This window comes from Marmota flaviventris, chromosome 17 (assembly GCF_047511675.1).
Source record: "Marmota flaviventris isolate mMarFla1 chromosome 17, mMarFla1.hap1, whole genome shotgun sequence".
In the NCBI taxonomy this organism is placed as follows: domain Eukaryota; kingdom Metazoa; phylum Chordata; class Mammalia; order Rodentia; family Sciuridae; genus Marmota; species Marmota flaviventris.
Window position 1 is genome coordinate 30062293 of NC_092514.1, and position 72089 is coordinate 30134381.

Sequence of the window (72089 nt, forward strand, 5' to 3'; positions counted from 1 at the left end):
ACTAAAGGGAGACAATGTCTTCACCACTGGACATGACAATATTTTGAGCTTCCTAAAACCCTGTAATTTTGATATTTCAACCATAACATTTAAAACTCTTATATTCATTTTATTTGTTTTTTTGTTCAATAGCTTATGAATTGGTGGCTGTTGGAATAAAATTTATAATTTTATAGGCACAAAAATCCACAAGGTCTTATTATTTTATTCCTTGTATTTGTTATTTTCCTTGTTTCTCCTTTCTCCTGCCTGTCACTACCACCTACCTCTGAATCTGGGTACAGCCTCTTCCATCTAGCCTCCCAGCCTGTCTGGGGAATAGATCCCATTTCTCTTGGACCTTCCTTCCTGACCCTGTTCTAGTTGTTTCTCACCTATAATTGACTTATGTAAACTTATAAATTAATAACATTGACATTACCTTAATATAATGAAACATCTGAATTAAAAAGTCATTCCTGGAATCTTCAAGAATAAGGGTGCACCCCATGTTAGAAGTTGTGTTGTGAAGGTCAAAAATGATGTCATAGGAATCTTCACTATTTTTTGGACCAAATAAATGATTTATTTCTTGAGCCCTTTTCACTTCATATGGCAAATCCTCTGACATCTTTTTGCTATTATTAGCAGAAAGAGAAAGATTAACAATATTTGTGGCTATGATAACATATATAGTCAATAAGAATACAGTGTACAAAGAACCAGTTGCCAAACCTTTGATTTGGAAAATTCCTGAGGGGATTTAAAACATCTAAAAGTTTTAAAAATGAAAAATATTTTTTCTTATTTGATTTCACATAACTAATATTTCATTGGTATTCTTGTAAAATAATGTGTTCATTTAAGTGGCTAGTCACAGGTAGGGCAGTTCAAACAGAGTTTACCATTTGACTTCAACCTTGAACAAAACTTTTCATTTAATCTTATTTATAGTTTTTTTGTAGTTATGGTGCACTTGTTATTTATTACTGGGATAGATCATTAAGTGCATCTTCCCCCCCAGTCTTCACTCTGGGTAATTTAAGTTCTTGAAACAGAGTCAAACTTAGGTGCTCACATCATCATTAAGTATTTTTAATTGAGGCCCGACAGTCATCAGTGGTCCAGGGACAAGGTTTACAGAAAAGAGTCTGTAAATGCTCCAAAAATACAAAAATTTACAGGTTCATGTGTATCTATTTTTTGTGAGACAAATGTTAATAGATATCATTATATTCTTAGATGGGTCTTAATCTAACCTCTCACTTCCTGAAATGGTTAGGATACATTTTTGCTTGCTGTACATGATAATGTTTTAAATTTATTTTTTCTCATTAAATCATTCAACCACATTTTCATGTAATTCCATCTCTTTCTATTCCTGGCTATTTTTACTAGTATCTTTAAGGGACCTACAGTTTGTACCTGAGTGTTTCCTGTCTGGAATACAATCAAGAAGGTAGACTAGCCATTTTGCAGTTATGAAGCAAAAACCATGAGTACAAAAAGGTACATGTGAAGACAAGCACAGGGGGAAGAGAGAAGCAACCTATGGCCCTGATGACATCATGAAGCCACCTCACCAGCCCTAAATGTTTTGTGTAGTGTGCATATGTGCATGAATGAAGGTAAACACATCTATTCTTTAGGCTGCAGAGTGGTCTGATGTTTTCTGAAAATGGATACTTATTCACTCTTTGATTCAACAAATATTAATTGGAACATCATATTTTTCTTAACTAGAACTTTATGTGCTACCATAAACATAGTTGCAAAAAAACATTGTAGTGAATTTCCCACACAGTTAACAAATGTGTATACAAACATAGTGGCCAAACACTAACTTAATGCAAAGGATTATTAAATCTGTCTTTCAAGACATGATTTAAAAATAAAACCTTTCTTATATATGTTTGCAGCCCGTATAGGATATATTTGAAGAGAAAAATCAAATAATGTGGTACTTAAAAAAGTATTTAAAAGAGATATGAATGCCCGGTTTCCACAATTGTGTAATTCACAACGCAATGTGATTAAAAGTGAAAGCGATCTTACTCATTATAGACACTATATGTACAAACATTAATATTTATCACACACACATACATACACGTATGCACACTATATAAAACATATTCTTACCCAAGATTTTCAAGGTCAAAAACACGATTCAGATCACAGTCAATATATCTGGTACACTTCTTCACCGCTCTTGGGTTGGTAATAAATGGTTTTACTTCCAGCCCTGTTCTCTGAATCTCAGCGTCATTCTCCAGCCAGTGCTTAACTAGAAATACTCCCGTTAGCTCGTTCCCATGAGTTCCTCCAAAGATAGCAATCTTTTTTATAGGTTCTTCAGTAATGTGACAAGAGGTCATTTTACCAATAGTTTTATCTGATTTCTGCAATTCAGAAGAGAAGAGATCAAAGGGAGCTTAATGTCCTAAGAAAAGTTTAGAAATTTAAATTTAAAAGAGAATTTAACCAAAGTACAAAGTACAGAGTTCCCTTGAGTGGAGGACTTTAAACATTTTCTGTTACAAGTTCTGAGCCCTTTATTATTATGTGGACACTCCCATCTGTAGCCCTGTCCTTTACCATATTTGGATTAAAATATGCAAAGGTCAACCAGAGATACAGTTGTTAACTTCTAACTCCCTCAGATGGTCAGTAGGTCTAAGTACAATAATAAATTGGCATCTCCTACCAGTACAAAAAGTCCTTTTTCCCTTCAGCTAGAATGCCACCCAATAGGGCTTTCATGATCACTTGCAATGATAAAAATAGTTTGTAAAGTTCTAATCATCCAAAATAAAAAAATTAAAAAGTGGCTCATTTGATATTTGTTTCCACTGTCATTAAAAAAAAATTCTGAAGTAAATCCAGGCACTTTTCATGATCTGAGGGCATTGAGTTTCCTATCAACAATCAAAGGCAGATACTTAGAGCCTCTTCTTGAGCCAGCACCCTTTCTTTCTAATTGCTTTTACATGGTAAGAGACACAGGGACCCAGTCGGTGATCACTGGGTCTTGAAAAGCTACTTTGAAACATCCCTTAGTTTCTTTCTCATGATGTTATTGGTTATTCTCTGTCAATTTCCTTAGGAACCTTGCCAAAGTACCAAAGGAAAAGCAACTGTTAGTATTTTCAAATCCCTTTAATGCACAAAAATGTCTTGGGACATACTATAAATTTCAACCACATGATATGAATTTATAAAGACATGGCCTCATTTACTGACAGCAGTCCTCTCGACTGGAGTGTGTTGTGTGAAAAGGGGTTCTATTAGAAGAAATTACCCAGAATACTAAGATGATCACATGCCTTTGGAGAAATGACTCTGAGCCAAATCTGATTTGATATCATGCTCAATCACCCAGAATTTCAAATATGTTCAAGTATTAAAATTCTATGTATTGGTAATACCAGGCTGTTTTGTAGCAGGACAAGAATAATTCATTACAATTGCAAAGTACTTAAATTTATGATGTTCTTCCACATACATTAGTTCAATTTATTTATATATGCACTTTGTAAGATAGAACAGGGTAGGTATTGACATCCCCATTGCAGGGATAAAACAAAGAGAGGTTAAGCAACCTGAATAAGTTTCCACAGCTACATAAGAGAAAACTAGGCCTGGGGCCCATGTTTCTGATTTAAGTCCAGTGTTTTTTCACAGGGCAACAGGGTGACTCTTTGTTATTTTTGGTCTCCTCTGAAGTTCTACTTTTGCTCTTTCAGAATTCACATAAACAACCACTACAGTGTGCTCAGGAAACCAACGAGCTGACAAATAAAATACATGATAGAAATATGAAATATGAATGCTTCATGATATTTAATAAACCAATTTCCATGTTTTTCCTTTAAGAGACCATAATGTAAAGATAAAGCAAAATAAGAAAATATAAATTTACACGTTAAAATTACTGTTCTAAGACAAGCCCTGCAGCCTTTGATTTTCTGCACACATTAGTGTACACCAAACACCTCATTGTAGAGATGATGAAAACACACGTAAATGTAAAGAGATAACAGCTGTAATCCTACCTTGGTTTCAAGAGCAGTAACTATGGTAAATTATTAACACTGCTATGTTTTGTTTCTTTCCTTGCTGATTTGTAGTTTGTTCTGTCCTTTGCCCTAGTCCCTCTGGAAATGCTACTTTAGTTTTCTCCTTTAGCTGGCACAAATGACTTGCATTTTGAGGCTTGTTTTATGGAATTTTAACAGATCAGCATTTTGAAGCACACTTCACATCCGTAAAGTTTCTGTTACATTGTCCAAGTGAATAACTTATTTGAAAGTTAATGAACTGCTGTAATTCTTTCTTATACTTACCTTGTTTATAGTGTATAGTTTGTCTTCTGTGGAAAGCTTTATTAGAAAAAGGAGAGCATTTCCTTAGAACTAGAGCAACAGAGGCTTTTCATACTCTCATACCAACTTAACTTCCAAAACATTTTTAACTCCCTGTCTCCCAAAGCACACTTGAGTTTGGATCCTTGCAAAAACTATGCAGTTGCATTAATTCTTCTTCTTCTTCTTCTTTTTTTTTTTTTTGGAGAACTTAGAGAACTGAGAATATATAAAATGAAATCTTTTCTAGTTGTCACTATCTCCCTATTAAGTTGAATATTTAATGTTTTGAAGTAGGTGTTTAATAACTCCCAGCACTACAAATATGTTGTGCCAATGGAGATGACTGATTTGTTAATAAAATCATGTGATTTAAAACAAAAGGAGAACAAATTTGTACTTCATGGTTATGGCTATCCAACAGATCAATGTTAGAAATTTTGTAGGAGAAAAATTTAAGGTGGGTTTGTTGCGTAATTGGTATGACCGGGGAACAAAGAGGGTTTCCTATTCAATATTATAAAGTGTCTTATACATAACGTGGCTGTCCAAGAGTCATGCCGTCCAACTACTCTCACGACCTTAGTGTTTTCTTTCTTCTGTTGCCCTGGTGCTGCTGTCACCCATTCTGATCAACTTTTCACCTGGAAATAAATGAATGATAACAGATAGATATAGAACAGATGAGTTTATAAGCTGCTAGCAAAAGCCAGGTATGGTGTTAATACCCAGGGGCTCAGGAGGCTGAGGCAGGAGAATCATGAGTTCAAAGACATCTTCAGCAATTTAGTGAGGCCTTAAGCAACTCAATGAAACCCTGTATAAAGTAAAATACAAAAAAGGGCTGGGGTTGTGGCTCAGTGGTTAAGTGCCCCTCAGTTCAATCCCTGATACCAAAAAATAAAACAAAAAAACCAAACCAAAACAAAACAAAACAACAACAACAATAATAACAAAGTGCTAGGAAAGATTCCATATGGCTCATGTCTGCATTCTTTACAGATATAGCACAGGATATTGCTCCTCCTGGGCTTAACGTTGCTTTTTAAATGAGATATCTTTTTTTTTTTTTCAGGGAGTGGATGTTGTACATGTATGTATGTATGTATCAGGTCAAAATCAGTTTCCTTGATGTTCATGTTTTGGGTAAGTCTCCTAACTGTTACTACGATGAATAACAAGTCTTTTCAGACATTTTATTCTTTGAAATCTTCTTTCCAAATTAAAAAGATGAAACTGTTCCTTCAACACTTATTCCGTACCCTGCCACTCAAGGTCTACTATTATTTGGTGTCAAGCTGACTCTAATCTTATCTCCAAACATTCTTATTTGACCCAACTTTTCAAAGAAACTAGGAATATGTTTTATGGCCTTAGACTTTTATTAAGAACCTCCCCCCAACTCCACCTCTCAGCTCTCTCTCCCTCTTCCTTTCACCTCTCCCAGCCTTTGAATAACAAGAGATATGGTTAAAAAAAAAAAAAAAAGAACATGGTCTTTGAACTCAGACCTAAAATTATTACATCTGGTCTAAAGTAAGTAACCAATAAATGGCAGCCACTATTATGAAATGAGTCCTAACATTTATTGAGCACTTACTGTGCATTAGGTAGGACTATTCATTTTCCCTTAGCATTTTTAGGGAAATTAAGTAAATATTGATACTGGTATTTTACTGCGGAAGGAAATGTAAGTATAGAGTGGGTAAGTTATTCAAAATCACAGGCCCCAAAATCCACAGTCTCCCCAGGCAGGAAGCCTGTAGCTGGAGGAGCTCAGAGGTGTTGCACCATTCTGCTTCCTTTGTTGAATATCTCTGTGGCTCTTGGGCTCTTTTGTTCTAGCAGCACTGGCTCTGCCTTACTGACTGCTCTCTGCCTGGCATGGTTGCAACTTTGGTTTTGTGGCTGTGGGAGTCATTCTCTTTTAGACACAGTCCAGGTGGCCACCAGCATCTTGCAGACTGAAGAATCCTTCTAGTTAGGAAACCCTATATACCCAGAATTTTAATTGTTTCCCTAGCCGTATTTTTAAATTAGCATGGTTTTATATTTTCCTAATAAATGTTCTTGTTATCCATATCTTCCTCTTCTTCCATCATAACATCTGGGCCCAGGTTGAAAGTAGGTATGTTGACTAGAATACTGAGATTGACTCTGAGGACATCTCAGGGAGTATTCTGCTTCCTAAACAGAAGGCATTCATTTTTCTCTCCCTAGGCCTCTTCTTACTGTATTTTCCCCTATTTTATCTATTACTTCATGCATTTTATCATTAACTTCTTTTATCATTAACTCCTATCTGCAGTGTCGAGGCAGCAGGACCCCTGTGACTCCCAGGATGGTTTTGGGGAAATTTCTGGGTCTCGAGGAGTGGCAGAGGGCAATGAGTCACTGGGAAGTCTATATCAATCAATAGTGTTCAGACAATCAGAAAGCTGTTCTGATGTCCCTGGGAACCAGATTGGTTTTAGCATGTTATTCTAAAATATTCTGGCAAGGTGGCTCGTTCTAGCAAGTTGGCTGGCATAAGGAGCAATATGGAGGGTGAGGGTGGGGGCTGGGAATGTCACTTAATCACCATAAGTCTGGCTGTCTTCATTTATAAATTGAGGGAGATGTTATTACAAGACCTCACAGGGTTGTTCCAGAATGCATGAGATGAAGCAAGCACTTGATAAGTACTATGGCTGGTGGGGGTGGCCATGTTCCTGAGGATCTTCCCCCCATACGTCATCCAAGGCATATCTAAGAGAGGAGTCAACTATCATGGAGCTATTTCCAGCACTGAAGCCATTTTACCAAAAGTTAAAGTGTTCACCAGATCTTGATTTAACCAAGTCCGCTCCATCCCACCTCACTGTGCTCTCTGAATTTCCTCTGCGAGTGTCATTAAAATTCTCCCTACAGGTCAACCTCTTTGAAGGTGGTTGGACTCATCCTTCTTGTTGACTCTTCCTATGTTGCCAGTTCACCTCCCAGGGCCAACATCATCTTGCTCACTCATCCACAGTTTCCCTCGAAGGTCTTTCCCCTCCTTCTTTTACTACCACCCTGTGTGACTTTCATTGTTCACATTTTGAGAAGCTTATGAGTTTAGTCTTAGAGTCTTCCTTTCCTCAATTTCAACCTCCTTATCTCCTTCCTCCCTTCCACAGACATTGAGCACATAGAATTCTCACTAGCTTAATGTAACAAAAAAAGATATGTGGATCTTTGGGGTCAAGGGGCTATTTATTGAAGAGTTAATGACAGGAAACATATGACCATAAAGGCTTGAGGGTGAGAGTAGTCTGTACTAGGTATACAAAGAGTTCTAAAGAGTGGATAATTCAGCCTAAGAGAGTTGAATTGAAGTTTTCATAAAAAGTATCACATAATGTCCATTTACATTGGTATTTTACCAATTGTTAAAATTGGGAAAATTTTAAATTGTTAAAATATACATAAAGTGTACGTGTTTATCCACTTTAACACATACAATCCAGATGTTTTGAGTATATTCATATCTCCATATGTTTAGTCTACAAAGTAAAGCAATATATAAATATGAAATAGCATTAAGACATGCATAATGTAAACATCAAGATAAGAATAGTGCTTATAAGGGAAGTGGGAAACAAATGGAACACAAGAGGGAGAGATTAGGGGCCTAAATTTTTATCTATAATATATTCTTTTTTAAGGGGGTTCGGGGATTGAACTCAGGGCACTCAACCACTGAGCCAGTAAGTACCCCAGCCCTATTTTGTATTTTATTTAGACACAGATTCTCACTGGGTTGCTTAGCGCCTTGCTTTTGCTGAGGCTGGCTTTGAACTTGTGATCCTCCTGCTTCAGCCTCTTGAGCTGCTGGGATTACAGGCATACACCTCTGCACTTGCCTATCATATACTCTTACTAGCAAGCAATGAATCAAATATGGCAAAATGTTAAGGCCTGAAAAAATTAGTTGTAATACGTGGTTGGTTGTTTTATCATTTTTCCTACTTTAATGTATTTTTCTTTGACCTTTTTATCTTGGCCTCAGTGTACACTTCCAGAGAAGGTGCAAGCATACTAAGGGCATCCATATATCCCTCAAACCATTGTTCCAATGTGGACATCTTACATAGCTAGCACAATGAGCAGACTACGATGTGAACTTTGGTGCAATACCATTAACTAACTCAAAGACAGTATTGGAATTACCCCAGTTCTTCCACTAATGTCCTTTTCCTATTGTAAGATCTCATGAGGAACACAAGTTGCATTTAAATGTACTTTCCCATGAGTCACCTGCAGTCTGTGACAGGACCTCAGTCTTCTCTTACCTTTCATGACCTGACAATGATGAGATATTTTGTCAAATGTCCTACAGTTGGAATTGTCTGTCATTTTACCATAACTGCAGTAAGGTGATGCATGTTGGCAAGAATCCACAGAGGCTTTGTTGAGCATTCCATGCATCTTATGGCAGGATCAGAATGCCTCTTTTTTATACTTTTAAATTATATCATAATTTCAAAAATGGAAGCTAGGTGCAGTGGTGCATCATGTAACCCCAGCTACTCTGGTGACTGAAGCAGAAGGATCACACGTTCAAGGTCAGCTGGGCAATGAGGCAAGACCCTGTCTCAAAATAAAATAAAAAAAGGGTGTGGGTAGAGGTCAGTGGTAGAGTGCTTGTTTAGTGTGTACAAGGTTCTACGTTTGATCCCTGGCACTGCTACAGAAGGAAGAAAGGAAGAAAAGAAAGAAGGAAGGAAAAAAGGAAGGAAGGAAGGAAGGAAGGAAGGAAGGAAGGAAGGAAGGAAGGGCAGGCATAGTATGTAATCTGGAATCTTGAAACAGAATAAGTAGGAGATTGTAGTCTATGTGTGGCGGTGCATCGTTGTAATCCCAGTGGTTCAGGAGGCCGAGGCAGAACAATGCCAGTTCAAAGTCAGTCTCAGGTACTTAACAAGGCCTAAGTAACTAGCCAGACCCTCTCTCTAAATAAAATATATTTTAAAAAATGGCTTGGGGGGGCGCTGGGGTTGTGGCTCAGTGGTAGAGTGCTCGCCTAGCATGTGTGAAGCCCTGGGTTCGATCCTCAGCACCACATAGAAATAAATAAATAAAAATAAAGGTATTATGTCCAACTACAACTATAAAAAATAAATATTTAAAAATGGCTTGGGGATGTGTCAAAGAGGTTTAGCACCCCTTGGTTAAATCTGTAGTATCAAGAAAAATAATAGCAAAGATGAAAAACATAGAAGATATTACACATAAAATGAGAAACTTTTACAGGAATTGGATGATGGAGTTATGGAGTCTGAGAAGTCGAGGAGCTGCCATCTGCCAGCTGAGACACAGGAGTGCCAATGGTAATGTTCTGGTCTGAGTCTCAAGGCTGGCGAAGAAGGAGAGCTGATGAGACGAGTCCAGTCCAAGTCCAGAGGCAGGGAACACTGATGTCCAAGCCCCAAGACAGTTGGGCAGAGCAGTCTTCTGTTTTATTCAGATCTCCAATGGATTTGGAAGAGGTCCACCCATACTGGGGAGGACAATCTGATTTACTAGATCTACTGGGACAAATTTATTTCTTTATTTGTTCATTTGTTTGTTTTGGTACTGGGTGTTGAACCCAGAGGCACTTAACCAGTGAGCAACATCACCAGCCTTTTAAAGTTTTATTTAGAGATAGTCTTGCTGAGTTGCTTAGGGCCTTGCTAAAATGCCGAGGCTGGATTTGAAATCACAATCCTCCTGCCTCAGCCTCCCAAGCCACTGGGATTACAGGTTTGCACCTCCACACCTGGCTTACTGTTACAAATATTAATCTCATCTAGAAACATCCTCACAGACACACCCAGAATGATGCTTAACCAAATATTATTTTGAAATGGGAATGATTATTGTGTGCAATTGTATTTTGAATATATGAAACTTCTCTTTGGCTTTTATAGGGCATCACAACCCAGAGTTGGTCTGGAGTCTCAGAAGACACTGGACTTGGCCTGGACTTTGGGGCAGTGCCAGAGCTGTGGAGACTATGAGACTCTTGGAATACATCTTGCTCTGTGAGAAGGATATGAGCTGTTTAGGAGACAGGGGCAGAATATTATATTTTGGATGTGAGGTGTTCAGCATAAGCTCTTGTAATGCAAGAATATTCAGAAGTCAAAGGAGTAGATTGTGAGAGCTAAAACCTAATGAATTCATCTTAGTTTGAATGAACTGACTGGTGAGTCATGGTAGGTGGTGGGACATGTTTGCAGGAGGTGAGTCACTGGGGCATGATCTAGAAGTGTTCTTTCTGTGATCCCTTCCTCTGTCTGCTTCTTGACCCCTATCTGTTGTCAGCTTTCCTCCTCAGGGTCCTCCCTCCATGATGCAACGTGGACCCAGAGCAAAGGAGCCAGTTATCTATGACTTTTGAAAACACGAGGCCTCCAAATACTTTCCCTTCTCTAAGTTGTTCTTGTCCACTTTGGTCACATTGACAGAAAAAATGAAGAAAGCAAGGGAATGTGTCCTTTGGATTTCTATCCCATTTTTCCTTCCACACTTGTGTTCTTCTGTTGCCACGGTAGCCAATTGTCTTAGTGTTCTGTTGCACTTCTTAGTTACTGGATTCAGTATCTGAAGGACTTCAGATAGCCTGTGTCTGCCTCAGGAGTTGGAAGCATCTCTTTCCTAAGGAAGTCACTAGAGCCAGGTGTGATAGTGTCTACAAGGTATGTGAATATGAATGAGAGAGAGAGGGAGAGGGAGAGATCAAGTGAAAGCCAATGTGTGTATATTCCCTTCCCCAATGACTTGCTGGAGCATCATGGGAAATGCTGGACAACAGATACCATCAGATGGTGGGAAGATGGACATTTCAATAGCTGTATTCTTTCTAGAAGTAATTTAATATCAATTATCATATTTTAAAAGTATTTGTAATCTTGGATCTAATAACCTAACCTATAGGACTATAAAAGGAGAGGCAGAAATTTTTGGATAAGGGGTTTACTATTATTTAGAAGACTATTGTTAATGGTCTTAATCATGTGAGGTTCATTGATCATTAATAGGTGATCAGCAAAGAGACTTAATGGGAAAGTGGTTAGAATAGTCACATATGTATTTCCTGCTAGCTGTGTCATAAAATTTAACAATCTCACTTTGTTTGATGTGACATTCACACACCTAAGATGTGTGCACACATGTACAATCCATCCATACATGTAGATATGAAGAAAAAAGTACTATAAAGGAATGCAGGAAACTCTTTTCCTGATAGTTATTATTCCCCTTGGATGGTGGGATGGGGGTATTTATTTTTATCTTCCTATTTTCCTGTTGTTTTCAAATTTTACGCAACTATCTTTTATGACAAGCAGTTCTTTCAACTGTAGTAATAAGATCAAGCATGAGAGGAATCAGGTGGAGATGCTCAGTACAGAGGGTTACTACTCAATAAGTTTTAAAAGAGAAAGAACTGGCTCTTCTGCCCCTGACTGGAGAGTGCAAATATAGGATGCACTTCTGCCTGAGTGTGATAGTTGTGAACAGAAAATGGAATGAGTATTATTTTCTAAAGTACATTCTTCTGAATATCACCTATTAATGTTTTTCTTTTGAAGTTTCCAGTATCAAGGGAGACTGGGCATTTGAACCCTTGGATTCCATGGAGGACTCATCCTCCGGCAGCAGCTGCCCTGACATAGAGCACTGCATTTCAGAACCCAAATTTAACCAGAGCCTCTCTGTAGGCTCTTTCCCCTTTGAAGACAGCACTGACTGTGAAGACTTGACCTCTGAGGGTCTTTCTGGCCTCTTCCTCCCTCCTGTCCAAGGGGCATGGGGAACCAAGAGTGTAAGGAGATCCACGGGGAGAAGAAATAAAATCCGGGACAAGCCAGAGAAGCTTCGTGAAAAAGCCATCATTGAGATCTTGTATGCCTATCCGAGCTGCCTCCATGAAGATTCACTAGCTGACTGGCCTCAAAGTGACGACTACCAGAGGATGGACAAGTGCCAACAGGAGACGGTCACCCAGGCCTTCTGCGAATTCCATGATCTCATGAAAAATATTAAGGCATTTCTAGACAATACAAATGATGACGAAGAAGATGACTCGGTGCTTTCTGACCCTCCTCAGGAGGAGGATGTTCAGCCACCCAGAAGTGTCTCTTCCCATATGGATCAGGTCGTTCCTGAAGAACATGAGGCTTGTCAGGACTTGCCCAAGTGGAAACCACCAGAAAATGGAGATACCACACAGTTCCCAGAAATGCCTCTTGGGCTTGAGGATGATGAAATTGTTGAGGTGAGCACAGATCTTCCCAGAGCAAGGGGTAGGCCCTGTGTGTGTGTGGGGGGGTGCCAGGTGGGACAGCATGGAGTCCTTGTACCTGCTGTGAAGCAGAAGAGGGACCCCGGTGTCTGAGCCAGATGAGCAATGGGAGAAGGACCACCACAAGGAAAGGAGACAGGAAAGAGGTATTGGGAAAATGCCAAGGAACACTGAGAGAAAGAGAGGGGAGGAGCAGAGAGATGTACTAAGGATTAAACAAACTAGTGTGTGTGTGCATGTGTGCGTTTAATGATGAAAGAGTAATAAAACTTTGCACTTAGAGTTGGCTGATTTTGGGTACAAAAGTAAATTAGAATTCCATAAATGAGTCAATATTGGCTCCATGACTGCTGACCCTGAATGTCTCTAACTACTCTTCATTGTCTTGGCAGATGGAAAGCCAGGAGACTGGCACTGCAGAAAGTGCCTCAGTCTCAGCAGAGCAGTCAGAGGAAGAGGACGTGCCTTCAGACGCAGAAAGCACTTCCTGTCTGAATTTTAGAGGCTTCTTCCACTGGCTCAGGAAGCAAGTGGTCTCCTACCTGCCAGGGAGAAAGCGCCATGAGAGGGCCAACAAGGTCCCCATTCTACTGGCACTAAAGAGAAGACATTTTGTTGGAGGCCACAGACTCCTACCTCAAGAATCCTTCTAGTTAGAAAACCCTATATACCCAGAATTTTAATTGTTTCCCCAGCCCGTATTTTAAAATTAGCATGCCTTTTTGTTTTCCCAATAAATGTTCTTGTTATCCATGTCTTATTCCTTTTCCAAGATAACATCTGGGCCCAGGTTGAAAGTACGTATATTGACTAGAAGACTGAAATTGATTCTGAGGACATCACAGGGAGGAGTATTTTGCTTCCTAAATAGAAGGCATTCATTTCTCTCTCCCGTTGTCCCTTCTTACTGTATTTCCCCCTATTTTATCTATTATTTCATGCATTTCAACCTCTTTTATCATTAACTCCTATCTGCAGTGTCAGAGGCAGCAGGACCCCTGTGACTCCCACATGGCAGGATGGTTTTGGTGGAACTTCTGGGTCTTGAGCAAGTGGCTTAGGGCAGTGAGTCACTGGGAAGTGCCATGTTAATCAATAGGGTTCAGACAATCAGAAAGCAGTTCTGATGTCCCCGGGGAACCAGATTGGTTCTAGCATGTTAATCTAAAATATCCTGGCATGTTGTTTAGTTTTAGCAAGTTTACTGACACATGTGGCTCATGGGGAAGGAAGGTGAGGGCTACTGTAAACCGTGTTTTCTTATCAGGCTTATTTCTAGAGGTGGCTTATTCAGCTAAGATCTCTCTGCTCAAGAGAGTACTGGTAAGATCAATGTAGCATGGCCCATGTCTTAAATGGCCAGTAACAAATATGAAAAAAAAAAACAAACAGAGAGGATCACCAAAACCAGGGTTTATAGATGGTAACCTTTAAAACAGACAGACATGCATGTACAAATTTCTTCCACTTACTTTACCTTTGACAGATCTACTCCAACTTCAAGATTGTGTAATAATCCAGAAAGCCATTCAAAAGCAAATCATTATAGCAAAACATCTTAGACAGGCTCATACCTATAGGTGGTCCTTTCTTCAACTCACTTTCCACTGACAGACCAACTCCAATTGCAACATTTTCTAAAAAACACAGAGACAACAAGAGAGGAGCCCCCAGAACCATGACTAACAGTTGGGAAACTTTAAATTGACCATCCAGGATCTTTCCCAAGAGACTACCTACAGGATTAATGTGGTATTGGCCATGTCTTATTTATTTATTTATTTATTTTGTGATCCTGGGAATTGAACCCAGGGCCTTGTGCATGCAAAGTGAGCTCTACCAACTGAGCTATATCCCCAGCCCACATGTCTTAAAAGGGAAGTGATAGATACAAACCAAACAAAAAAACAGACAACCAGAGGGAATTCCCAGGCCCAAGACCAACCAACAGATGAGAATCATGATGAAAGGGGATCATTGCTGAAGGAAAGTATTTGACGATGGGAAAGAAAGGGATCCTGTATAAAAGGCTGAAGAAATCATTCTTAGATACCTAGATAAATAAATTAACTCTGTTATTGTTTCTCCAAAGAAAAAGTTTTTCATTATATTTAATTTGATAAAGTGAAATGCCTGTAAATAGCTAGAATGGCTTGAAAAAATAATTGTGGGGAGAAAGTTGCTCTAAATTCTGTGTCACTACTCATTGACTCACATCTGTCAACTCATAAAAAAATGTTAGATTACACTCTTAAGTCTACATTAGAATATGTTCTAGGTAAATTCACACTTAACAGAAATGATAAACATAATGAAAAATCATCATGGGCATCTAAGCATACTTTCAAAGGCAAATAGATTTATAAGTGTTCTGATAGGTAGAGTAAATGAAAAGAATTTTAAATTTTATTTTCTTGGTTCTTAGTTATATATGACAGTAGAATGCTTTTTTTACAAGATTATACATAAATAGGATATCTCTTATTCTAATTAGATCCCATTCTTGTGGGTGGTCACGATGGTGGGATTCACTTAGGTATTTTCATATGTGTTCATAGGAAAATTATGTTAGGTTTATTCTACTGTCTTTCCTATTATTACTCACCTCCCTTCCTTTGGTTCCCCTTTGTCTAATCTACTAAACTTCTTTTCTTCCCCTCCCCTACTTTATTCTGATTTAGCTTCCACATATCAGTGAAAACATTCAATCTTTGGTTTTTGGGGATTGGCTTATTTTGCTTAGCATGATATTCTCCAGGTCCCTCTATTCACTGGAAAATATCATAGTTTCTTTTTTATGATTGAGTAATATTCCATTGTGAATGTATGCCACAATTTCCTTATCCATTCATCTGTTGATGGGCAACAAGGTTGGTTCCATAGCTTAGCTATTGTGAATTGTACTGCTATAAACATTGATGTAGCTTTGTCACTGTAGTATGCTGATTTTAAATCCATTGGATATATGCAGAGGAGTGGGATAACTGGGTCAAATGGTGGTTCTATTCCTAGTTTTTTGAGGAATCCCATACTGCTTTCCAGTGGGGTTGCATCAATTTTCAGTCACACCAACAGTGTATGAGCATTCTTTTTTCCCCCCACATCCTCACCAACATTTGTACTGTCAGTCATAATATGAGTTTCCTCTGGTTACTATGACAAAAATTCACAAATTTAACAGCATAATACAATGGAAGTCAATTTTCTTACAGTCCTGAAGGTTAGAAGTCCAAAAGTAGTATCACTGAGCTGAAATTGAGTGGTTGGAAGGATTATATCTTTTATAGAGGCTCCAGAGAAAAATCCATTTTTGGTCTCTTCCAGCTTCTGGTAGCTGTTGACATTCCTTGGCTTGTGGCTACATCACTCCAATCTCTGCCTCTGTGGTTACACTCCTTTCTCCTCTTCTGTGAGAGTGTACATAATCTTCCTTTTTCTTTCTTTCACAAGAACACCTGTGACTACATTTAGAACTTACCTGGATAATCCAAGATAATCTTTCTGTCTCAAAATCCTCCACTTCATCACAATGGTTATGTCCCTTTTTGCTGTATGAGGTATCATTCCCACATTGTGAATATTTGTGTAAGAGGGTAGGAAGTCTGACCTCCTAGAGTCACATAGGAATGTGCTTAGCCCTGGGGCATGTAATGAGACTGACCTTGGGTAAGGAGCAATTTCAAACTATTTCTGAATTAGTAAAGTTCAAACTTTACCTCTGAAGTTTTGATATAGGAATTGGCTGAAATAGATGGACAATGGGCAGATTAATAAGAAGAAAAAGAGAAAATTTATATACATGCACTGGGATATCAGAGGAATATGAAAATCCCAAACCCAACACAAATTACAAGCTTACATAAAGGGGTCATTTGGGGACATGGGGTTTTACCATCCACTTTTCCTTTAGGGACAATAGAGAAGAGTCATGCTGTTCCCTTGGAGTTAGCATGACACGGGTACAGATCCTTAAAACATATGAGCAATAGCATTTAAATCATCTATAATAGCATACAAGTCATTCTGACCTCCATTAATTGCTTTTCCTTAGGTAGAAACACCTTTGAAGATTCCTTCCCTCCTATCAATATTATAACCCTATTTTTAGGTTTGTTACTTCCTAGAAACAGGCCATCTTCTCTTTCCTTACCCAGAGAATTGGTCAGGAACTCCAAATTTTATATGTATAATATAGACAACAATAGCTGATCAGTAGGATCATATAAAAGTTGTGAAGTAATTTATGAACACTTGCTTTTTTTCTTTCTAATCAAGATCCTTCTTGGGCTATATTATTTACATTTTTTTATGAATGCATTTTCTGGTTTCCTTTAGGGTTTATTCAATTGCAAATGGTGGGCAATTCAATTGAAATCAACTTACACAGACATAAAATATTGTGGCCTCTCATAACTGAGCAGTCATGGCTTCATCCAGGTACATAAGTGATGACACTATGACCCAATCTCTCTTTCCATGTCTTGCTCCTGTCCTTCACATTGACTTCATTCTCTGTAGTTTTAAGATATGTCCTGCCAGGTTCAATTCCATGAGAAAGGTCACATCCCTTTTTCTTCAGGTAGGAATCTCAGAATTGGTCTTGCATAGGGATTAATTTAACTGGCAGTTTGATCTGAATGCCTTAACCTACCTTTACCTCTAGGGTAATGTGATGCCTTAGTTTGGTCAGGCTTAAGTCCTATATCCCATGGAGATTCAGCTACAAAGGGGATCGAGGTTAGATAAAGTTTGTTCACCAAAAATAGAGAATGGATAGCCATTATGTTATTTTCAATTATAATCCTAATTGTACATATTTTGGAGTACGGTGTGATATTTCCATTTGTACAATGTATACTGATCAAATCAAGCTAATTATCATTTCCATCTCCTTAACTTCATGGTTGGAGCCCTCAAGCTCATCTCTTGTAGTTATCCATAAAATACATTATAGGCAGTTGTGATCAGTAGTGCTCCCGCTGTGTTGTGTAATACTAGAACTTACTCCTTCTATCTCATTGTGTTTTGGTGTCTATGATCCAATCTCCCCATCTTCCCTTCCCTCCACCAATCCCAGCCTCCAATAATCACTATTCTACAGTCATGTCAACTTATTATTAGGTTCTACACATGAAAGAGAACACATAGTATTGTCTTTTGGTGTCTGACTTGTTTCACTTAATGTCCTCCAATTCCATCCATTTTCCTGCACGTGATAGAATATCATTCTTTATGGCTGAATGATATACCCTGTGTATATGTCACCTGTTTGTTATCCATTATCCATTGATGGGCATCTAACTTGATTCCATATGCCATTCATTCTATTATATGATGTGATGTATATTTTGTTTTAGCCAGAAAAAATGGTTTAAATAGCTTATTGCATTAAATCAAAATTTTTAAAAAGGCTATGTTCTTAAAAACCTGATTTTGCCTGATAGTCCTTTCCCTGACTAGAGGAAAATTATAAAAAATAAATTTCCTTCAAAATGCATTTGCCCCCTAAACTATTTTTCCCTGCATCAAGCAGAATATTTGTCACAGAGAACTTTTCTATCCACTAGCAAGACTTGTAAATTTTTAATTGAGATATATATATATATATATATATATATATATATATATATATATATAATTTACTTGCCATAAAATCCACCCTTTCAAAGCGTACAAATTGTAGTATATTCACGAGGTTGTGCAACAGTCAGTACTAATTCCAGGACATTTTCACTATCTTATTAAAAAATTCTATGACCGGTCACTCCCTAGTTACCTGAGTTCCTGGAAACTAATTTTTGTTTCCAGAGACTTGCTTATTTCATATGTATTAAATATGTCACATTGCCTCCTGAATGACCCAGTGCTTTCCCATATAGCCTTCCTTCTGATGTGGTGTGCCCTCTCCTCTTGGAAATATAATAAATTATCTTCTCAGTGGCTCCTGATTCATTGGCATTATAGGACCTAAATAATGATATAACCTATATTTAAACATTATATGAATTGAGTCATTCAGTATGTTTCGTATCTAACTTCTTTAACAATGTGTTCAGGGTTCATCCATGCTATAGTATGTATCAGTACTTCATTTCTTTTTATGATTGAGTAAAGTTCCATTGTATGGATACACCACATTTATTTATCCATTCATCAGATGATAGATGGTTGGGTTATTTCCATTTGGGGGTTACAATGAATAATGCTGCCCTGAATGAGTTTCCATGCCAGTAAGTTTTTGTAAGGACATGTGTTTTTAATCTAGGAATGGAATTGCTAGATTACATGGTAAATCTACATTTTACTTTTTGAGGAACTGCCAAACTGTTTCCCAAAGTGGTTGTCCCATTTTATAGTCATACCAACAATGCTAGGGTTGAAATTTCTCCTTATTCTTGATGAGACTTATCTGTTTTATTCTAGCCATTCTAATGAGTATGAAGTGGTATTTTCCATAATGACTAGCAGTGTTGAGCATCCTTTCATGTGCTTATTGGCTACACACACACACACACACACATACACACATACACACAAAAACACACACATTCAAATCCTATTCAAATCCTTTCCTCATTTTTCAAAAGGCTGTATTTTTTATATTTTTATTTTTTAGTTTTTTAGGTGGACACAATATCTTTATTTTTATGTGGCACTGAGGATTTAACCCAGTGCCTCATTCATGCTAGATGAGCTCTCTACCACTGAGCCACAACCCCAGCCCCACAATAGGTTGTAATTTTAATGTAAGTTTTTTTTTAATTCATTCTGGATACTAGACCATTATTAGATATATGATTGGCAAACATTCTGTTTTTATTTTGGCTTCATTTTCACTTCCTTGATAGTCCCCCTCTTTTTTGGGGGGGCACTCCATCACTGAGCCACATCCCCAGCCATATTTTTGTATTTTATTTAGAGACAGGGTTTCACTGAATTGCTTAGTGCTCGCCATTGCTGAGGCTGGCTTTGAACTTGTAATCCTCCTGTTTCAGCCTCCAGAGCCACTTGAAACACACAAAAAAATTATTTTTGGTCAGGTTAGTGGTAAGAAAACTTTTCCACTTCCAACTGGGGTTTATTTGAATTTTCCACATCCAACTAGGGTACATTATGAATCTGCAAATTAATTGAGAGAATGTTTTCTATTGTGCTTTTGATGCCAATGAGACTGGGCTGTCTAACTTCATAGCAGCTAAATTTGCAGGAAGCTCTCTGGGAGATGTTGTGGTGTGAACTGATAAATACAACCAATAAGAGGGTAAATTATAAGTTATAGGTTAGTAAAAAATATAGATTATAGGTATAAGATTTTGATAAGTGAGATAAGACAATTATAAAGCAAAAACTGTTATAGACAGGCCTAAGACTCCATTTTGCTGCCTTCTGTAAAAATTGTTAGAAGAGCTGTTTCTGAGAAACTGAAATTAAAGCTGTTTTCTTATAAAAATTGTCTTTCTGTACTTTGTACCCTACAAATTGTACCCTACTCAGGATGCAGCGGTGGTCGGTAGTCATGGTGAGCTACATCCTGGGTGTGAATGCCCTTGTAGGTCTGCATGACTTTGCAATAGATTCTCACTCCTCCGACACCGCCTAAATTCAGGATGCAACTGTCTAGCACCTGCTTGAACCCAGGACTGTGGGCAACTGAACTGCAAAGCTAATGCCTTTTTTTTTAGCTTCTGGCTTGCTTGCTGACTGGAAAATTCCAGTCCTGCCTAGAGCCCACAGGTCCCACTTATTAATTTCTATGATTGGCTAACTCACATGGCGATAAGCAAGTCACTACTAAGTTGTGGTTTTGTCCTTATATTCTCTTTGGATGGACCAGGAAGCTGCTATCCTCCCACAGAGCTTGAGTCTCCAAAGTGGGTGACAGTCCCTGGCCAGGTAAATAAAGCTCTCTTTTGATTTGAAATTTGGACTTAAAAGTGCTGAGGCGTCTCCCCATAACATGAGAGTTAATGGTAATTGTATTTTCTGGTGACTGTTCTTTGGTCAGATAAAGGCATTTCATATATGATTTCCTTCTGCATTGTCTTTAGCTCAAATACTTTTATTTTAAAATAATCTTTATACCAACTCTAGGAGTTTTATCAGGTCTACATAAGTTTAACTTTTCTCCTCCCCCTTCTCCTTTTCTTTCTCTTCTTCTTTGGTTGGCATGCTTTGGGTTGATGTGTAAGAAACCATTACTTAATCCAAGTTCACAAAGATTTTTATCCATGCTTTCTTATAAAAATTTCCTAGTTTTAGTGCATACATTAAGTTGTTCCATTTATTTTGAGTTGATTTTTGCAAATGGTGTGAAGTAGGGGTCCAGCTTCATGCTTTTGCAAATGGGTACCTTGTACCAATACCATTTGTTGTAAAGGTGACTTCCATAATGAATTATTTTAGCACCACTGTTGAAAACCAATCAACCATTTGTGTTTTATTTCTAGACCCCTAATTCTAATCCTGGGTCCATAAGTCTATGAGATGACCAGGGGTGCAGGAAAGAGGGAGCCATAATTTTCAGACGCAAGTGAGGCAGAAGATGACTGGATTGAACATCTGTCTCTGCCTCTCCAGTGACCCCAACAGCCTCCTTCCCTGTCTGGGCAAAGGGCCACATAGGTAGGCAGGGCCATTCCCCCTTACAGGGTGAGAACTCAGAGAGAAGCGTTTCAACATTGCCCTTCCCGCTCGCTGTTCTCAGAGGCAGGAACGTCAGATGCCCCAGCACCAATGCGCTCGTGGCGAGCGCACCTGCTCAGCCAAGTGCGCCTGCGTAGCTTTCGCTTGCGCCTGCGCATAACCCACTTTCTGTGCTTTTTTTCCTGAGGCGTGAAGGTTGGCTCTCGCTGACCGGGGTCTTTCGTCGACGGTTGACCGAGGCGGGGAAACTTGAGGGTTCAAGTTGTGTGTAATATTGTAGTGGGGGCGGTCAAGAAGGGGAAACCCTTGCGTTGGCTCTAGTTATAAACCGCTGCAGGTCCCCTGGGTGGGGCAGGAACCTCGCCGCCTCTCCCGGCAAGGAGAGGCCCAAACTTGCCCTTCTGGCTTCTACCTGAGGCAACGGTCTTTGGGGACGGAAGTGTACCACACAGCCGCTTCACTAAGCCACTCAGGTCCAACTGGAAGTAGGAATTGTGTGATCCAGGGGAGGATTTCTCACTTTAAAAATCAGTTTATTTTGATCGCGACACTTGAAGATGTAATGGCCCTTGTAGGCGCCTTTTTGTGTTTAGGATATAATTTGAATTGAGAAAAAGTGGCATGACTTCTGTTTTGGTTCCTAGAATAGAAGAACCCAGAGTATTTTCAGAAGGGTCTATTATATCTAGTTTCAAGTCAAGATAGAGAAACAAAGCAGAGGCAGTCCCTCACCTCATGTTTCCCAAGTTTTATTTTTACAATGATATTTGGAAGTTAATATTTACCTAAGTCCGATTTGCATCATTCCTTACTGGTGTTTATGTCTCTATGTATTATTGGGTAGGGAATTTGGAGCCGAAATGATCTTAATTTTAAGTTTGTATCTTTGCTTTTCACTCATGCAGTGGGCAAGTAGTTATTGAATTTGATTGAAATATATTAGGAGGCTATACTTGGAAAAATCACAAAAGCAAATACGTTGCAAAAGAAAAAAAATTACAGGAAAAAACCCCTTTACTTCGTTTGTTGACATTGCAAAAACTGAGTGGAAATTTATCTTTATTTATTTATTTGAATATTAAGTGAGGATTTAGTCTTTGATAGTCTCAAACTAATAGCCAAAGCATAGTGTCATGAAGTGCAACACAGACTATGGTCTCCTATGGCTAGTTCTGTACTTTATATTTCCTACCTGTGAGTTTGCCAATGCAGTAATCCATTTATCTGATTCAGAATTATGGTATGTCCTTAATTCTGAAGTAAATTGTATAGACAATATGAAAATATGCACATATTAGGAAGCAAGGTTATAATTATTTTGAACAGAGCTGGAAACATAAGTTTTGTTGTAAATACTTATTCAGAAGCAAAGGACTCCCTAAAATGTTTACATTATCAGATTTCAATGTAGCTTTCAAAGATAATTTTCATAATTAATATGCTGGGAATTTATTTTTGTTACAATATGAGTTACAGTGTTCTTTCTTTGAAGGTTTGGTCAAACATTCATTTTGTGAATGTAGAATGCAAAAGAAGATTATAGACTGATATAGAAAAAAATGAAGAGAAACTTAAATGAAAATTCAACTCGAAGTACAGCAGGTATTGAAAACTTCATTTTTGAAGCTTCTTTATTTTGTATATGCCATTTAAAGCTTGTGTAGTTTGTAGGTGAAACATTTTGGAAGGAACTTTAAGAAAGATGAAACATTGAGTCTTGCTTCTTTTTAGGTCCAAAGAGGTAAAGTAAAACTTACTCAACTAAAAGTATTTAGTGACAGAGGTGGGAGTAAAATAAAAACGTAGATTCACTCTGATTCTTCTGCAGATCCTATGTGCTTGAGTTGTTCTTTGCTTTTAAGATAAAAACAACTATATAGATCTATTTTTAGTTATATTTGTGACTGACTTGTTAAAAATATTTCCAGAAATACATATGTTTTCTAAGAGCTATTATTTCTATTTTCCTAACTTATTAGGTAATATAAGGACAGGACAAAAATGGTGAGAACCAGGTCAAAGAATCAATATGATGCACAATGAAGATAATAATAACTATTATTTATGGTGAACATTTTTAGACATTTAATTATTCATATTAATTTATTTAATTCCTCCACCAACCCTTTAAAAATAGATTATTATTATTGTCCCTGTTTTTCCTATAAGAAACCAAGACACAAAATGGTTAAACAAGAAATCTATTAAATGGTAGAACCAGGATGTAAACCTAAGAATGTGACTCTAGGGCTCATATCTTAATCATTATGTTATTCTCCATCTCAGCTTGTGTCATATTGGCACAAAGAGTTGAAGGAAATTGCCCATGTTTATACTTTGAAGTTGTAATCCAAATATATAATTATTACCTAGGTAGTCTCACTGAAGAGCTCACATAATTTAGTATTCCATTAGAAAGTTTTAGAGTCAGTATTCTGTAGTGTAGTGATCGCAGATAGCTAGATGATGGTCTAGTGGCCAGAGATCTGAACTAAGATTTAGGAAGCTTGGGTCCTATCTGGGTTCTTCCAGATACTTTCTTGGAAGTGATAGGCAAACTTTTTGGACTTCTTTTCCTCTGAGTTTCCTTATAAGATTTAAAATCTATATATTGTGACTTGTGGCCTGACTTGAGATCCTATTTCTGCTACCTTAGTAAGTAGAGTTAGTTTTTTTTTCTTTTTTGTTTGGATTTGATAGTGTCTCTCTCTAAGGCATTCTCAAAATTACATATAAAAATATCATTACAGACACTGGGGGTGCAGACTTTGGGTTCCAGACCAAATATGTTGAAATAAAATTTTATAAGAAAGGGTTTATGGTCTTAGTACTTGAGGTTAAGCAGAATTCTAGTTTAAATCTAAGTCAAACTAAACTTGAGAACCATACCCTAAAAGATGTGCTGGTATTATCCAAAGAGTGATTGGGGTTTTGAAAAACATGGTTCAGTGACCTCTGTTGTACACCATGGATTTTCTACAGTTGATAGGGTAATAGGTAAGCACATGAGAGAAATAAGGAAAACAGAAAGTGGAATGAGAGAAGAAATGGGAATAATTTCCAAACAGGAGGAGTTAAAGCAATGTTAAGATAGTACAAAAAGGTACTTTTTAGAGAGATAAATGAAGCTATTTAGGATTTTAAAAAGAATGTAAAAACCAATTCAAGGGCATAGAAATATGCCTATATTAAGTATATTAACATATGGAAGTAGACATTAAAATTGTGCATTATAAGTATTCTATAAGTAGATCTGATTATGTAGTAATTTATTTTCTGTTATGTACTAATTTATTGGTATATTCAATGTAGGCTGTTTGCCTGTACCATTGTTCAATCAAAAGAAGAGGAATAGACAGCCATTAACATCTAATCCACTTAAAAATGATCCAGGTATCAGTACTGCTTCTGACAGTTATGATTTCCCTCCAATACCAACAGGTAAGAAAAGGAGTAAGGTGAAATATTTCAGGAAACAAGAACTGGGATTGTAGAAAATTGCACGTTTTCTTTATAATGAGAGTAGAAAGATTTTTTTCTTCTTTTACTATCCAAATACAGAAATATCTTGGCTTTTCTTTATCATTCTGATACAGGAGTGTGAGTGTCTCTCTACAAGGGTTGCTTAGCATTTAAATGGAGTATCTTAGATTTGTTTTAATGAAGTAGTAAACTACATTGCAACATTTTTTTCCTTTTTCAAACAGATATAGATTTTTGTGATCTGTACATTTGGTAATAAAGAATGGAGAAACTCAAGTTGCCTCAGGAACAGGGATAAGTATGCATGGAACACAGGAAAAAATTAGATTTTAGGAAGGGTAGAAGCCCAGGAATTTTTGGTGCTTGGTTCTGATTTCTTTTGTTTTTGCCTTTCTTAATTGCTGGTTCTTTACTTTCTGCTATGGTGTGAAAATTCATATATTGAAACTTAATCAACAATGTGATAGTAGTATTAAAGGATGGGGGTCTGTAGAAAGTGATTAAGTCATGAAGGTTTTGCCCTCATGCATGGGATTCGGGACACACACTGTGCATGTTTCTGAAGAAGCTTTTTACTTCTTCTATCATGTAAGAGGTGCCATCTGTCAGATACCTAATCTATTGGTGTTTGATATGGGATGTCCCAACCTCCATAACTGTTCAAAAGTAAGCTTCTATTATTTCTAAAATACCCAGTAAAGGTATTTTGTTTTAGCAACCTAAATGGACTAAGGCACTCCTATCCAGTTTGTTTTCTTATAGCTTCAATTAGCACATGAACCATGAACTAATTTGCCATTGCTAGGAGTTTACATAATCTTTTAGTTCTAGCTTTTAGAGGTAATTGATTGACTGTCTTCTGTATCTCTTAATTAAGTCCTGGAGGCAGGGAAGGGAGGCTTTGGTTCATTTTATCATTTAAGCAAGACCACTAAAATCCTGGCTTAGCTTCTAAACCACTTAGCTGTGGTGGTGAGTGCTGGGAGATATGTTTGCTAACTTTGTACTTCCCTCTGGATGAAGGCTTGGAAAGGTAGACATTTTAAGGTATATTTGGTGCAAGATGGCTGTATACATTTAAACTTGATAGATACTAAAAATTATTAATAGAATATTATGCAACTAGAATTTTTAAAGATCTTTATATACTTGTGTGAGTATATATACATGTATATATATATACTTGTATTGCATGTATAATATATATATGTATATATATATATATATATATATATATATACTATATACTTGTATATGTAACATACAAGTATATATGTTATATACATAAGTATATGTGTTATATATACAAGTATATATAATACTATATATAATACAATATATCATAAATAATATATAATATATATTGTACAGAATATATAATATATATACTAATATTATGTATAAAATACATATTATATTACTAGCATTATACTATATTCAATGTGTATATATGTATTATATGTTATATATAATATATTGTATTATATGTATAATTGTATTGTTAATTTATTATTTTCCCATAGACCTTAATGTAGCTCTAAAATGATTTTTTCTTTCATGTTAGAGGAATTTGAGGTATAAAGTTTCTATTATTCCCATTTTTATGTATAGAAAATTAGAAATTCACATGGGTAGACACAAGTCAGCATTTATCTAGTCAATCCTCTATCATTCAAAAAAATTTCTACTATTCCTCTAAAGACTAGGAATGGAACCACCATTTGTTAGTATTTTTCCTTAAGAATTACAGTTACCATACTGTAGTGAGACATGTATAATCATGTTTATAGCAACACAATTCACAATAGTCAAATTATGGAACCCACGTAGGTGTTCATCAGTGGATGACTGGATTAAGAAAATGTAATATATATATATATATATATATATATATATATATATATATATATACATGCAATGAAGTTTTAAGTTTTATTCAGCCATAAAATAAAAATGAAGTTATGCTGTAGGGAAATGGATGGAACTTCAGAACATTATGTTAAGCCAAATAAATCCAACCCAATTCAGTATGTCAAGGGTCATCTGTCTTTTCTCATGTGGAAGCTAGAGAGAAAAAAGGAAAATAATGTGTGGAATATGTGTATGTAGTGGGGGTGGAATCTCATGAAAATTAAAGGGAAATCAGTAGAGAAGAGGAAAGGGACCATGGAGGAGGAGGAAGAGTGGGAAAGGGGAAGTATTGGGAATTGATAGTAGCCAAATTATGTTGTTACATTGTATGTATTTATGAATATGTAACAACAAACCCCACCATTATGTACAACTATAATGTACCAATAAAAATATGGAAAAAATAAAAAAAGTTCACCACCACTTAAATTTTTTTCTAAGTAGCATGAATGTTGACTTTGAAAACTAATGAGTATGAACTACTTTATAAGGAAATGTTCATTTTACTCAATTCTGAACTCTTCAAGCTCTGACTGAGATTACTATTTGTCATAGAAAGATCTTACACTGGATAAGGAAAAGTACTACATCAGTGTTTTCCAAATTTTTGTCTTGACTCAAGAGTTGGGCTGAGATATAACCAATCTGTAAAAAAAAAGAAATAGAAGAGTCTAGAGTATAATAGAAAAGATCAGTGTGTGACATACATAATAAGGATAATATTTGATGGCGAAATTTTGTTATGTTCTCTTATCCTCTTTTTGTTTGCCTCTGTTCATCTCTCTTAACACATATTATGTATGTGTCTGTTATGGATTATGATGATGTATTTCTTGCTGTGGGGTGGAATAAAAAATTGGGATAGACTGCATTTATGTTATAGAGTATAAGAAACAATATTAGAATTTTTATGCTACAAAGTATAAGATTCTATATTAGAATGTATTATTTTTGCTTACAGTACAAGGGGGAGGAAAATATCTATGAAAATCAATAAGGAAGGCTATTGGCAAATTCAACAATAAAGTGCTATTGAAAAGGATTCCTTTCTCTTAAAGTTTTTTCATTTCCCAAGTTAAATAATAAATATGAATTAGTTATTTTGAACAATGTTACCTATTTTACTTTTGTTTGTGTTCTTATTGAGATTGGGCCTGGGAGGCTATGAATCAAGAGTGGGCTCCTTTAACAAAAACAATGAACACAAGGTATGTGGAGAAAAATAAAAGCTAATAAATGTGTGTCTGATGCCATTTTTCTGTGTGTGTTTTACATTTATTGATTTGAAAACAAATTATTTACATTTAACAAGACATATTTCCTTGAAAGCCAAATACCACCTTCAGTTTCTCATCCCCTGAGAAGTCAAGATTCTATTCCTAAATCAATTCAGTCAAATACTGCAAGAAGCCAAAGTGGTTGGAGGTGAGTCTACTTAAAATTTGTCTTCTATTCTTTTTGTCTTTTCTCTCTCCTCCTCTTTCCCCCCTCCTTTTACTTTTCCTAATTTTTTAGATAGAATTGCATTTAGGAGATTTCTATGTTAGTAACTATGGACATTCTCATTGTACTTTTAAATCATCTCTAGATTATATACAAAACTAATATAATATTAATTCTGTGTAAATAGTTGTCATATTATATTGTTTAAGAAATAATGACAAGGAAAAAGTCTGTATTTGTTTAGTACAGATGTTATTTTTTCCAAATATTTTTGAGCTGTGGTTGGTTGAATCTGTAGATGTGGAGATCTATGAGTACAGACGGCTGACTGTTCTCTGTTTTTCTATACATATTTACCTTTGCCAGTGAGTTTCATATATGTAATCTCATATTGCTTTTTAGCATCTTTCTGTTTCAACTTGAAGAACTCTAGTATTTCTTGTAATATATAACCTGTTGAGATCTTTCAGTTCCTTGGCAATTGCTGGTAATGTAACCTAAGCTTAATAAATACTTGTGAACCAGATGTTTCCACATTTACAGGCATTTGGTGAAGGGAGAAGAGAATTTAAGTTTCTTTCTCTTAAAACTAGCATGTTGTCTTTTATTTTGTATCAGTGTGCTTCTCTACTCCAGTAGCTTCCATTCTCTTTAATGATTTTGGCTTTGAACCTAAGTTCTAACTTCTCTAAGGTTTCTAGTCTCACTTCTCCAATAATTATGTCCAGCAATTTGCAGAATTTTCATAATTTTTAAATATGTTACACATATTCTCTTAAAGAATGTTAGAACAGTATGTATTATAAAATTTACAGTATAAATTTTAGAAAATGTTAAAATGATACACATGAATTTTTGGTTGATTTTTCATGATGTTTTATGGTAGTTTAAGGAGCTTTTATTTTCTGGCTACTCTGAATTGTGAGTGATTGAGTATAGTTCAGTAGGTTATTCAAAGTGTAGGAGGTTTATTTAGAATAGCAATCATCAAAAACACAAATAATAATAAATGTTGGCAAGGATATGGTGAAAAAGGAACTCTGTTGGTGAGATTGTAAATTAGTACAATCACCATGGAAATCAGTATGGAGTTTCCTCAAAAGACTGGGAATGAAACTACTGTATGGACTGGGGTTTTGGCTCAGCGGTAGAGCACTCACCTGGCAAGTGTGGGGCCCTGGGTTTGATCCTCAGCACCATATAAAAAATAAATAAATAAAATAAACGTATTGTGTACAACTACAACAAAAAATAAATATTAAAAAAAGAAACTACCATGTTACCCAACTCTACCTTTCCTCAGTATTTATCGAAAAAACTAGAGTCAGCATACTGTAGTGATACATGCATACACATGTTCATAGCAGTGTAATTCACAATAGCCAAGTTATGGGAACTAGCTTAGGTATCTGTCACCAGAAGAATGGAAAAAGAAAATGTGGGATTTGTACACACTGGAGTTTTACTCAGCCATAAAGAAGAATGAAATTATATCATTTACAGGCAATGGATGGAACTTGGGAGCATTATGTTAATCAAAATAAATCATGCTCAGAAAGTTAAAGGGTCATGTTTTCTCTCATGTGTAAACTAGAGAGAAAAAAGGAAAAGAAAAACAAAAGGTAGAAGGAGCTCATGAAATTAAAAAGGAGATCAGTAGAGTAGAGAAAGGGGATCAGGGGGAGGGAGGAGGGAGGAAAATAGAGATACTGGGGAATTAAATTATGTTATGTGCATGTATAATATGCCACAAAGTATATCCCATTAGGGTCATCCACTATATTCTGATGATACATCTGGGGCTACAGGCCCTGGGTAGTGGGTGGCCAGTCCTACTTTCACATCCATATGGACTCAGCAACAGCTTGCTGTTGGGGATTTTGTTGACTATCTGGACCTATATTTTCTTCATCAAGAATGATTCAGGGGAGATGCTGCTACTTCCTTGCTTAGAAGCCCCTGCAACTTGGACTTTATGGTCTGGTTGGGGTGTTGAGGACATGGCTGAGTTGGATTGACTTCTGAGACACCATCTCTGTGTGGGCCCACTGCAAAGGTGAAAGGACTGTAGTTCTCTCAGGGATAGTTCCCAGGCTAGTAATATCTTAATGAGTAAAAATGTTGCTAATGTTAGATGTACTATTAAATAGTTGTGAAGCTAAAAGATATCTTTCTAGACTATAAATAATAAAAATAATTTGAATAGCCATGAGAGAGGAAAGACAAAATTGTATTTCTGTACTCTCTACTGAAATAAAGTAACAAAATTGTTGTCATAGGAAAAGGAGGGGATCATTGTTGGAAAAAAGTCTTGAGTGTCAGGCAGTTAATAAATAATAATCCTAGTCATATTTTTCTTGGATATTATAATATTTATGGTATAACTTAATTTTTTAATTGTGATTTTTTTATTCCATCTTGTTCATATTTAATTTTGCACTTAATTTATTTAACTGTACTTTCCAAATTATTCAAGCTTCGGGTTCTAGAAAACCTAGATTTTTTTATATTACTAGAAAATCTAGACCTTCTTTTGGATTATTTTCTTAAACAAGAGATGGGTTGTATTGATTGTCTTCTTGTAATAATACTGGTGATATTTCCAGGAAAATTATTCAGAATTAAGAACTTGTGACTTGCACTAGCTTTTTCCTTTGGAACTTTAATGTTTAGAAAACACCCTTCTGATTTTAGCCTCATTAACAACATGTTCTGATCAACTGCTACAACTCCATTTAGATTAATGTAGTTAGTAAATACTATAACAGATTGATTAGTATGGCTTTTTAGATACACAGTAAAAGCACAAAATATCTAATTAGAGCTATCTACCCTGTGTATATTCATTTTGCTTGTGATTTAAAATCATTGATAAACCATGGCTTAACTTTAAAAATTTACTTTGTAGTAATTTAAAAATAAATGTATAAAGAATTAATAAGCAAAATCTTTCCACTTGGAGACAACCACTGTCACTTAAAGGCTGGCATAGTTTAAAAATATATGGTGTAGGTTTCTCTTGGTTCTAAACTTGTTAGTAACTTGATATATGACTTTGGGTACACTATTTCCTCACTAAGACTCTTTGTCCTCATCGGGAAAGAGAGGTAATTTATTGTAGAGTTGTCGCAATGATGTGTTTGGAATTTCAAACTAGTTAGTTACAAAGTAGTTTGTAAACTAGGAATTGTCATATAAATAAAATTTTTATGATTGTCTTTTAAAAAAGTATAAAGAAATAAATGTTTTTCCTTTTTCCCTTCTTTTTCTTTTTTCCTATTATATCTACAGAGATGACAACAAAAACACCAGCTTGAAAACTTGGGATAAAAATGACATTAGACCTCAATGTAAAACAACAAAACTAGTGACAAATGATGGAAAAAATTCTTTTCCAGTGAATTTGGGAACTCAGATACCACAGAAACAATTAAGGGTATCTGAAACTCCTAATTTATCTTATCACAGAGAAACTGAGGTTCCCAGACAAATGTGTTCATCAAAAGTTTCTGGCTCCACAATAAAAGGCCCAGATAAAAACAGTGCATTACAGACATTTAAGCCCAATTTTCAACAAAATCAATTTAAGAAAAAAATGTTGGATGATATTCCAGAAGAAAACACTCTGAAGGTAAACATTTAAATATTAAAGAATGAATGAATGACTTATTTTTATTTTTAAAATGTGAAGTAAATAGCTATTTAGAAAGTTATAGAGGTAAGAATATTTGAAATCAATCCCCTAGTATATGTTACTTGATTAGCATAAATATCCAGTTCCATTGGAGGGATGAATATTAGTTTGTAAAATATTTTCTTAGCAGGTAACTGCTCTTTTTCATAAATGCTTCAGTGTTTCCTAGTGGATTCGGTGTTTCACTGCTTACTGATTATTAGCATAACAATTTATTCTTTGCTTTCAGAAATTATCCAACTCTGTTTATCATTCTTACATATTTTTCCCCAACAGAGAACAAAAACATTTTTCTGTAAAGGGCCAAATAATAAGTATTTTTGGCTTCATGGGCCACACTATCTCTGTTGCAATTACACAACGATGTTACTCAACTCTGGCACAGCCATAGACAGTATTTAAATGAATGGGCATGTCAGTGTTACAGTATAAGTGTAAAGAAACATCAAAGATTAGATTTGGAGTACAGGCCATTGTTTGCTGATTTTTGTTTTATCATCTGGACCTATTCTAGTTTACCAACCTCAGTATTTCACATTCCGCTAATTCTTCAATGTGCTAGTCATTCCAAACTCTGCACAGTTCTCCAAACAAACATGGCATGCATTCTAATTAATCCCTGCTTTGGTTTGTATTCTCTATATCTGTACCTCAGCTTCATATTCTCTTTATGCACAGTATTCTACTTATTTTTATAAATGTCTTCTATATAGTATGTGTGCTGGTTATTCTTCCCTTTCTCACTCCCCTGGCCCATTGGATTCTTTATCTCTTCTTCTCTGTACCTTAGAAGGCTGAATCATCTACATAGTACCTCATCCTGGGATTCTTTTACCTGCTGGCTTTTGCTAAAGATCACCCAATTGGGAGGACATCAAAGGGTGGGTGGAAAGGTTGTGTTTTCCCATTTTTCTCCCTACTTAAATGTTGTACTGATCGAAGTGGCTGTGTCCCTACATGACATAGTCTTTTCAGGAGTCTAGCTTTCATGGATTGGATAATTTTATTTCTTTCCTTGTTCTTTCTGCCTGGGAGTGGTAATAATTTCATACTATTGTTAGTCTTTGGGTGCTTAAGTTTGTTTTAGTCCATATATCTGTAAAAACAGTCTTTTCAGTAAGCCATCAGGATAAATTCTGCTTTTCGAAAGAAAAGAGACTCTCTGGAAACCAGTATAGCGTGAGACCAATATAGCATGTTTTATAGTGATTCTCAACTTTATGATTCCTTGTACATAAATGATATGACATAGTCAACTTAGTAACAGTGACATTAATCTTCAACTGTAGTTTTATTAGAATTGTTGTTAGGAGGAAGAAAAGGGGCAAAGTAATTGTATTTTTTAAAAAAGAGTCCCATCAGGTGTTCTTACAAAACTCATCCTGACAAAATTGTCCCCACCCCACCTGAGCTGGGAAGATGAGGTCCAGGAAGAAGCAGTCCATGGAGAGAGGTGCTGTCTGCTAGGAGATAGAACTCAGGAGGAGATGCAGCCATATGCAAGCTTTTGGAAGATAGTTTATTGGAATTAGGGTAATTCATGGCTTTGTATTTGCCAAATTCACATGAAAAGAACATTATGGAGAGAATTGTGGCCAGTGTTTTATCTCAGAAATAACTAGTGCCTTTTTTCATGATTTCTCTAGTCCCTGAGAAACTATGAGAGCTCAGCTGGTCTGTTAATCTATAGGACATTTTTATGACAATTAAAATATCACTCTAAGGAGGGTCTTTTGTTCCACTGTCAGGTTTTATTAGGCTAGTATAAGCTAATAAAACATTATAAAATTATACAGCTCATATTACATTTAAAACATAGATTTGTAACACTTAAGGCTATACCCAGAAAATATACTGGACTTTGGTGTCAACCAAACAAAATTAATCACACAGATCCTTAATATGTGATTATAATTTTTCCCTAAGTGTAAGTTTCTTTGTTTGAACCACTTAACAAGTTTCATCCTCCACAACATGATGAAAATTTTAACAGCAACTAAAATTCATTTTATATTCTTTTGTCAGACACTTGCAATGGTTGAATATAAATAAATCTAACTCCTTTCAAAAAAAAATTGTCCCCACCCTTAAAAATTAGTATCTTACATTGTATTCTTAGTTTGATCTGTAAAAATGCTAAACACATTTCTACCTTAGGGTCTTTACACTTGCTATTCTCTCTGCCCCACTTCACCATCCACTAAAAATAATAATCTCTCTCTTTGTCCTTTTATCTTGTTTTTAAAAAATACATAGAATATATCAATTCTTAATGTTCTGTTATGTATTTATTTATTGTATGAATCCCCTTTTAGATTATAAAATATGTGAAGGCTGATATCTTGTTAGTTTTGTTCATTATTGCTTCCTTAAAAGCTATGTTTGGCACACGGTAGGTGCCCAGTTAACACTTTTGAAGTGAATCAGTGAATGTGTCTGATTCACCTCCTTGTGTGGAGCACATTGGAGAAAGTGTTTTACTCACAGGTCTATCACAGGATGTGGCACATGATGCTTATTGAATGAATGAACAAATGAATGAGTGGTTGAGTGCTGTATAAATGATTCTCTTCTTGATTGCCTCTGAGTGCATCCTGGTTTACCTTCTATAATATACTAATGATGGTTTTAATTTGGGGAAGTAATTGTATTGAAACTTTTAGTAGTTCTTTTTACATATTTACTTATAAAGACCTAGAATCTTTACATAGAAGGTAAAAGTATATGAAGAGAAATAGAAAGATTTTTCTAATGTTATGTTTTTATTTTTCAAAAGGAAGCCTCATGTCGGTTACAGTTAAAGGAAAAAAATAATTCTCTAAGAATTATTTCTGCAGTTATTGAAAGCATGAAGTATTGGTGTGAACATGCACAGAAAACTGTACTTCTTTTTGAGGTGTTGGGTAAGTATAATACTTTAAAAATATGTCAGGTCATACTATCTGGACAAGTTTTTAATATTGATAGGAATATCTAAGGGATCTTGAAGAAAAAAAATTTGTGAAAGGAAAATATGTTTTATTAGAATTTTTTAAGTTCTTGGTTGGGTGTGTCATTGATTTGTATGAGTTAAGTATTTGTGGCAGTATTCTTCTGATTTATAGTGTTATAATTGAAAAGACATTTGCATGTAATCTATCCTCTTGAGTTATATGAGGAAATTGGGCAAATAATTAAAATAGACTTGATTAAAATTATGAAGCTAGTTAGCAGCAGAAATTAGCCTAGAATCAAAAACAGCATACTAATGGAGCACAGCCACATCAGTGTTTATAGCAGCACAATTCACAATAGCTAAACTGTGGAACCAACATAGATGCCCCTCAGTAGATGAGTATATAAAGAAAATGTGAGATATATATATATATATATATATATATATATATATATATATATACATACACACACATACACACACACACACACACACACACACACAATGGAACATTACTGAGCAACAAAGGAGAATAAAATCATGGCATTTGCACATAAATGGATGGCCTTGGAGAAAATAATGCTAAGTGAAGTTAGCCAATCCAAAAAACCAAATGCTGAATGTTTTCTCTGATATAAGGAGGCTGATTCATAGTGGGGTTGGGGGGGCATGGGAGGATTTGACGAACCCTAGATAGGGCAAAGAGGTGGAAGGGTAAGGGAGGGGTCATGGGAGTAAAAAAGATGGTGGAATGAGATGGATATCATTATCCTAAATACATGTATGAAGACACGAATGGTGTGAATATACTTTATTTACAACTAGAGATATGAGAAATTGTGTTGTATATGTATAATATGAATTGTAATGCTTCTGCTATCATATATAACAAATTAGAATAAAAACAAATTTAAAAAAAAATCTAGAATCTGAATCTCCTTATTCTAAATCTAGCATTTGGAGCAAAGCTCATCCAAATATAAATTAAATCATATTTGAAATACTCTGAAAGAACATTAAGAATACTGATAAGAATAACCACCCTATAACTAATCTGTTTTCTAAATTAGCATTTAAAAGTAGGTAAGTTTTGTAGAATGTTTCTGGAACTTGATCTTACCTAGAATGAAGAGATAAACAAGTAAGATTTGAGATTCAAAACATATTTATTTCCATTATTTAAATTTAATAATAGTATTTATTTAAATTACAAAATAATCCAAACATATGGAAATGTACAGAGAATATAATAAATATCCATATGACCATGTCATAGGTATATTTGATGCCCCTGTATATTTGCCTCTCTAGAGAGAGCTACTGTAGTATCTTTTATGCCCATGATTTTTATCATTTTATAGTATACATTTGATTCCATAAGCTTATATTTTTGGTTTATGTATTATAGAAATACAAAGCTTGCATTTTCAGCCAGTATACTTTTTGAGATTTATATATGGTGTTTCTTCATTGTTTTAACTTCTATCTTGGGTAGTTCTTTCCCTCTGAAATAAAAGTCTTATTTCTGCTGCTCCCTGAAGTATATTGAAAGAATTGCAGTTTTCATAATAGTAATGACAATTGCAGATTTAATAATATCTATGGTAGACAGACTGTTGGCACCTCAGATGTCTGTGTCCGAATTCCCAAAGCCTATGAATATTACCTTATGTGGTTGAGGGACTTGGATGATATGGTTAAATTAAGGATCTCAAAGTGGGAAGATTATCTTGGAAATCTTGGTGGGCCTGACATAGTTACAAGGGAAGCAGGAAGGTCAGAGTCAGGGAAAGATTGGAATATATTATCCTGCCAGCTTTGAGTTAGAGGAAAGAGTCATAATTCAAAGAATGCAGTGTCTAGAAGCTTTCAAAAGGAACACGACCTTGCCTGACCTGTTTTAGATTTACACCACATTGTCACATTTTTAGATGAATTTCTTTTGGTTGCTCTTTCCCAGAAATAAACTAATGGACTTTTGGGTATCATTATTTCTGAATGGTAACATACCCATCACTGAAACCCTGATCTGTGTATCTGGGGAATGGAATATGCTTTGGCTTAAGTCACAGGTCACCCCTGGATCTGTGGGTGAGAACAAAGCTCACCCACATCTAAAAATAGAATAGATGTGGTTTCCAATAGAGGTTTCCTAAAGGAAAATCTGGATCTTATTAGGATAAATGTAAGTGAACCTCAAAATATCAAATGCCTACTACTAGTAGATGTTTACTGAAGGAATAAACAATGTAATTTGATAAAAATTTCTGAAGATAAGCATGGATTAGTATTTGTATTTTACAGGTAAAGAAATAGCTTTGTAAAGAGGTTGAACAGTTTGCTCAAGGGGAAGGAAATGGGGAGATATAGGTAAAAGGGTACAGATTTTCAGTGTTGTAGGGTAAACTTAGAGATCTAATTAATGTATTCATGGAGGAGTATAGTTAATATATTGTATGTTAAAAAATTGAAGAGAATAGATCTTAGGTGCTCTTTCCACATGAAAAAAGGTAACTATGGAAGGTGATGGATATGTTAATTTGCTTATCTGTACTAATTATTTCACATTTTCAGTACCGTATATGTATGTATCTTGTTATATACCCTAAATAATACATTAAAAATAAATTTAAAAACCAATTTCTTGAAGTTACAAAATATTAGTAAGTTGAAGAACTGGGACTGGAATGCATGACTTCTGATTATAATTCAGTGTTTTTACATTAAGCTGTCATGCTTATTATAATAATGTACTTATTATTATAATACAGTAGACTGGTCTGGGGATTTAACCACTATAGAGAACACGGTCTATGGAAAATGTTTCAGATGGCCCACCATTGCCAATTGTACGAACTTGATATATAATCTGTTTCTAAATAAGAAAGGGCTCAAATATTTACTTTTCCATAAAATTGTTTCAGAAATATCATTCCTTTTAAAAATGTCTTCTTTATTACTATGAATAGAACTTTAAGAGGTTGATGTGGGAGTTATTTAAACATAACTTTTTGTTACATTTTATTTTATTTATTTGCATTTCTAATGTTGATTTTCCCCCTTATTTCAATGTGGTTTAGCTGTACTCGATTCGGCTGTTACACCTGGCCCATATTATTCAAAGAATTTTCTTATGAGAGATGGGGAAAATACTCTGCCTTGTGTATTTTATGAAATCGTGAGTATTTTTTAAAGCATTCTTTGCAAAGACCATGCCAACAAAACAAAAAATGCAGGCTGTGATTTCAGTGTATTAGAAATTCAATTTGTTTAGTACTTGAAACATTTTGTTTGCTTGTAGTTCAGATATTAAAGTTATTTACTTAATCTGGAGAGCTTCCTATGTGTCAAGCACTGCATTGGATGCAAAAGATATAATGTGAAATACAGTGATAAATGGCTTCTTCTCTTAAAGAATTTCTAATTTCAAATAGAAAGACAAATACATAAATGTTATAATGTTATATGATAGAGGTATAAGAAGGGTGCTACAGATGTAGATAAGAAGAGTGGGCCAGATCAGAGAAGGATGTTCAAAGAGATCATCACCTGTATTATCTTAGATATTTAAGAACCCATAAGAGCCAAATAAGCCCAAGTGTTGGTAGGGCAATAGGTGGGGAAGATTCATTTTAAGGTGAGGGGGCAACATATGGCAAGACATGAAGCTAAGAGAAAGTCTGACTTGTTCAGGGAGCTGCAAGTAATATATAATTACTACAATGAGAAATTAGTAACTGAAGGGGTTTGAGGTATGGGATTCTGAAGTTAAAGCAGGAGTGGCTTGGGATATAAGCAAAGGCTAGGTAACAAAGGCTAGAGATCCCAAAGGAGGCCGGAGACCTTTTAAGACCTACATGTTTTATGAAAGGTGTTGATTTTAATTCTGAAATTGGCCTCAATTCTGAAATCACACTTGGATTCCAATGTTTAGTATACTTCAGTATTTACCAGCTTTATGACATAAGTAAGCTGCTCAAACTATTTGAGCTTCAGGTTTTTAAATATCTGCAAATGGGGAGATGAATTCCTGCTTTGAAAAGTTGTTGTGGAGATGAAACGATAAAACAAATGCACAGTGCCTGACACACAGTAGGTGATCAAGAAATAGTAATTGTCATGTTAATTATTTTAATATCTTGGATGTTTATTTTTTCCAGTGTATTTTTTAAAACCCTGTTATTGAACTATAACATATACAGAAAAGTACACTATTTCTAACTGTATAGTGATATGAAGCATCAAAGTGAACACTTCCCAAGTTAAGAAGTAAAATGTTGTCATCTCTGAAGCCCTATTGAACTTCTTCCCATAAATTGTATCATATGGTATATCTTTTGAAAAATGTGTGGTTGTTATCACTCAAGACAATGTTTGTAGGATTCATCTATGTTATTGCATGCAGCTATAGTTCATTCATTTATGTTGCTATGTATTTGGTTATGCAAATATTCCACAATTTGGAATTTTATTTTATTGTTGATGGACATTTGGGCTAGTTAAAGAGTTTTTTTGCCGTTATGAATAATAAGCATAATGAATATGAACTTTTTTGTATATATTTCTTGTGCATATGCATGCATTTCTGTTTGGTGTATCTGTAGAAGTAAAATTGCCACGTTATAGAGCTAATATAGTGGTTATTGCCAAAGGATTTTCCAAGGATTGTATCAGTTCATACACCAACAAGGAGTGTAGGAGAGTCACGGTTTCTCTGCATTCTGTTTTTTTGTGTGTGGTGCTGGGGATTGAACAAGGCAACACTATACCAACTGAGCTATATCCCCAACCCCTCTCTGCATTCTTATCAACACTTAGTATTGTCTTTTTTATTGTAGCTTTTCTGAGCAAGTTAAATGTTCCTTCATTTCTCTGCCTGGTGACCAGTGTTGCTGAGCACGATTTCATATGTTTATTGGCCATTTAGATAACTGCTTTTGTAAAGTCTGTTAGGTCTCTTGCTTTTTTCCAATTGAATTACTGGTCTTTTTCTTATTGATTTATGGGATTTTTTTGAAAAGCTGTTCTAGGCACAAACTTTTTGTTAATATTTACTTCAGATATTTTTCTCATACTCCATGGTTTGCTTTTTCACTTTTAATGGTGGCTTTAATGGAGGGAAATTCTTCATTTTATTGTAGTCCATTTTAAAAATCATCAAGTCTTTTCCTCTGTTTTAAGTCATAACCTTTTAGTGAAAGAAGTTTCTGAATGCTTTAGTTTTATTCATGATTGAGGGGGTTTGGAGATTTCTGGTCTTTTATTCTGATTCACTAGTTCCCTTAAATGTGTAGCTTTGTTTTGGTTCCAACCCTAAACCTGGGGTGGGGTGGGAGTGATTGCTAGAATCTCTTTTCTTGGGATCATCAGACTCCTGTTTTTGTTTTCCCAGCTCTAAGACTGTTAAAAATCTCTGCTCACTTCTTAGATTCTAAATTACCTTTCTGTAATGGCAGATATCTTAAGGGAGAATGCATCCCCAAATCAGGCTTCATCTTGAACTTTCATGCTGTCCAGATGAGGTTTATATAACTCCTCACTGCTTTGATATGTCTGATGCCTATGCAGGGGATTTTAAACATTTTTTTTAGTACAGCTATTCTACTTCTCAGCTGGTAGTTAGTTGATATGAACCACCTTTTCTGCCATGTACTGAAAGTGGAACTCTTGACAGTCTGACAGAAGAATGGATAATTTATGTGCCATTACATTAAGAATTATTAAGTTATTTAATAAGCAGCATCTTGCTCTATCTTGTAAGAAGCCCTATCCAAGTTCATGTCTTTACTCTGTGACAGGGCATCCATATATGACTAATTGTCATAGACTTTGTCAGCAGTGGGGCCCTGACTCAGGTGAGGAAAGTATAATATTTGGGGTGATTATTTCTAGTTGTTACATTATTTGTTAAAAAATTAAAATTTAGATGAAGTAACAAGTTTTAAAAAATATTTATGTTTTGAAAAACAGGATCGTGAACTTCCAAGACTGATTAGAGGCCGAGTTCATAGGTGTATGGGAAACTATGACCAGAAAAAGAACATTTTCAAATGTGTTTCTGTAAGACCAGCATCAGTTTCTGAACAAAAAACTTTCCAGACATTTGTTAAAATTGTAGATGCTGAGATGAGTTATTATACTAAAGTAATGAATGAAATTTAGATAGTATAAATTAAAGCATTTTCTGATATTGTTTAATTTATTGTTTGTATAGTTATGGAGCTACTGTGTTTCTGTGTTTTACTTCTTGAATTAAAATGTTTAAATCCTTTTAAAAATGTGGAAATAGTTTTTGAAAGATGGGATGTATTTACTAAAATTCAGTGACAATTTTAGATAAAAATGCCCACTATAATAAAAATGGATGGATACTTTCTCAACATGGGATAATAAAATATCTGAGGCAGCCCAAAAGCCAGTGTCTCACTGAAGGGGGATCATTAAAGGCATTGTGATTATCAGTACCATTCTTCTTAAGTACTATTATTAAACATTGTTCTGGAAGTGCTGGTTTATGTGGTTCATTTAATTACTTCATTTTTTAAATTGCAAGAACAGCATTTTATTCTTCTGGTGTATAAAATACGAGGAAAAAGTTAAATCAAGGACTTAAAAGATGCTTGCTTAATATAGTTTTAAACTATAAAATTATTTCTCTGGAGGCAACTAACCTTACATAGCTTCAATCACAGTTCAACAGAGATACCAAGAAACACATCCTGTGTTCCTTTTCCTTGGTATCAATTTATTTCATTTCATTCTATTCCTTCTATTCTGTATCTTATATCACTTTCCTTTCTTCTTTCCCAACCCTCTTTCTGCCTTTTGGACAGGCTATTGCAGTCAGATCCCAGTTGGTGTCTTTCCTTGGTGTGTAGGATAGTAGATAGATGAAGAGATATGGACTAGTGATATCTCCTAAAACGTTTTTTTATATTAGTTGTTCAAAACATTACATAGCTCTTGACATATCATATTTCATACATTTTATTCAAGTGGGTTATGAACTCCCATTTTTCCCCTGTATACAGATTGCAGAATCACATCGGTTACACATCCACGTTTTTACATACTGCCATACTATTGTCTGTTGTATTCTGCTGTCTTTCCTATCCTCTACTATCCCCCCTCCCCTCCCCTCCCATCTTCTCTCTCTACCCCATTTACTGTACTTCATTTCTCTCCTTTGTTTTTTTTCCCCCTTTCCCTTTACCTCCTCTTATATATAATTTTGTATAATGATGAGGGTCTCCTTCCATTTACATGCAATTTCCCTTCTTTCTCCCTTTCCCTCCCACCTCTCATCCCTGTTTAATGTTAATCTTCTTCTCATGCTCTTCCTCCCTGCTCTGTTCTTAGTTGCTCTCCTTATATCAAAGATGACATTTGGCATTTATTTTTTAGGGATTGGTTAGCTTCACTTAGCATAATCTGCTCTAGTGCCATCCATTTCCCTGCAAATGCTATGATTTTGTCATTTTTTAGTGCTGAGTAGTACTCCATTGTGTATAAATGCCACCTTTTTTTATCCATTCATCTATTGAAGGGCATCTAGGTTGGTTCCACAGTCTAGCTATTGTGAATTGTGCTGCTATGAACATCGATGTAGCAGTATCCCTATAGTCCGCTCTTTTAAGGTCTTTAGGGAATAGTCCAAGAAGGGGAATAGCTGGGTCAAATGGTGGTTCTATTCCCAGCTTTCCAAGGAATCTCCATACTGCTTTCCACATTGGCCGCACCAATTTGCAGTCCCATCAGCAATGAACAAGTGTACCCTTTTCCCCACATCCTCGCCAGCACTTATTGTTGTTTGACTTCATAATGGCTGCCAATCTTACTGGGGTGAGATGGTATCTTAGGGAGGTTTTGATTTGCATTTCTCTGATTACTAGAGATGGTGAGCATTTTTTCATGTACTTGTTGATTGATTGTATGTCCTCCTCTGAGAAGTGTCTGTTCAGGTCCTTGGCCCATTTGTTGATTGGGTTATTTGTTATCATATTGTTTAATTTTTTGAGTTCTTTGTATACTCTGGATATTAGGGCTCTATCTGAAGTGTGAGGAGTAAAAATTTGTTCCCAGGATGTAGGCTCCCTATTTACCTCTCTTATTGTTTCTCTTGCTGAGAAAAAACTTTTTAGTTTACGTTGTTTTTGTTGGTTCTTGTTATTAACTCTTGTGCTATGGGTGTCCTATTAAGGAATTTGGAGCCTGACCCCACAATATGTAGATTGGAGCCAACTTTTTCTTCTATCAGACGCAGAGTCTCTGATTTGGTATTAAGCTCTTTGATCCATTTTGTGTTAAATTTGTGCATGGTGAGAGAAAGGGATTCAGTTTCATTTAGTTGCATATGGTTTTCCAGTTTTCCCAGCACCATTTGTTGAAGATGCTATCCTTCCTCCATTGCATGCTTTTAGCCCCTTTATCAAATATAAGAAAGTTGTAATTTTGTGGATTGGTCTCTGTGTCCTCTATTCTGTACCATTGGTCCACCCGCCTGTTTTGGTACCAGTACCATGCTGTTTTTGTTACTATTGCTCTGTAGTATAGTTTGAAATCTGGTATCACTATGCCGCCTGATTCACACTTCCTGCTTAGAATTGCTTTTGCTATTCTGGGTCTTTTATTTTTCCATATGAATTTCATGATTGCTTTATCTATTTCTATAAGAAATGCCGTTGGGATTTTGATTGGCATTGCATTAAACCTATAGAGAACTTTTGGTATTATCGCCATTTTGATGATGTTAGTTCTGCCTATCCATGAACAGGGTATATTTTTCCATCTTCTAAGATCTTCTTCTATTTCTCTCTTTAGGGTTCTGTAGTTTTCATTGTATAAATCTTTCACCTCTTTTGTTAGGTTGATTCCCAAGTATTTTATTTTTTTTGAGGATATTGTGAATGGAGTGGTTGTCCTCATTCCATTTCAGAAGATTTGCCGCTGATATACAGGAATGCCTTTGATTTATGTGTGTTGATTTTATATCCTGCCACTTTGCTGAATTCATTTATTAGCTCTAGTAGTTTCTTTGTAGACCCTTTTGGGTCTGTTAGGTATAGAATCATGTCATCCCCAAATAGTGATAATTTAAGTTCGTCTTTTCCTATCTTTATGCCTTGAATTTCTTTTGTGTGTCTAATTGCTCTGGCTAGTATTTCGAGAACTAAATTGAATAGAAGTGGTGAGAGAGGGCATCCCTGTCTTGTTCCAGATTTTAGAGGGAATGCCTTCAGTTTTTCTCCATTCAGAATGATGCTAGCCTGAGGCTTAGCATAGATAGCTTTTACAATGTTGAGGTAAGTTCCTGTTATCCCTAGTTTTTCTAATGTTTTGAACATAAAGGGATGCTGTACTTTGTCAAATGCTTTCTCTGCGTCTATTGAGATGATCATGTGGTTCTTATCGTTAAGTCTATTGATGTGGTGAATAACATTTATTGATTTCCGTATATTGAACAATCCTTGCATCCCATTGATGAATCCTATTTGATCATGGTGTACAATTTTTTTGATATGCTTTTGTATTCGATTCGCCAGAATTTTATTGAGGATTTTTGCATCTAAGTTCATTAGAGATATTGGTCTGTAGTTTTCTTTCTTTGAAGTGTCTTTGTCTGGTTTCGGGATCAGGGTCATGTTGGCCTCATAGAATGAATTTGGAAGAGCACCTTCTTTTTTTATTTCTTGAAATAACTTGAAAAGTATTGGTATTAATTCTTCTTTAAAGGTTTTGTAAAACTCCGCGGTATACCCATCCGGTCCAGGGCTTTTCTTGGTTCGTAGTCTTTTGATGGCTTCTTGTATTTCCTCCTTTGTTATTGGTCTGTTTAAATTGTGTGTATCTTTCTGACTCAATCTGGGCAAATCATATGAGTTATGAAATTTATCCATATCTTCACTATCTTCTATTTTATTGGAATATAGGATTTCAAAATAATTTCTAATTATCTTCTGTATTTCTGTAGTGTCCGTTGTGATATTGCCTTTTTCATCCCGTATGTTAGTAATTTGAGTTCTCTCTCTTCTTCTCTTCATTAGCATGGCTAAGGGTCTGTCAATCTTATCTATTTTTTCGAAGAACCAACTTTTAGTTTTATCAATTTTGCAATGGTTTTTTTTGTTTCAATTTCATTGATTTCCGCTCTGATTTTAATTATTTCTTGCCTTCTACTACATTTGCTGTTGTTTTGCTCTTCCTTTTCTAGGGTTTTGAGATGAAGTGTGAGCTCATTTATTTGTTGGTTTTTTCTTTTTTTGAGGAATGAACTCCAGGAAATGAATTTCCCTCTTAAAACTGCTTTCATTGTGTCCCATAGATTCCGGTATGTTGTGTCTGAATTGTTGTTTATCTCTAAGAATTTTTTGATTTCCTCCTTTATGTCTTCTGTAACCCATTGATCATTCAGTAACATATTGTTTATTTTCCATGTGATGCAGGATTTTTCCTTCCTTCTTTTTTCATTGATTTCCAGTTTCATTCCATTATGATCAGATATGGTGCATGGTATTATCTCCACTCCTTTATATTTACTAAGAGTTGCCCTATGGCATAATATATGATCTATCTTTGAGTACGATCCATGTGCTGCTGAGAAGAACGTGTATCCACTTGATGATGGTTGATATATTCTATATATGTTGGTTAAGTCTAGGTTATTGATTGTGTCATTGAGTTCTATAGTTTCTTTATTCAGCTTTTGTCTGGAGAATCTGTCTAATGGCGAGAGCGGTGTGTTGAAGTCACCCATAATTATTGTGTTGTGGTCAATTTGACTCTTGAACTTGAGGAGAGTTTGTTTTATGAACGTTGCTGCACCATTATTTGGTGCATATAAATTGATAATTGTTATGTCTTGTTGGTGAATAGTTCCTTTTAACAGGATATAGTGTCCTTCTTTATCCCTTTTGATTAACTTAGGTTTGAAGTTGATTTTATTCGATATGAGTATGGCCACTCCTGCTTGCTTCCGAGGACCATATGAGTGGTATTATTTTTCCCAACCTTTCACCTTCAGCCTGTGTATGTCTTTTCCTATCATATGAGTCTCCTGAAGGCAGCATATTGTTGGATCTGTTTTTTTAATCCAGGTTACTAGCCTATGTCTCTTGATTGGTGAGTTTAAACCATTAACGTTTAGGGTTACTATTGATATATGGTTTGTACTTCCAGTCATGCTTATTTATTTATTTTAATTTGGCTAGGTTTTCTTCTTTGGTTATTTTTTTCCCCCTTTACTGAGTTACCTCCCACTGTTTGTTTTGGGTGCTGTTTTTCAATTCCTCTTCTTGTAGTGTTTTGCTCAAAATGCCTTGCAGTGCTGGTTTTCTGGCTGCGAATTTTTTTAACTTTTGTTTGTCATGAAATATTTTAATTTCATTGTCAAACCTGAAGCTTAATTTTGCTGGATACAGTATTCTTGGTTGGAATCCATTATTTTTCAGCGTTTGAAATACGTTGTTCCAGGATCTTCTTGCTTTCAACGTCTGTGATGAAAAATCAGCCGTTAACCTAATTGGTTTACCCCTGAATGTAATCTACCTCCTTTCTCTCATAGCTTTTAATATTCTGTCCTTGTTCTGTATGTTGGATATCTTCATAATTATGTGTCTTGGAGTTGGTCTATTACTGTTTTGTATGTTTGGGGTCCTGTAGGCTTCCAGGATTTGGCAATCCATTCCATCTTTCATATCTGGAAAGTTTTCTAAGATTATTTCATTCAACAGATTGTTCATTCCTTTGGTTTGGACCTCTATACCTCCTTCTATCCCAGTGACTCTCAAGTTTGGTTTTTTTATGACATCCCATATCTCTTGGATGCCTTGCTCGTGATTTCTTACCATCCTTTCTGCGTTGACTATATTCTTTTCGAGTTGATAAACTTTGTCTTCATTATCTGATGTTCTGACTTCTATTTGATCTAGTCTATTTGTAATATTCTCGTTTGAGTTTTTAGTTTGGTTTATGGTTTCCTGCATTTCTAGGATTACTGTTTGATTTTTTTTTAAAATCTCTATCTCCTGGTAGAGTTCATTTTTTGCTATTTGAATTTGCTTATGCAATTCATTTTCAAAGTATTCTTTCATTGTTTGGCTTGCTGTCTAATGACTTCTCTAAGATTCCATTCCATCTGAGTCAGGTATGCCTTGAGTTCTTTCTCTGTCCATTTTTCTGATGCCTCTAGGTTCTCCTGTAAATTTAAGTTGTCCTGCATTGTTTGTAATCCTTTTTTTCCCTTGGTTTTTCATGGTGCTCACATTACTTTCCAACTCTGTTTGACTGCTGTGTTTCTGTTTTCTCCTATAAATTTGTTTTGGTTTTTATAGCTCCAAGATCTCTCCTTTGTGTTGGGAGACAGTGTTTAGAGATGTTGGATTTAATTGTGATTTAAGGTAAATTCATTTGTTTCATTAAAGGCCTACAGATTTTGATGGCCTATAGAGAATTGAGGTTTGAACTTAGGATTTTATGTAAGGTCGGGCGATTTGATAGTATGGAGGTTAGTATATGTTAGCTTCTTTGGGGGGTTGCTCAAATGCAGGCAGATATTAACAAGAGAATCAACAGGAGTACTTGGGGGTAATTAAGGGCTCAGGCGGACTATAGACCGACTCGTAGTATTCATCTATTTGCATTTAGTAAATTATACGTAATCGGGGTGGTCATGCTTAAGAGGAAAGATAGGGAACAGGTAAGGAAGCAAACAGAGAAAGAGAGAGGGAGAGAAGAAAGAAAGAGGAAAAAAAAGAAATGATAAAAAATAAAATACAGTAAAATAAAAATTACTGGGTTTAATTAAAAAAATTAAATTTTTTTTTTTTTTTTTTTTTTTTTGCCAAGCATTCAACTTTTTATTGATTTAAATTGGCACAAGGTTACAACAGAAGAAAAACCAAAACACGACTTGAAATGTGGGTATTTATGTAGTGCATTACACTACTTTTCTTAAATGTCAATAGATAGAGGAAGGGTTTTGGCAGGAGCTGAGCTGTCATTGAAGAGTCAGCTCACTGTGGAAGGACTGAACAGCAATCTTTATCTTTTACCACGGGATACACATCTGCACTAGAGCAGCTAGATTCGCCCATCGCGAAGCTGAAATTTTGCTAGGAAACAATAAAGATCTCACTTTGTAGTTTTGTTTAAACAGAAGGTCATAACTTCTCCATTTCCAGATGCGTTAAAGCAAGGAGAAAAGTGACCTCATAGCACAATTTGCTTAAGTTTTACAGGTAAGGTATTTGGATCTTGTCCTAGCTATTTAAGCCGAGGCACAGTTTGTAGACTTTGAAGGGCAAATATTCCCAGGTGGCTATGTAGACTACAAGGCACTGGTTTTCTTTTTTTTTTTTTTTTTTTTTTATTGTTGTAATAATTTTATTTTCTATACTTTGAGAAGTGACTCTACAATCTGTATTTGGGGTAAAATTGGGAGTTCATAACCAACTTGAATCTAATGTATGAAATATGATATGTCAAGAGCTTTATAATGTTTTTAACAACCAATAAAAAAAAAAATAACCCCAAAAAAAAAAAATACTGGAATATTTTCTGAAGATTATGAGCCCAGTGAATACTGATACTCCAGATAAAATATAAATGCTTACTTTCATTATGCAAACAAATTATATGGGGCTGTATAACTCTCACACTTATCACTTCTCAAAAAAATTAAATTTAAAAAATTTAAAAAAAAATTTTAAAAAAGGGCACTGTTAGGATTCTATTTTCTTCGCTTCCAGTAGGTGGTGCTGTACCTTCCGGGCCAAGATTTTGCCCTCTGGCTGTAGGAAACAATCCCTGTGAGGCCGCTACCACCTCCCCCACCTGCTGTCTCTCCAAACCTGTTAGCTTAGGTTTATTCCTGGTCTCTAGTCTCCTTGCTTCTCCTGCCAGACAGGCCTTCCCCAGTGTGATACCTCTCCGCAGTTCAAGCTACACTCTTGGCCTGCAGTTTCCTGGATGTGGAGCAAGGCTATTGGGAACCGGCCTCCTGTTGTTTTGATTCCCTCCGATAGCCACTCTTCCGAGAGCTGGTGAGACACGTTTCATTTTCGCTGCTGGTGGGAGGGGGGAGTTGGTGGTCAGGTGCCTTTACCTTTCCCCACGCCTCTATTCACGCTCACTCTGTTAATCACGCCCCCGGAAAGCTGGGGAGAGATTTTATGTGATTTCCCCACTGTATGGGAGATGGGCTAAATGTCACACACTTGTTCTATCACTGAACTTGCTGCAATCTGTCGGAAACTGGTGATGGTGACTTCAGCTCTCTAAGATGGTGGCCGCTGGCTTCCTCAGTGGGCTGTCCGGTGTGAAGGACAGAACTGGACCGCTTCCTTCTCCTGTCTCAAACCCAGAACTCAGCCTGGAGCACAGTGAGGGCACAGCCGGCAGGACCCCACAGAATCAGCAGCACTGTTCCTCTGTGTTGCTGGCACGCCGTTTCTCAGTGTGCCGCAGTCTCTAACAGCGGGGCGGGCTGTCGATCAATCAGCCTGAATCTCCGTGCACACGGTTCAGTCGCGATTGAGCCCCAGTAACCGATCCTCGGGTGATGGAAACCCTTCCTCTAGGTTTTGGTGCACCCCAATTTTGCTGGAAATTCCTAACAAGATAGCTTTTGGCTGTTCTAACTCGTTATTCACCTGCCCAGTGACGCGGTACACGGCGGTGATGCACTCTATTTGCCGCCATCTCCCCCAATCTGAATCTGAATGTATTAATGCGTCTCTCTGTCCCCGTGATTGAGGAGGTACTGAAAGTGCTGCCTCCCCGCCTGCCGCCATATTGGGTCTCCCCTAAAATGTTTTAACAACAAGTAACAAGGTACAAACTCTAGTGCTAGGTATTTGAGTTCTTTCCCACTAGTTACAATCTTCAGCTGTACTAACCTGCCTGCCGTTTCTCATTCTTAAATGCTTCTTTTTAAAATTTGTTTTAATTAGTTACACATGACAGTACAATGATCTTGACATATCATACATTTGAATCAGATGGGATATAATTTCTCATTTTTCTTGAAATGCTTCTTTTTCTTCCTTAAAACACAAACCTGTTTTTATATGTTAATGACATGTTTGTCTCTTAAGAAAGATATGGAATGCTTCATGCATTTTATCTTGGTGTGGAGGCTATGCTCATCTTCTCTTTATCATTTGGATTTTAGTACATTTGGATTTAAAGCACTACTTCAAATATTTATGAGAATCTACTCTATGTCCAATATTTTTTCAAGTTTGCTTGGAACAAAGTACTAAACAGAATAACAAAAATTAAGAGTACTAGAAAAGTCATTGTAGTCTCTTATTATAGATTATGACATGTACTTTGAACCAGAAACCCACATATGGTGCTGTTTTTCCTATAGACATGATTCACAGTTCTGGGAATCAAAGGGATGATAACAGGATGTCTTTCATTATTAAGCCAAATAACACACTCACAGAATTTTTGCTTCCCACCACTACAGTTTGGGGCTTTGTTGGTTTAGAGATTATAGATTTTACTTTCTTTCATAGCCTGTTAATGCCCTTCCCCCCAATTTTTTTTAAAAGCAGAAATGTGATTGACATCATTATCCAAAGTACATGTCTGAAGACAGGAATGGGTATCAACATATTTTATATACAACCAGATATATGAAAAATTGTGCTATATATATTTAATAAGAATTGTAATGCATTCCTCAGTCATTTGTTTTTTAAAAAATCAATAAAGAGACTTGAGACAAAGTCTTAAGTGCAAGTTTGGGGATTGTATCTCATTGTGAGAAGTGAGAAATATAGGAATATTAAATAGCGAAGACGATATACCCAATACTAGGAAGGCTTGATGACTTGGCTCCATTAAGAGTGACTGAAGCCTGTATTCATCAGCATTTAGCACCTGTAAGAATTGATATTAACTCCTCTGCACTTACCAGTTCTGCATGTGTGAGAGTTGAGCTGTTTTTTTCCATGATATTCCCTCCATGGAATCAGAGGGACCTAATGGCAGGACATAAGGAGCATATGGAACATGTCTGAGGTAATGCTGTCAGACTAACTACACAGGCTAGTGGTTGAAATCTGTGCAGAACTGCTTATTGCAGCCATGTCTTAAGTAAAAGATGATGGCTGAAAGAATTTGAAGTGGTACACAAGAAGTGTCTGCTATAATTCACAAGGAAGGAATGCTTCTACCAAGAATGCTTTAGTGGTTTCATTCTGTCAGTTAGCAATTTAGGGTTCTTTATGTCACTGAACAACAGACAAATAAGAGAGTTAGTATATTGCCTGCAGCAATCCAATCCCAGTTAATAAAGGAAATTTGCCTTTTTCTATGTAATGAGGAAAGGAAGAGACCATTCTGATATCCAGGAGATTCTGGGGGAAGGTGTCAAAAGTAAACATTAATGGGAAATTATTATAGTAACCCAATAAAGGGGGGGAAATACTGGGGATTCAGATTCCCTAGGAATGAAGGTTGAATGTAGCCAAAGTTATGAAAAAGGAAACATGGAAGAGGTTTTGAAGAAGGAGTTATAAATATCAATTATAGTTTCATGATCAATTGCAGGGTAAGGAAAAACTGGCTGCAAAATAATCTGACAGAGACTGGTTGGGAGTGTGGTGGTGATGGGTGCTATTAAAATTTTCCTAAAGAGGTAAGGAGCTAGAATTAACTTAGTGGGATGCAAATTTGGATTTTCTTTTCTATTTTGGCCTGAGGAAAAATGGAACAAGATCTGTGAGAGTCCATCTTTTATCCCTGTCCTTCCTATATATCTACATGTCTTTGGGTTGTTGAATTCTAATCCCTGTAAAGAAGGCTTATTTCTCTCCTGTAGTGTGGTTATGAGGAGTTCAGTTGTAGTGAGAGATTCTTTTACCCTTGAAAAATTCTCGAAATATGTGTCTTTCATGGTGTTATTCAACTCAGAGATTATTTATAGCTTCTTGTCCAAAGGGTAAAACATCAACTCTTATACTCCTGAGATATTCACAGTCTGGCTTTTGCTTAATTTATGGTTTCTTCAAATACTATTCTTTATCTCCCCAAATATAGACTGCAGTTATACAAGACTACTCCACTCCTTAGGCCAGCAGTGAGAAAGCATGCGTCATGGAGCTTTTCTCCATCCCCTCCTTTCCCCAAAGTATAGTCAGGTGTGATCAGTGGCTGTAATCAGTCAAAAATACAAGACTCTGAGAAAACTTGTCCTAGGGAGGTACTGCGTAATTATTTTGTTTTTAATGAGTTCCTCCAGGATGTGGACTCCTCTGGGATGCAGAGCCCCTTAGGCCCAGGGATAAGTACATTGAGAAATGAAAGCAGGTGCAGGACAGACATGGGTGATGACTACAGAGGCTGTGACTTCATAGCCCATAATGAATGAAGGGGAGCAATATCTTGGCTCTGGGCCCTAGAGTCATCCTCAGACACTCTGGGTAAGTAGTCAGGAGGGTGAATGAGCTGGTGTCTTAGTGTCTGTCTGCCTGAGGCTCTTGATTCCCCAAGTTGTATGATATTCAGGATACTTTTCTTGTTTTAAAGATTAAAGAAGTTGGTTATTGGGAGAAATGTGCGTGGCAGGGTCTCCACCCTCACTCTCTGCAACTCCCTTCAACCTTTCTAGTTGTGTATACATAGTGAGATTACAACTAGCAGGGCAAAGGTTTTTTAAATCTTATTTAAAAGAAGTGTGCACTTGTGCTATTTCAAACTAATATGAATTCTGATAAAGAGGTGGCTTCACAGATCAGTTGGCGAGTTCTCTTTTAAGTCAGATTTAAAAATCCAAAAATTCTTGAATATTTTAGTATAAGTCTATCTCACTTGATATAAATAACACACAACCCAAGAACTGGATTTGCAACACAATAAGATGATTTTGTGTATTTCCAAAGGGGTCACCTTTTGGTTTCTTCCAGTGAGTGACTCCCCTGTTTTGTTCACTAAGTGACTTCAACTTTTCAGAAGTATGTGCACAGCATAAACCAAAGTACACTTGCATTTTTATTAAAGGTGTCCCCAAAGCTTTTCAGTCATCACTCTTATCATTTTTCACAGCTGTCTTTTTTTATATTTATATATATATGTAAAAATATTATATATTTATAGTATATTAGTAAAATATGTTAGTATATATTAGTAAAATATATATATGTATTAGTATACATATTCATATAGTATTAGTATACATTAGTATACATATACATATTAGTATTAGTAAAAATATATTTTTACACACACACACACACACACATTATATATATATCTATATATAAATTAAAATATGTGTATATTTTAGTTGTAGGTGGACACAATACCTTCAATATTTATTTATTTTTATGTGGTGCTGAGGATTGAACCCAGTGCCTCACAGATGCTAGGCAAGTGCTTTACCATTGAGCAACAACCTCAGCCCCACACAACTATTTTCTTAAAGGAAAAAGTAAAACAAAATTCTCCTTCATCCATCAACATTGTCGACCATTCAACAGTAAATTCTTACCAGTAAGATTTTAAACACACTGGGCTCAGAGCCTGTGGGATTCCTGAAGCACAAGAGGCCTCACATCATTTTCCAGGGTAGAGATTTGTAAAAACAAAAGCAAGATAAAGTCCACAGTTGACTTAAACTGTATGATCCAGATATAAACAGGACCCTGCCCCAACTACAGGAGATATGAAACCAGGGTTGCTGGCACATGGAATCAAGAACCACCTTCTGTGTGTAGAGTACAAGGTAACCTGCTGTAAGCATCTTCCAGCTTCCTTGCAAAATAGCCAGCAAGAGCCAGGAACCAAGAGCCAAATAGGGAGACAGAGGGGGGTCACAAACTGGCCCTCAAGAAAGAGGGCTAAGCATTCGAGATGCTGAGAGGTAGGGAGAGTAGCTTGTTCTTTCCCACCCATGATAGTGATGACATGGGAGTTAGTGGCTCCAAGCACTTAGAATAGGCAAAGCTATTCCAAGTCCTTTCATGAACATGTACTCCTAATTCCTGTCACAGTTCCACGACAGTGATTATGATATGTCTTGGACACTCTTTAAGAACTGAGAACCCCAAAGATGGTTGTGTGTGTGTGTGTGTGTGTGTAGGTTATATCCATTGATATTTACATGGTGATCTGGCCACTACTGCCCAGACCTGAAAGCACCCAGCTAGCTCACAGGCACCGAGGGCCAGAGCCAGAGCCAAGTGCAGGAGCTGCACTGCTGACAGGTGAGGCCCTAGCCTCAGACCATGGCTACTTCTCACAATGCCCTTGAACAGAAAGTTTGCAGACTCTTCCTGAGCACAGCCACTACCCTCCCTTCCTGCTCTTCCCATTCTTCTCTTCAGGATACTTCTTCAGGTATGATAAATTCCTGTTTTCCATCAATTTTCCACGTTGTAAAAATATTCTGACTAAATTTTCCCACTTAACAGTTTTTTTTTATTAATGATAGCATTCGTTAGTATTACTATGCAGTGTATTCTCTCAAGATTGTATCATTTAGCATACTGATGTGTCTATGAGGTAGGCATTTACAAAGGTTCTTTATCTTTGTCTGTATAATTGAATTATTCAAGGAGCTTTAAAAATGCCATAGTCCCCCTCAGAGAGATTTTGATCACATTTGATTGGGGATTGCAAAGAAATTGGTACTTTAAAAATAAATATTAACAATCCACAATAAAAAATTAAAAATTTACTTTAGTGTTAATTAAATCTTACATGAAAAAAATAAAAATGTTTGATGTTATTACTCAAAGTATAGTCTGTAGATCAGTAGAGTTAGCACCAACAAATGTGAAATTTTATCTTTTAAAATGTTGAATTTTAAGCAAGTCCCACACTAAAACTTTTAAATCCAAACCAAAATTTAACAACCATGTGCTTCATATGTTAGATTGCCATTTTGGAAGCACTGTCTTTTGTGAGTCTTATATACAGTCTAGACTCAGAACTACAGATGTAGAGGTGAGAAAGATGAGAGGTGGCATTATGGGAGCAATAAAATGCTTATGCCCAATCAGTGGCACCATCTGAGAGTGGTTCTGTACTTTGTGATTCCCAATTAAGACCCCTGAAGCCAAAGATGCATCCCACTCATTTCCCAGGGAAGCCACATTCTGAGGAATTATGTGTATAAAATTTCATTGATCACTTTCCTATCTGAAATACCTGTATATTATGGCAGATGTAAAAACCATTAATGTGACTACGTTAGACATCATCAGCAGGGTGAAAATTCCAGCAATTGGATTCAGTATGTCTGTTTAAGGAAGGAACTTCCCATGTACCTTAATGTCCCCCTTCATTTTCCTTATCTGTGAGGTACTCTGAGTATGGATATCTGGAGAGGAACTGGAGTGAGGTCTCAAAGGTAGAAAATATCTTCATTACTTTAATTCGCCCTAAATTACTAAACCTCTCTATTGGATTAACATTTTTCACACCGATATCAATGAGTCATGTGAATAACAACACAAGAAGCAAAATGTCAGTGTGGTCAGGATAAAGACTAATGTGATTGAGTTATCTAATATTCTCCATGGATCTTAAGTCATGTATTCTGTAATAAATGGTCAAAATCTAATGTACACAGTTCAAGCTAGTGAGTTCTTCTGGGAGGATGTAGGTAGGAGTAGTGATTCTAACCTCAAAGGGAATTTGTTGCCTTTGAACTTTTCCTGATTTTATTATTTATTATAAGCTTACAATCAAAATAGTATTTTAATGGATTCTTTTTAGTTATACATATATTAGGGTTCATTTTTGATATAATTACAAAAGCTTGGAATATAATTTGCCCTAATTGAGTCCCCAGTGCTTTCGTTTTTCTTCACCACTCTGACCCCTGTTCCCTTCCTATGAAGGAAACAAAAGGAAATGTTCAATGTGCAAGGCTGAATGGCAGAATGCCCCTTGTCCAAGCTGCCAGCTTTATTTATATCAATAGGTTACATTAGGTCACTGGCATCAGTAGTATATTATTGTTCATTATGTCATTAGGCAGGTTACAGAGTTAGCAACATTATGCAGCTTATTCCTCAGTTACATACTATAGTTGCAATGTTAGGAGTTTTGTGGAGCTCTCAAGAAAATTCATTGTTTAAAGTTACTGTTATGTGGACAGGTTCAGGTGCAGCAGAGCTTGGTGAAACATTGTGGTTGTTTAAAAGAGAGTTTCTTTATTTCTAGGAGCTGTGTGCCTGAGATCAAGGGTGAGGCTGATAAGACTCTAATATAGAGCCTTCTCATGCAGAGCATTGCTACAACAGCCAGGCATTTCCTAGGAGCCAGGCATTCAGTGCCATTGCACAGAAACTTCCTTAGCCATCAAGCATGCCACAATCATGAAGCTGTCATCAGAGACCCTAATCCCAAACACAGAACTCTTACACCTTCCTTCTACTCTGATTTCTCTGCTATTAACATATAGTTGTTTGTTTTTCTTTTACATTTTTTTAGTCATAGATAGACACAATATTTTTATTTATTTATTTTTATGTGGTGCTGAGGATTGAACCCAGTGCCTCACACTTGGGAGGCAAGCACTCTACCACTGAGCCACACCCCTAGCCCTAATTGCTTGATTTTTAAATTAGTGCTTTGTGATATACATAATGTTTAGATACACTGTGGTATATTCACACATGTACATAGGAAAGTTAGGTCAGATTCATTACAAAGCTTCTGTGAATTTTGCTGAATGTATATCTCAGCCTTAAGGACAGCCAACAAATATTCATGAAACACTGGCCATATTCTGGTACCATGCCTTATATTGGCTCTGTTGCTGTCATGAATGTAGACATGGTCTTTCCTGCATGGAGTTTATGCTCTGGTGGGAAGTCAGCTAAAAATAAGAGTTTGATGAGTAGGATAAGAGTGGGATGAAAGTGGGATGAGTTTTGAGGGAGAGAGAGCATGGAAGCAGGGAGATGAAACAATAGGCTGTTCTAAAGTCCAGACAAAGTATGTCCTCAGCCCAGTCCAGATGTGGCAGTTGGGATAAAAGGTAAATGAATTAGAGAATTAAGTGATATGCCGACTGCCTGGTCCAGCTTGTGGCACTTGGGATAGAGTAGATGAATTAGAGAATGAAGTGGCAGAATCTATAGGGCTTGCTAGGTGAGCTGTTGATGGAGAGGGAAATGAACAGATACAGTACAGCTTTTGGGTGTCTGACTTGAGCCTGGATTCCTTTTATTGAGGTATGAGAGACTGGAGGAGTGGAAAGGGAGAGGGTAGAGTGCATCATGAGTTTCATTTGGGATCTGTTGAGCTGCAGATGGTTGTGGTATACCCATGGGAAGCTAATCAGTAAGCTGTTGGTGACAGGGAACTGAAGGCGATAGAGCTGTTCATCATCTGTTTAGATGGCAATCAATGCCATGAGATTAGGTGAGCATGTAAAGGTCTGTATCTACAGAATTATAAGAGAAGAGTATTTAGGGAAGAGCTCAGAAACAATGATATGCAAGACACTGTCAGAGAAGAAAGCAATCATAATTGTTGATAATAAATGTCCATGGAATATCAGAAGAACCAATATGATCACACAGAATCTAGTAGATGAGATTATATCAGAAGGGAGAGAAGAGTCAGCATTGTTACGTTCAATGATAAGTGAGGAACCTAAGTCTGAGAGATGGCTTGGATTGAATGGTGTGTCATAATCTCATTGTAGATGTGGTTTTGAATACTGAGTGCATGATCAATGAGATCAAATATGCAAAGAGACTGCACATCATAGAAATAGGTTTGCTTATTATTTATATTTTAAAAGAACCCTATTATTTTCTCTTAAAGATACTGGAGATAGAGCATGATAGGAAGAAACCAATCTATCATCTCAGAATTCCTCCTCCTGGGCCTGCCCATCCAGCCAGAACACCAAAACCTATTCTATGCCTTATTCCTGGCCATGTATCTTACTACTGTCCTTGGGAATCTCATCATTATTGTCCTCATTTACCTGAACTCCCATCTCCACACTCCCATGTATTTGTTTCTCAGCAACTTGTCCTTCTCTGACCTCTGCTTTTCCTCTGTTACAATGCCCAAATTGCTACAGAACATGCAGAGTCAAGTTCCATCCATTCCCTATGCAGGCTGCCTGACCCAAATGTACTTCTTTCTGCTTTTTGGAGACCTGGAGAGCTTCCTTCTAGTGGCCATGGCCTATGACCGCTATGTGGCCATCTGCTTTCCCCTACATTACACCACCATCATGAGCCCCAAGCTCTGTCTCTCCCTGGTGGTACTGTCCTGGGTGCTGACCGTGTTCCATGCCATGCTCCATACCCTGCTTATGGCCACATTGTGTTTCTGTGCAGAGAATGTGATTCCCCATTTTTTCTGTGATATGTCTGCCCTTCTGAAGCTGTCCTGCTCCGACACTCATGTCAATGAGTTGGTGATATTCATCACAGCAGGCCTCATTCTTCTCATTCCATTTGTCCTCATTCTTCTTTCCTATGGGCGCATCGTGTCCTCCATTCTCAAGGTCCCTTCTGCTCGAGGTATCCATAAGGCCTTCTCCACCTGTGGCTCCCACTTGTCTGTGGTGTCGCTGTTCTATGGGACGGTCATTGGACTCTATTTATGTCCATCAACTAATAACTCTACTGTGAAAGATACTGTCATGGCTTTGATGTACACGGTGGTGACTCCCATGCTGAACCCCTTCATCTACAGCTTGAGGAACAGAGACATGAAGGTAGCGATGGGAAGAATCTTTAAGAAAATTCCCTTTAGCTTATGATGGTAATGCTTGGGAACATTGCATCATTTTCTGTTGCAAATGATGATATTGATATATTGATACTGATATTTGAATGTTATTCCAGACCTTTCTTCCTATATGTTACTATTTAAACATAATACAGTATAATTATCCAGTAAATAAGACAAGTATAGTTGATGTGTATTTTATATAAAAGGTTCTCAGAATCTTCTAGTAAGACTTTTCTATTTGTTAAATCTAGCTGAGGGTAAGGAGGCATAAGGTAAAAAACCCTTTTAATTGAAATTTCTCTCTGTAACTGTTAAGCCACTAATTAACTTGTGTTGTTTTTTATAAGCACTGTCTTGAAAAGCCATATCGGTTATAAGCCATATTTGCTTCAAATGATATTCTCTCCTTTCATGCTAATACTAAATCTCAATATGTGTACTATTCCTTATTTTAAATTTGACTTTCATTATTGAATAAAAAATTTCATTCTTTCTTTCTTAGAAGTGTTCACATCCTTGTTTCTCTTAATCTTTTTAAAAAAGCTTCCTTATTTTCATGCCTTTTTTAACCCGATCTTAACCTTAAGTGAACTTTCAGTTTGCTCTGTTATAATAGTTTTGTTTGAATTTATCTGAGAACTCTGTAATGTCTGGGATCCTGAACATCATTCCTTCAAGCATGGAAGGAATATTTGAAGAATGTTTAAGAAATTCAGAGTTTGCTTATCAACCTCACTCTTTGATGATCTCTTTTTCCTCCTTGGTATTTTAAAAATCTATCATTAAACTTTACATCTGTCATGTTATTTTACTATTGTGAAGATTTAAGCATGGAAATGAAACTATTACTGTTAAAGACTGAAAAATGTGGAATTTGAACTTGCCAAGGTTCCAGTGTGGCGATGAATTATCCAGTTTTGTTATTTAATACTGATTACTGACTTATTTTAATATTCTCAACGTGTTGCTAAAGCTGCGCTAATTGCTATAATGGATAGGCTCTCAAAATTCAGTTAGTACTGAAATGTGGGAGGCACATGTTTCATGCTATCCAGCTGGTGAAGGCACTGTCATCTTCAACATATGGTTTCCATATTCAATTGGAAAAAGATAATGGGTAGAGGATTACATAGAAGAGTTTTATAAGCCAAGCCTAGAAGTTGCATATATCATTCTGATCTACATTTTTCTCTTCAGAATTCAGCCATATTCCTCAACTGAGATGCAGTTTTGGGAGGTAGTGAGAGATTTTTTTTTCACCTGAATTCTATTCAGAGAGTCAAGATTTTTTATGGTCCATTTTTTTCCCATTGAAAAATAATAATTATACAGAATAGGGGGATTCTTTGTGGAACATTTGTATAAGCACATAACAAAATTTGATCAGTTTTATTCCCCAGTATAGCCTCTTCCCTTCTCTTTTTCCATCTCTCTGATCTTTTCCCTCTAGCCTAGTAATGTCCCTTGTATTTTCATGATGTCCTTTCTTTTTTTATGTAAAAAATGAGGTCAAATACTAAAAAGAGACTTTTTAATTTATATATGACAGCAGAATGCATTACTATTCCTATTACATATACAGAGCACAATTTTTCATATCTCTGGTTATATGCACAGTATATTCACACCAATTTGTGTCTTCATACATGTACTTTGGATAGTAATGATCATCACATTTCACCATCATTAATTACCCCATGCCCCTCCCTTCCCCTCCAACCCCTCTGCCCTATCTAGGGTTCATCTATTCCTCCCAAGCCCCTGCTCCCTATCCCACTATGAATCAGCTTCCTTATATCAAAGAAAACATTTGGCATTTAGTTTTTTGGGATTGGCTAACTTCACTTAGCATTATCTTCTCTACTTTATCCATTTACCTGCAAATGCCATGATTTTATTCTCTTTTATTGCTGAGTAATATTCCATTGTTTATATAGGTCACATGTTTTTTATATCCATTCATCTATTGAAGGGCATCATGATGTCCTTTCTTACTCCTTATTTTTTTATACCTTTATTTATTTATTTTTTATGAGGATCAAATCCAGCGCTTCGTATGTGCTAGGCGAGCGCTCTACCACTGAGCCACAACCCTAGCCCCATCTTACCTCTTATTTTCTGTCTTCTGCATATGAGAGAAAACATGATCCTTGACTTTTTGAGTCTGACTTAATTCACTCAACATGATGCTCGCATTTTCCTGCCAATGTAGGAACCATGAACTTTTGCCCTATGTTTAGGTGTCTTGCTATATTAACTCAGGGAAGTTATATGAAATAACTATAAAGTCCAGAAAGGAAGACTAAAGGGAGTCACTAAACTATGTACAATTGGCTTAAGATACCATATGATTTATTGTCAAAATGTATATATTTCTAAAATTTTTATTGTATAATTATAGAATTGCAACTTTAAGACAAATCACCAAAATGTCATTGGTACCTCTCCCAGATTACCCTAATGGTATAATTTTACACACTAGAATACATTATCAAAACAAACAAATTGATGTTTGGTGAAAGGTAATTAACTGGACCACAGAATATACTTGGATTCCACCAGTTTTTTTATGCATCATTTTACAATGTGGAGTTCATGGTATTTATCTCATGTATGGATTCATATAACTCTCCCCACAATCAGAAGCTTGGGTTGAATAGTGTACAACTGGCTATGAGGGTGAATTCATGGTTGATATTACATGTCAGAATGAGGATCTTGTGGATAAGTGGGCACAAAATAAAAAGGCATTTTTATTTTTGGTATAGATTTATTAGAATTCTTAAAATGAAATATAAGTTTTAAAATTGTTTATGTTTAACTTAAATGTTTAACTGATACCTTAAAGCATAAAAATTGTACATAATAGCCTGGGGTGGTGATACATTCCTGTCATCTCAGCTACTTGGGAGCCTGAGGCAGAAGGATCACAAGTTTGAAGCCAGGCTCATAATTTAAGCAAGACCCTGTGTCAAAATTAAAAAGAAAGGGCTGGGGAGTGTCTCAGTGGAAAAGTGCCCTTGGGTTCAAACCCCAGTACAAAAAAAATATTTATGGTGTATCATGTAATGTTTGGATACATATATTTATTGTGTAATATTTAAATAATGTCAAGGGGCTGGGGTTGTCACAGTGCAAGGGTGGGTTCGAGTCTCAGCACCACATATAAATGAATAAAACAAAAGTCTATCAACAACTAAAAAATTTTTTTAAAAAAGTCACACTGAATCCTCAAATATTCATAATTTCTTTATGGTAAAAATATTCAGAATTCTTTTTCTGTTTTTTTTTTTTTTAATTTACAGCACATTATGGTTATCTATAGTCACCAGAGCATCTTACTCCTAACTATAATTTAGTACCTATTGATCAATCTCTCCTCTTCTGGCCCTATTTACTCCTGTCCCTTGCCTCTATTGATAAATGATTTTATATAATTATGGGTTACAGTGTGAAGCTTATAAATATAGTCATACTGCACATGATGACTTTAAGTCAATGATGGGCTAAACATACAAGGGTGGTTCCATAAGTCTATATTATTGAATGACATCATAGTTGTGTTATTGTAAGTATATTCAGTGATGTTTATCATTGTTAGCACAATGATAAAGTTGCTAACAACACACTACAAAGAACATGACCCAGCAAAAGCTGTCTTTAAGAATTCAGAATTTATGGGAAAATATGAACTTTACTAAGTAAACAAATACTAGACCTGCCCTATAGAAAATACTAAGGAAAATTCATTAAATGGAAACAAAAGTCTACCAGTTAGTAGCATAAAACTCAAAGGAGTTTAAAACCCAATGGTATAAGTAATACTGAGCAATATTCAGAATACTCTGAGACTGTGAAAGCAGTGAAGTAATTTTATACCTAGTACAAGGGGCAAATAACAAATTATTAATTGCAGCAATCATTGAAATAAACTGTCAAAAGGTATATATTACAAAATGATGTAAATTCAGACATTAAAAACTCAAAATATAAGAGTTTCAGTGTAAAGTTGTTATTTTAAGTCCAAGTTAAGTTGCTGTCCATTTGGAATCAGCTATTACAAATGTAAGATCTTTTCTGTACCCCCAGTGGGAACAGTAAGGGAAAGATCTCTATGAGACACACAAAGAAAAATAAAAAACAAAAGAAAAATAAAAAACATTCAAAACGTACCACTCCAGAAAACCATCAAATCACTAAGGAAGGCAACAAGAGTGGAAGAAGCATAATATCTACAAAAACACTAAGCAAATACCAAAACAATAATAGTAGTGAGTCCATATCCATCAATAATAACCTTGAATAAAGAAAATAGATTAAATTATTAAATAAAAAAGACATTGAGTGAATGTACAAGACAAAAAACAAACACACAAACAAACAAAAAACCAAGACTCACCTCTAAGCTTCCTATAAGAGACACTTCACTTTTGAAGACACACTGAGATTGAAAGTGAAAAGATAGAAAAAGATATTCTATACAAATATTTATGCAAAAAAGAGGAGAGGGAGCAATATGTTTATCTGACAAAATAAACATTAAATAGAAACTATCAAAAGAGACAAAGGACATTATGTACTAATAAAATGATCAAGTTGTCAAGAAGATATAACAATTTTAAGTATATATGGAATTAACAATGGGACACCTAACAATGTGAAGCAAATCCTTTTAGGCCCTTTAATAGGGGATCTCAGCACAGCACTTTCAGTATTGGACAGTATCCAGACAGAAAATCAATAAGGAAAACTGGACTTCAACAACATTTTAGAGAAAATGGAGCTATTGGACATATAGAGAACATTTCATCCAACAGCAACAGAAGAGATGTTCTTCTCAAATGCACATGGAACATTCTCCATATCATATGTTAGGCTAAAACACATCTTAGCAAACTTAAGAAGACTGAAACCATATAAAAGGCCTTTTCTGAATTCAATGCTCTGAAACTAGAACTCAATAATGAGCAATTTCAGAAAATTCACAATTACATGGCAATTAAGCAACATGATTCTGTGCAACTAGTGGGTCAGTGAAGAAATTAAAAGGGGAATTTAAAAATATCTTGAGGCAATGAAAAAATTATGGGATGTAGCAAGAACAGTTGTAAGATAACAGTTCGTTGCAATAAACACCTATATCCAGGAAGAAGTAAAATAAACTACTTTATACTTCAGGAAAATAGGAAAAGAACAACAAATCTTAGTTTGTTAGCAAAGCAAGGGTATAATAAATATCAGATCGAAATAAATGAAATAGAGGCTAGGAAAACAATACAGTGAAACAATATCTATGAAACAGAGTTTGTTTTTTGAAAAAATAAAATTAACAGACAATTAGCAGTCTAGACTGATGGAAGGAAAATGAAGTGAATCAAATAAAATCAGCAATGAAAAAATAAACCTTATAACTGCCTCCTCAGAAGTACAAAGGATCATGAGATGGTTATGAACAATTATATGCCCCAAATTGGATACCCCAGAGGAAGTGGATAAATTGCTAGACCCAAAGAACCTACTAAGATCAAATCACAAAGAAGCAAAAAAAATTTGAAAAGACAAATAATGAAGAAAAGAGATGGAGTTGGTTAAAAAAAGTCCCATCAAAGGAAGGCCTAGGACCTGAGGGTTCCACTGTTGAATTCTACAAAACATATTAAGACCTAATATAAATTCTCCACAACTCTTCAAAAAATTGGAAGAGGGAGAAATATTTCCAATTTTTACAAAACCAGAGTTACCATGAAATTATAGTCTGACAGGAACTTCCTGACAAAAGAAAACTATAGGCTAATATGCTTGATGAACACGGATGCAGAATACTCAGGTGAGTTCCACAGCACATTAAAAAAAAATTATTCATCATGACCAAGTGGGATTTATCTCTGAGATGGAAGGATGGCTCAGCATTTGCAAATCATAAAAGGGATACAATTCATTAACAAATCAAAGGACAAAAAATCATGTGATCATCCCATTAGATGCAGGGAAAACATGAGAAAATTCAACATCTTTTCATGATAAAAATCACAACTAGTTAGGTATAGGAGGAATGTATCTCAACACAATAATGGTAAAAATATGGGAAACCCACAGTGAGCTTCATAATTGAACAAGGAAAAGTTCAAGAGTGTTTATTCTAAGATCTATAATAAGACAAAGATGTCCATTTTCACCACTCTTGCTCAAGATAGCACTGGACCATGCAAATGACAGGAGAAAGAAAAATGAGGCATCCAGATTGGGAAGGAAGAAGTAAAATGATCTCCATTTGCATATGATATGATCTTTTGTATTGGCATATACTAATTTATAGAAAAATGGGTTTCAGTTTAGAATATTTGTACATGCATATAGCACTTGATTATTTTCTGTTGCTCTCCCTTTACTCATTCCTCTGATCCCCTTCCATTTTTCTAATAGTCTCTCTTTTCCTTTCATGCCATCATTTTTATTTTTTCTAGATTTCACATATGAGAGAAAGCATGTGATACTTAACCTTTTTTAGTCTGGCTTATTTTGCTTAATATGAAACTCTTCAGTTCCATCTATTTTCTTGCAAATGACATGATTTCATTTTTCTTTGTGGCTTAAAGAAAAATAAAATTATGTCATTTGTGTATGTATACTACATTTTATTTACCACTTAATCTATTGACAGGCACCTAGACTAATTCCACAACTTGGAAATTGTGAATTGTGTCACAATACACATTGCTATATGTGTATCCCTCAAGCACTGACTTAAACTTTTTTTGGTAAATGCTAAGGAGTGGGATAGCTGAATCACATGGTATTTTGATTTTTAGGTTTTTGTGGAATCTCCAAACTGATTTTCATAAGGGCCATACTAGTTTATATTCCCACCAACAGAGTATAAAAATCCCGTTTCTCTCAACTTCTTACCAGCATTTACTGTTATTTTTGTTCTTGATGAATGTCATTCTGTCTGGAATGAGATGGAACTCATTGTGGTTTTGATTTTCATTTCTTAGATGCTAAAGATATATAAATGCTGGCCAGTTTACTACTACTAGTACTACTACTCCTCCTACTACTACTACCACCGCTACTACCACCCCTCCTCCTCCTCCTCATCCTCCTCTTCTTTTTCTTCTGTCCTTCCTTCTTTCCTTTTTTGATAAGTATATTTTTAGTTCATTTTCCCCCTTCTTGATTAGGGTTTTCGTTAAATGTTGTTTTTTGTATACTTGATATATTCTGCATATTTATCCTCTGTCAAAAGAAAGGCTGGCAAAGATGTTTTCTCTTTTTTTAATTGGTTGTTCAAAACATTACAAAGCTCTTGACATATCATATTTCATACATTAGATTCAAGTGGGTTATGAACTCCCATTTTTACCCCAAATACAGATTGCAGAATCATATCGGTTACACATCCACATTTTTACATAATGCCCTATTAGTAACTGTTGTATTCTGCTACCTTTCCTATCCTCTACTATCCCCCCTCCCCTCCCCTCCCATCTTCTCCCTCTACCCCATCTACTGTAATTCATTTCTCTCCTTGTTTATTTTCCTATTCCCCTCACAACCTCTTATATGTAATTTTGTATAACAGTGAGGGTCTTCCTCCATTTCCATGCAATTTCCCTTTTCTCTCCCTTTCCCTCCCACCTCATGTCTCTGATTAATGTTAATCTTTTCTTCCTGCTCTTCCTCCCTGCTCTGTTCTTAGTTGCTCTCATTATATCAAAGAAGACATTTGGTATTTGTTTTTTAGGGATTGGCTAGCTTCACTAAGCATAATCTGCTCTAGTGCCATCCATTTCCCTGCAAATTCCATGATTTTGTTATTCTTTAGTGCTGCGTAATACTCCATGGTGTATAAATGCCACATTTTTTTATCCATTCATCTATTGAAGGGCATCTGGGTTGGTTCCACAGTCTAGCTATTGTGAATTGTGCTGCTATGAACATCGATGTGGCAGTATCCCTGTAGTACGCTCTTTTAAGGTCTTCAGGGAATAGTCCGAGAAGGGGAATAGCTGGGTCATATGGTGGTTCCATTCCCAGCTTTCCCAGGAATCTCCATACTGCTTTTCAAATTGGCCACACCAATTTGCAGTCCCACCAGCAATGTACAAGAGTACCCTTTTCCCCACATCCTCGCCAGCACTTATTGTTGTTTGACTTCATAATGGCTGCCAATTTTACTGGAGTGAGATGGTATCTTAGGGTGGTTTTGATTTGCATTTCTCTGACTGCTAGAGATGGTGAGCATTTTTTCATGTATTTGTTTGATTGATTGTATGTCCTCCTCTGAGAAGTGTCTATTCAGGTCCTTGGCCCATTTGTTGATTGGGTTATTTGTTATCTTATTGTCTAATTTTTTGAGTTCTTTGTATACTCTGGATATTAGGGCTCTATCTGAAGTGTGAGGAGTAAAAATTTGTTCCCATGATGTAGGCTCCCTATTTACCTCTCTTATTGTTTCTTTTGCTGAGAAAAAACTTTTTAGTTTAAGTAAGTCCCATTTGTTGATTCTTGTTATTAACTCTTGTGCTATGGGTGTCCTATTAAGGAATTTGGAGCCCGACCCCACAATATGTAGATCGGAGCAAACTTTTTCTTCTATCAGACGCAGTCTCTCTGATTTGATATCAAGCTCCTTGATCCATTTTGAGTTAACTTTTGTGCATGGCGTGAGGAGGGGATTCAGTTTCATTTTGTTGCATATGGATTTCCAGTTTTCTCAACACCATTTGTTGAAGATGCTATCCTTCCTCCATTGCATGCTTTTAGCGCCTTTATGAAATATAAGATAGTTGTAGCTTTGTGGATTAGTCTCTGTTTCCTCTATTCTGTACCATTGGTCCACCCGCCTGTTTTGGTACCAGTACCATGCTGTTTTTGTTACTATTGCTCTGTAATATAGTTTGAAATCTGGTATCGCTATACCGCCTGATTCACACTTTCTGCTTAGAATTGCTTTTGCTATTCTGGGTCTTTTATTTTTCCATATGAATTTCATGATTGCTTTATCTATTTTTACAGGAAATGCCGTTGGGATTTTGATTGGCATTGCATTAAACCTATAGAGAACTTTTGGTAATATCGCCATTTTGATGATGTTAGTTCTGCCTATCCATGAACAGGGTATATTTTTCCATCTTCTAAGATCTTCTTCTACTTCTCTTTTTAGGGTTCTGTAGTTTTCATTGTATAAATCTTTCACCTCTTTTGTTAGGTTGATTCCCAAGTATTTTATTTTTTTTGAGGATATTGTGAATGGAGTGTTTTTCCTCATTTCCGTTTCAGAGGTTTTGTCACTGATATACAGAAATGCCTTTGATTTATGCGTGTTGATTTTATATCCTGCCACTTTCCTGAATTCATTTATTAGTTCTAGTAGTTTTTTTGTAGACCCTTTTGGGTTTTCTAGGTATAGAATCATGTCATCCCCAAATAGTGATAATTTAAGTTCTTCTTTTCCTATTTTTATGCCTTTAATTTCTTTCATCTGTCTAATTGCTCTGGCCAGTGTTTCGAGAACTATATTGAATAGAAGTGGTGATAGAGGGCATCCCTGTCTTGTTCCAGATTTTAGAGGGAATGCCTTCAACTTTTCTCCATTCAGAATGATGCTAGCCTGAGGCTTAGCATAGATAGCTTTTACAATGTTGAGGTAAGTTCCTGTTATCCCTAGTTTTTCTAATGTTTTGAACATAAAGGGATGCTGTACTTTGTCGAATGCTTTTTCTGCGTCTATCGAGATGATCATATGGTTCTTATCTTTAAGTCTATTGATGTGGTGAATAACATTTATTGATTTCCGTATATTGAACCATCCTTGCATCCCAGGGATGAATCCTACTTGATCATGGTGCACAATTTTTTTGATGTGCCTTTGTATCTGACTGGCCAGAATTTTATTGAGGATTTTTGCATCTAGGTTTATCAGAGATATTGGTCTGTAGTTTTCTTATTTTGAGGTGTCTTTGTCTGGTTTCAGAATCAGGGTGATGTTGGCCTCATAGGATGAATTTGGAAGAGCTCCCTCTTTTTCTATTTCCTGAAATAACTTGAAAAGTATTGGTATTAATTCTTCTTTAAAGGTTTTGTAAAACTCCGCTGTATACCCATCCGGTCCTGGGCTTTTCTTGGTTGGTAGTCTTTTGATTGCTTCTTCTATTTCATCCATTGATATTGGTCTGTTCAAATTGTGTGTATCCTCCTGACTCAGTCTGGGCAAATCATATGACTTAAGAAATTTATCGATGTCTTCACTATCTTCTATTTTATTGGAATATAGTGTTTCAAAATAATTTCTAATTGTCTTCTGTATTTCTGTAGCATCTGTTGTGATATTGCCTTTTTCAACCCGTATGTTAGTAATTTGAGTTCTCTCTCTTCTCTTCGTTAGCATGGCTAAGGGTCTGTCGATCTTATTTATTTTTTCGAAGAACCAACTTTTAGTTTTGTTAATTTTTTCAATAGTTTCTTTTGTTTCAATTTTGTTGATTTCCTCTCTGATTTTAATTATTTCTTGCCTTCTGCTACATTTGCTGTTGTTTTGCTCTTCCTTTTCTAGGGCTTTGAGATGAAGTGTGAGCTCATTTATTTGTTGGTTTTTCCTTTTTTGGAGGAATGACCTCCAGGCGATAAATTTCCCTCTTAAAACTGCTTTCATTGTGTCCCATAGATTCCGATAAGTTGTGTCTGTATTTTCATTTATCTCTAAGAATTTTTTGATTTCCTCCTTTATGTCTTCTGTAACCCATTGATCATTCAGTTCATTTTCCATGTGATGTAGGATTTTTCCTTCCTTCTTTTATCATTGATTTCCAGTTTCATTCCATTATGATCAAGATAAAATGCATGGTATTATCTCCACCCCTTTATATTTCCTGAGTGTTGCCCTATGGCATAATATATGGTCTATTTTTGAGAAGGATCCATGTGCTGCTGAGAAAAAAGTATATCCACTTGATGATGGTTGATATATTCTATATATGTCAGTTAAGTCTAGGTTATTGATTGTGATATTGAGTTCTATAGTTTCTTTATTCAACTTTTGTTTGGAGGATCTGTCCAATGGTGAGAGAGGTGTGTTGAAGTCACCCATAATTATTGTGTTGTGGTCTATTTGATTCTTGAACTTGAGGAGAATTTGTTTTATGAACGTCGCAGCACCATTATTTGGTGAAAGATGTTTTCTCATCCTGTAGTTTATCTGTTCACACTGTTGTTTCCTTTGCTTGGAGATGCTTTTTAATTTCATGCCATCTCATTTAATATATATCAATAAAAATAATGAATTTTAAATGATAAAGCTCTGTATAGTAAATAAAAGAAACTTGATTCCTACCTAGACAGACTTTTACAGAAATTGTTTTTCATTTAGAGTAACTATACAACACAGTCAACTGGCAACTTAACCAATAGATTATAACAAATAGTCTTTGTTCTAAAAGTTTATTTGCATAATCTTATTATTTAGAAATTGGAATAAACCACTGTAATAAGATGTCTCTAATGAATCAGGGTGAATATCCAGAAGAGATATAGCTGGGTCATATGCTGGTTCCATGCATAGTGTTTTGATGAATCTCTATACAGATTTCCATAGAGGTTGTATGAAATTAGAGTCCCACCAACAAGTGGGACTATCTACATCTTCTCTAGCATTCATTATGTATTTGTGTTCTTGATGACTGAAATTTTGACTGAGGTGAGATGCAATCTCAGTGTAGTTTTGATTTGTATTTCCCTAATTGCTAATGATTTTGAACGTTTTTTCATGTACTTGCTGGCCATTTTGTATTTCTTCTTTCTTGAGAAGTGTCTGTTTAGTTCATTAAACCATTTATTAATTGGTTATTTGATTTTGGGGTGTAAAATGTTTGAGTTTTTTATATTGTAGATATTAATCCTCTATCAGAAGAGGAGCTGGGAAAGATTTTATTCCATTCTATGGGTTCTCTCTTCACATTTCTAATTGTTTCCTTTGCTGTGTGTTTTAATTTGATGCTGTTTCATTTTTTAACTCTTGGCATTATTTCCTGAGCTTTAAGGGATTCTATAGAGAAAGTCATTGCTTATGTCTAAAAGCCTGAGTGTTGACCCTGTATTTCCTTCTAGGAGATACATAGTTTGAGGACTAATTCCTATGTCTATGATCCATTTGAGTTAATTTTTCGCACAGGGTGAGAGATAAGGGTCTCGTTTTTTTTTTTTTCCTGCCACTTACAGATAACCAGTTTTCCTAGCAGTTTTCCTTTCTTTTAAAGGCTGTCTTTTCTCCAATGTGTATTTTTGGCACCTTTGTCAAGGATCAGATGACTATATCTGTGTGGGTTTGTCTCTGTGCCTTCTATTCTGCACCATTGGTCTATGTGTCTGTTTTTATGCCTGTACCATGCAGTTTTTGTTACTATAGTTCTGTATTCTAATTTGAAGTCAAGTAGATGCTAAAGATGTATAAATGCTGGCCATGACTCCAGCATTGATTTTTTTTTGTCTTAAAATGACTTTGAATATTCTGGGTCTTTTATTCTTCCAAATGAATTTTAGGACTATTTTTTTCTAGTTCTGTGAAGAATGCCATTGGTATTTTGTTTGGAATTGCACTGAATTTGTATATTTCTATTGGTAGTATGGCCATTTATCAATGTTAATTATCCATATCCATGAAAATGGGAGGTCTTTCTATCATTTGAGGTCTTCTTCAATGTTTTTATAGTTTTTATTGTAGAGGTATTTTACCTCCTTTGTTGTTATTTATTCCTAGGTATCTTATTTTTTTAGGCTATTGTGAATGGAATTGGAAAAACATTCTGTTGATGATGAACCCAAAGATATTGTTTTGTTGTGTAGTGTTCACCTTAATTCCAAAAGGACTTCATAGTGTATTTTCCCTGTGCTTTCCTTGGCTGAGATTAGTGGGACTGATGCTGTGCATACAGTGTTGGAGCCCGAGAGGTCTGATTACTCTGTAGGTTTTGCAAGACTGGGGTCCTTCTTGTTGTTCAGTCAGTATGTTGTAGAGAGTGAAGTATTTGGGGTGCACTTTCTCCAGTTTTGGAGGTTACTCCTCCAATTTTGTCAGTGATGTACATTCTGAAAGGGTGTAGGAGTGACCTGTGATGAGGTTTTTCATAGGTGCTATGTCCTTAACTGTTAATTCTTTCTACCATTGCTAATGGCATGAATGTCCAGAAGTGGGACTTTAGGCCCCTCTAGCTTTGTCCACTTGGAGCTGGGTCATCAGTTGATGGTTATCTCCTCTACTATTTAAGTTGAATATCCACCAGGGTTCAATTAGGGTTAGGTTGTGGTTGGAGTAAGGCATAGTTTCTCTCAACTGAACTCAGAGAGAAAGCAAACAGCCACACAATGTGTTTGAAGTCTTAGGATTTATCTGAGTAGCACTCAGGATAAAACAAGCAACAGTAACAACAACATAAAAACAAATAACATAAAGGCCAATGAATATCAACAGTAAGTACAATGTCAATAACAACAGAAATGAAAGGGGAAAAATGATCTAGAACACAATGAAAAATTCAAAATGAATAAGAATAAAATTAATAATAAAATGGGAATGAAAAAAGAAAGACTTAAAAAAACAAACAAAAGAAA

General features: G+C 35.9%; 4 protein-coding genes across 8 annotated transcripts in view; 3 read left to right on the forward strand and 1 right to left on the reverse strand.

Annotated features, from left to right (window-relative positions):
* LOC139702364 (aspartoacylase-like) overlaps nt 1–4116 on the reverse strand; it is a 14192-nt gene extending 10076 nt beyond the window's left edge. Inside the window, exons 1-3 of one of the 3 annotated variants that reach the window (XM_071603360.1) lie at nt 4035–4116; nt 2122–2381; nt 422–617 (exon numbers count right to left, since the gene is read on the reverse strand). In XM_071603360.1, the coding sequence (XP_071459461.1) occupies nt 422–617; nt 2122–2357 (432 nt within the window). In that variant the 5' untranslated portion in view covers nt 2358–2381; nt 4035–4116. Of the gene's footprint in view, nt 1–421; nt 618–2121; nt 2548–4034 lie in introns of those variants that run through there. The other 2 variants (XM_071603359.1, XM_071603358.1) reach the window with 2 other exon arrangements.
* A 6462-nt stretch (nt 4117–10578) lies between these two features.
* On the forward strand, nt 10579–13307 carry LOC139702494 (uncharacterized protein C12orf71 homolog). Its single transcript, XM_071603826.1, has 3 exons — nt 10579–10591; nt 11942–12627; nt 13047–13307. Exons 1-3 carry the CDS (start codon nt 10579–10581, stop codon nt 13305–13307), a joined length of 960 nt encoding a protein of 319 aa, XP_071459927.1.
* Nucleotides 13308–22856: 9549 nt separating this feature from the next.
* Nucleotides 22857–40925, forward strand: LOC139702347 (spermatogenesis-associated protein 22-like). 3 transcript variants are annotated; one of them, XM_071603323.1, is made up of 8 exons: nt 22857–22899; nt 24610–24738; nt 27839–27899; nt 28021–28116; nt 31420–31765; nt 34605–34731; nt 37844–37941; nt 40734–40925. In XM_071603323.1, the coding sequence occupies exons 1-8, from the start codon at nt 22857–22859 to the stop codon at nt 40923–40925; spliced, it is 1092 nt and encodes a 363-aa protein (XP_071459424.1). The 3 variants fall into 3 exon arrangements, with proteins under 3 accessions (XP_071459424.1, XP_071459425.1, XP_071459426.1); XM_071603324.1 differs by having other exon boundaries at nt 24610–24690; XM_071603325.1 differs by lacking the exon at nt 24610–24738.
* Nucleotides 40926–57573: 16648 nt separating this feature from the next.
* Nucleotides 57574–58512, forward strand: LOC139702561 (olfactory receptor 1468-like). The gene has a single exon (XM_071604080.1). The coding sequence runs from the start codon at nt 57574–57576 to the stop codon at nt 58510–58512; it is 939 nt and encodes a 312-aa protein (XP_071460181.1).
* Nucleotides 58513–72089: the final 13577 nt, after the last annotated feature.

Coding starts and splice junctions, on each gene's coding strand:
- LOC139702494 (XM_071603826.1), top strand. Junction 12,628..13,046: donor AGGATGATGAAATTGTTGAG/GTGAGCACAGAT, acceptor TTGTCTTGGCAG/ATGGAAAGCCAGGAGACTGG.
- LOC139702347 (XM_071603323.1), top strand. CDS start 22,857: ATGAAGAGAAACTTAAATGAAAATTCAACTCGAAGTACAGCAG. Junction 27,900..28,020: donor ACAAAAACAATGAACACAAG/GTATGTGGAGAA, acceptor TTTCCTTGAAAG/CCAAATACCACCTTCAGTTT. Junction 37,942..40,733: donor CTTGTGTATTTTATGAAATC/GTGAGTATTTTT, acceptor TTTGAAAAACAG/GATCGTGAACTTCCAAGACT.
- LOC139702561 (XM_071604080.1), top strand. CDS start 57,574: ATGATAGGAAGAAACCAATCTATCATCTCAGAATTCCTCCTCCTGGGC.